The sequence below is a fragment of the Toxotes jaculatrix genome, chromosome 24 (genome assembly GCF_017976425.1).
Source record: "Toxotes jaculatrix isolate fToxJac2 chromosome 24, fToxJac2.pri, whole genome shotgun sequence".
In the NCBI taxonomy this organism is placed as follows: Eukaryota; Metazoa; Chordata; class Actinopteri; family Toxotidae; genus Toxotes; species Toxotes jaculatrix.
This window is the reverse complement of record NC_054417.1, coordinates 2,692,951-2,747,482: the sequence shown is the minus strand read 5'-3', so window position 1 is coordinate 2,747,482 and position 54,532 is coordinate 2,692,951. Positions and strand designations below refer to the sequence as shown.

Genomic DNA, 54,532 nt, shown 5'->3' with positions numbered 1-54,532 from the left:
CTGATACCAGGTCAGTTTGTCAGAGAGGTCTTGCTCAATATAAAGGTCAGCAGTGCAAAGCTATTTCTGCTCGGAAAAAATGACATGAGGGGCGCTGGGAATACTGGGAGAAATGTCTTGAGCGATCAGAAACCATTTCGATGTCACAGACCAACGCACTGACAAACACTGCCATACACTTAGATATACCACACGCAGGCACATAAAAAGGATGGAGCATAGAGAGGAGGGAAGAAAACAGGATGAAGATCCAGGCAGTGTGTCTGTTCCAGCTCAGCAGTCAGGACTCTCAGCCGCTCCGTACTCTGGCTTCCCAAATTGACAATTTTCTCAAAGTGTTATCCACAAAAACGAGAGGCAGTTATTTATAGGCCTGAGGAGACGGTTCTCTGGACAAATAAGCAGGTATTACACAACACAACACACAGGTATCCACAGACAGCAGAAAATCAAACGACTGAATGAGTGAATCGTTTAAAAAACTGGTTTCTGAGACAGAAATGAAAACAGACAGAACAAGTGTCTCCAGGAAAAAGACGCCATGGACACGACGTATGTGTGCAACAGGACTGTCACTCTACCTTCTGCTTCCTGCCTCTAACTGATCTGTGTTAACATCGTCTTCCAACAACAAGCAGCAGTTTCCACTCATGCAAACAGCTGAACTACAGAAGCTCCACAGGACAGTTTGGTGGCAGGTCCTTCATACCAAAGAATCTACAGCAGGATGATGAGACAGAAAAGTGTGATGGTGGAGAGGACACACAGCGGAAAAGAGAAGCTGTTGCTCCCTCTAGTGGTTCAGCTCTTACACAGTTCAGTTTAAAATACAAAAAAAAAGACTCACTCCTAAATTAACTATTATTTTCTGTTAAGACAAATCACATCCGCCGCAAAACATGAGCATACGTGCCAGAAAATGCAAATGGAACGGCGCATGTGCTCTTTATGGTGGTGATTTATGTATTTTCAAAGCAACACATTGATTAAGAATGTTCTGCCTTAATTCAGTTGTTTATACTTTTCAGGAAATCCCATAGACATAAAAATGAGGCTGTACGTAACATTACTGACTGTATCTCTGTATGTTATTAATATTATTTCTTATTATCTTTGTCTTTTTGCCAGAAGGTGGCAGTAAGTCAAAGGACATTCAAATCAACACGTGCTAGAACACACAGAAAAAAAAAAAAAAAAACATTTTATTAAAGAAGAAGCAGGATGGTTTGTTTCCCTATATTCTATACATTATGTGCTATACAATGCAGAGGACAGACAGACAGACAGCGCAGGAGTGCTGACCCTGGTTCAGTGTGGTGTCCATGAAGGAAATTCATTGTCGGAAAGCAGTTAACTGGTCTAGTGACCGTATGCAGCACCGATTTGTTCCACTGACAATGAAAAAAACAACAACACAACAGTCAAAAACCAAACCTGCACACGTGTTTCTGTGGATTGTTAGAAGTGAATCTGTTGACAGTGACTCCAGAGCTGACGCTGGAGGACATCTGCTGCTGAACTCTGAGTACAGGCCGAGACGTTAAAGTACAGTTTGAGTTGTTAATCTGCAGGAGTAAACATCTCCCCATGAAACAAAAGAAACCCCACACTCCACTTACAACTCAAAACAAAGGTTTAATATGGACTTCTGAATTATTATATAGTTAATTAAAGTTACCGTAAATTATGGGGGTCTAACGGACTAGACTGAAAACTATGAGGAGGTGTACAAACTTAATTTTGATGCATGTTTGTTAGTGAGTTAAACATATCCTTTAACATGCATGTGCAATGTCTGCTAATTTCTGTTTTTACTGGTTTCAGAAACATCTGGCCCCTGATCCAGGATCAGTGCTCACAGCCGTTCACATGGAAATGATTGTATAACTGGATGATTAAAATGCTACTTGGCTTTTCAGTCTCGAACATTTTTTGCCTTTTTCTACAGCACAAAGCACTTGAATGAGAAGTACAGCGGAAATCCAGCAGCTAAGTCCAACCACAGCAATTAAGACTGATGATTCTCCATTTTTGAGCCAAAGCAAAATTAACATTTTTACTTCTCTGTTGTGTTTTGGGACATAACAGGGACTGACTATAACTGTAAGTGGATAAGTACGTAATTTGAGGCCGCGCTGACCCTGACTGATTAAACCTTGGACAGATATTTTTAGGTTTGGGTGCAGCTGATGTTTTTGAGCCTGTGGTCACAGCGATATCATCATGGCTGCTTCTCCTCATCTGTTTAACATTTTTTTAAAAATCATATGATCAAATCCAAAGGTTTTTATGGTCTTTCACAGACAAAATATAGGTGAACAACATGAAGCAAACCTCACTTTATAACACTAACTCTCTTGTTTACTTATAATGAGGGAATAGACTTATTTCAGAAAATAAACTGCCCGAGTTAACATTTATAACCATTAAATTCTTTAAACATTAGCTTTGCTTTAGAAATATTTACAATATTTAAAGAAACTGAAATATCTGAACACTTATAGTTCTTATTGTTTATGCAGTGACGAGAAGTGAGGTTGTTGTGGTTGTTGTGAGGATTGTTTTCTTTAACATGATCCATCTCTCATACAGACATAAGAGCACATACTGTAAACTAAGCAGGGAAACAGCGAGAAAACAGATTTAAATACACAGTAAACCCTTAAAAACATTCTTTATATCGGTCGGTTCATCTCACTGGTCAGAAGCCAGATCCTTTGTTTGTTATGTCTCACAAATCTAATGACAAACAGAAAACTATTTAGTTAAAATCAACAACATATCAGCAACAAAGGAGCTTTTTGTCTGCATGAACCAGTTTTGTCTTCCTGTCACTCAATGCAGGATTATCTGCAAACAAGTGTGTGTGTGTGTGCGCACGTGTGTGTGTGTGTAGTTCCAAATCCTCTGATTGTGATTGGACAGCTGACCTGACATACTAAAAAAACCCTGGATTTTAAGGAGGTGAGTGAAGAACTAGGGTTAGACTGATAGGGCGATGTGCCAATACTGACCATAAATATTAAATATTCAATATGCTGAAGTTTCCTGCTCGTCCATACAGCTTTAGCGCCTCATGCTGTTTTTTTTCCCACCATAAGAGAGAGAAAACTCTGCAGCAGAAACACTGTCTCTTGTGGAATAACTGTAGTAAAAATTATCCCAATTAATCATTTTAATAAATACAAAATTGAAAAAACATCAATATCGGACCCATATCTGTCCAACCCTAGTGAGAGGATGCAAAGCCACAGGTACAGACGAGTGCATATATACACACATACATACATTTTTGCATAAACTCTATGTACATACATTATGTGTGTGTTGGGACTAGATTTGGCAACCACGCTGAGAAAAAAAGGTTTTGTTTATCCTCGTTGATAAGGCGTGCCATGTGCGGCGGCCGTGTGACGCGGGGAGCTCCGTCTGTCCAGGGGTGTCTGCTCTGCATGTCACGACAAGCCGGGCCGACTCCACTGGGGGGGGGCTGTCTGCGGTGATGTCATCACTTGGTGACTGCCGCCGCGGCGATACCAGGACTCCTCCAAGGCATGACATCATCTCGACATGACGTGCTCAAAGTCTGCTGGTCGGCCCATCTCTGTGACGTCACACCCCATGCTCCAATGACTGGAAGCGTTGCTTGTCAATACCATTGTCTCCATGTCAGATATTTGACAGTCGTCGCCCTCGGGTGGCGCCTAGTGAAGCTCGCAGCCTCGGCTCTCTGGCCCTGTGGAAGGCATAATAATTGTGTAAGTGTGTTCTACTAACACCAGCATTAATCATGCAATAACAATAAGAAATATTATAAACAGTTAGCAGTTAATGAAGCTACTCTACGTTCTGCTAGGCTGAATCTGTGGCTCTTAAAAGTACAGGGAACAGTGAAAGATACAACCTCAAGAGTAATCAACTAAATCCCTATTTATACTACACAACACTAATAACCTGAAGTCTCACCTGACTCCACTGAAGACTCCACTGAAGCTCGTTCAGAAATTAAATCTGTTTCAAAATGTGCTGATGAAATTCCAAGTAAATATCGCTCGCACTGTGCCGGTACACAACGGCTCACGGCTTTCCGCTAGCGCTGTCTCACACTTTGCATTTTCTCCAGTTCGCAGTGAGAAAATTCGCAGTTTGATTGTCGGATATCAGACGAAGCTGAAAACAGCTGTGTCTCAGAAAAACGGGAAACCGTCTGCGCAGATAACTACAAGCGCTTTACATCACATCGATCGACACGAGGTGCCTCAGAGCCACTTGAAAACAGGCCTGCAGCAAGTTGGCACTTATAAAATAAAACCTTAGTTTGAACACACACATAAGTCGTGTTTGATCATCACTTGATGATTACATCAGTAATTTCCATCTCTTAGAAATCTACAGTCTGCATGTTATGTGGAGAGTCTGGAAAAGTAAATCTGGAGCAAACTAATGGATTTGTTTTTCAGAATACTACCTGTGCTGGCTGCGTTTTAAAAGGCTAACCTGTAGTGCTCGTTGAAGTCCAGTCTGAAGCTGAGGAAACGCAGACTCTCGTCTGAACTTGTCATCAGCAGCACCAGGAACTGCTGGACGATGCTCTGAGAGAAGGGCAGGGAGCAGCCGCAGGACAGAAACAGAGGAAAAGGAAAATGTTTGAAAAGGAGAGGACACAATATAAGAGCTGATTAGACCAAATGCAAATGGCTGCTCCTAGAGGAGGCTCAGGCTGGTACCTGGTAGAAGTGTGTGAGTATGCGGAGCTGGGAGCGCATCTTTGGTATAGTTTCCTGGAACTCCTGAATCCTCTTCTTCTCCTCTGCTTCCTGTTCGGCCGTCACTCCCCACTGACCCTGAATCAGCGAGAGAAGACACAGATTGAGAGGGGTTAGATGATCACACTAAAAATATTACATTGCCACTACTTTCAAAACATCCTGCTCTTTCTCTCTTCACTGTAGCTCATCATTGGCCCAGAAACCTCAATTCCTCCTCCGCTTCTTACCTCCTCTTCTCTCTGCAGCTTCTTCTCCTCATACTGCAGTCGAAGGCTGAGCTCCTCCAGTGCAGAGCGGTAGAGGGAGTCCTGGGCGCTCTGAAACTCTATGATCTGGTCAAATATGGCCCTCAGCTGGTTCAACAGAGACTGGAAAGAAACAGAATTCAAGGAATTATGTGTGTGGAAACCAAAAGACGGGAAAAATGACGAACATGAGCTTTTTTTTATTCCATAAGATCATCGTGTGTGTTCGTGTGTTACCCTGCTGTTATTGTCCAGCAGGCATCTCGAGATGATGGTGTCCAGGAAGACTTCATGGGCAGCGATGATGTGGTCGAGGTCCTGAGCCTGCTGCACTTTGTTCCACAGCTCGTCCCAGGAGCACTCCAGCACCTGCACACACACACTTTCAGTAACTTTTATCGTCTCATAAACTCCATTGTTTTGCAGTTGGTCTGGACTTGAACCAGCATCTTTCTAAAAGTGAGTTAACCTCACAAACTTCAAGGCTCGCGCTGACGCTGTAAATCAGACTCACGCAGTGTTGCGTTTAACAGACACGGCACATCGCCTCCCGCTGTAATTACTACTTTTTACTGGTGTTTTACAGCCTGTGATGCTAACAGCTCCGCTAATGGTCTGACCTCGAAGGTGATGTAGTACTGCATTTGGTGGATGAAGTGGACCATCTCGGAGGCCAGGATGTGACACTGGTGCAGGACGCCGGACAACTCTGCAGAGTAAACAGCACAACGTCAGGTCACAGACAGAAAAACACAAATGCAGGATAAAATTTCATGTTCTATGAAAGTGTGTTTTCTGTGTGTGTGTGTGTGTGTGTGTGTGTTCATGTACCAGGCATGGTTTTCAGCAGCTTGGCATTACACATCTGTCCCTTCCAGATGTCAGTCAGTGTGTACTCCATCCTCTTGGCCCTCCACAGGAAATTAAACACACGCAGGTAGTGGCCCATACATTCCCTAGTAAACACCTGGGGGGCGCACACACACACACAGATGTATTAATACACAAACACAGCAGCAAAAACATGCCCAATATGTCAAGAACTGTAACAGAAAGAGCATGTGTGTGTTACCGTAGCAATGGGTCCCTCAACATGGTAGTCCAGACTGAAAACATCCCAGCCTGTATCACCGGGAGACACCTGGAGACGGTAAACGACACGGTGAGGACCTGGCGAAACCCGGCTTTGTAGCACAGACACACACAAACTCACACACACTCCTTACCTCCAGCAGGCGCACATCGAGCCTCTTGAGGATCTCTGCGTTGTCGAACTGGGCGTTGGTGGCTCTGACGGCTGTTTCCAGGATACCGGTCAGGTTGTGTTGGTACAAAGTCGTGGCAGGACGTACCAGCTCTGGTCTGGGACAAAATAATGAGGACATGGTAAACTTAGACCAATGTTTAGTCCAATATTAGAAAGGACAAAGCAACAGTAGTAGTGTTATGAAAGAGAATATATATTAAACATATATTGCTGCTAACTTGAGCAGGTCCATGAGGTGCCTGATGAAGTCTCCCTGGCCCAGCAGCAGGTATCTCCTCATGGCCTGCAGGTGCTCCAGCAGCAGGTAGTTGCGGTTGAGAACGTCCAGCAGGTATTTGCTGGTGTCAAAGTAGGCAGCATCGATTTTCTCCTGAAACGCCCCCTCCAGGTCGGACAGCAGCTCTGCAGCTAGAAGAACGTGGAGGCTTTAACTCAAATGGGTTTCACACAGCGACATTATGTGTTTGCGTTGTTAGTTTACATTGTTCAGCAGATAAAAATCTAAATCTCATAAAATGGTACTGAAGATTAGCTTCAATCTTTTTTATGGTTCTTACAACATTAGAAAGAGGAAAGATGGAAAAGACCACATACACATCCAGAGCTCTGCTGCTGGACAATAAGGAGGAAGTGAGAGTAATGTCCTTCAACAGATACAATAAAAGCTCCAGATCAAACTGGTCTGATGAAGTCCTACAGACTGAATCGATAGAATATGGCTAAGTATACCTCTTTCAACTTCATAGTCAAAGGGAGAGGAGAGGGGGGAGAGGAGGACAAGGCCAGAGAACGGTAAGAGCATCGATCACTGCCAGTCCACAAGCCCACGTCAATATAACAACATCGATATGATGAGGACGGCACAAAAAAAAAAAGAGGCTCCTTATTGGTCAATGACATCATTTGTACGCGTGGTTCAGCAATAACACTGAGAAAAGAAAACTAAATAAAGAGAGGCAATAAAGCCAGCAACACCATTCCAACTTCTAACATGAGCACGCTGTATTGTGTTACAGCTTCTTCTTAAAGTCATTTGTACGTTTGCTGATATTTTCTGTCCCATTTTGAGGTGTCGCAAAAACTCTTTTAATCCTAATTATGCCCAGAAACCGAATACAGTGTTGTGAAACTTTCCCTATTAACCAGAGTGTGTGAGAGAGAGAGAGAGTCAGGAAGAGAGCAGCTGAGACTCTTACCATCCTTAGGTGTGTCTGCAGACTTGGATGCTGCCGTGATTTTGCCCGGCGGCGTTCTGTCGTGACAAACCTGATGCAGGAAGTTAATGGATTTACCGATCAGCAGAACCTAGAGGGGGGAGAGATGATAATGAGCTGATATGACTTAAGGTAAAAGAGCCGACAGGAGATGATGGTTGGTCACAGTGGTGAAACTTTGTTGTTGTGTGCGTCTACAGCCCAGTACCTCTGATCTATGGTAATAAATAAAGAGACCTGGGACAGTGTGTGTGGGTGTGTACCTTGCGGGCCTGATCCATGGTGATGAATGAGGGGATCATAGACTTCCTGAGGGAGTACTTGTCATGCCACAGACGATCGGTCTTCACGTTGGGATCTGATGCTACAAAGAACTGCACACAGACACACATGCATGAAGACACAAACAATTCAATAAACAGTGCAAAGTCTGACTTTCCCAACTGGCGTCAATGTGACGTAGCTACTGATTGATCAATTAATTACAGCTTTATTCACTGTAGATTTAAATGAAACGGATTCAGATGTAACTTTTGATCATATATCATATATCTGTTTCTACAGACTGTGGATGTGTGAACCATTTGGTAATTTCCCTCCTGAAAGGTGCAATAACTCTGCCTCTGTTTTCTTAAACACAGCACTTAGTACCACAGTCCAGTGATAACTAATGGTTAACGCTGAACACATAAATACTCTGAGTGAGAGAGAAAGAGCGGGGAGAAGTAAAGGAGAAACATCCATCAGCGGGTTCTCCATTACACTCCCCTCATCAGTTCTCATTTAAGAAGCTGTCCTGCCTCGCCTCTCTTTCTTTATTCCTCTCCCTCTGTCCTCCCTCCCCCTCTCACCTATCTTCTTTCTCATTGGGGTCAAACATCAGTGGAGTTAAACAGAACAATTTTCAGAAATAAGCTGTAAATTCCTGATGGTTTCTCTATAAGAAGAGGAGCTCCAGGAGGCCTGGAGCTTCAGACACACTAGACCACTAGAAAGAGGTGTGTACCTCGTGGTAGGTGTCTTCTAGCTCTCCGTCATAGATCCACCTGTAGAGGAAGTTGAGGATTGGGTGTGACACCAGGCTGAGGATGTGCTGAACCAGCGCTCTCATCTGTGGGTCTCCTGTTTTCCCATAGGCATGAACAGCTGAAGCCAGCTCGCCTCCCTTTCGACCTGAACACAACCGCACACACGACAGATTAAAACACACGCTTCCGATCATCATATGTTAACTCACCACAACGCAAACACCACACGCAGACAACCGACCTTGGCAGTAGTCGACGAGGGCGGCTAGCGTTTTGAGCCGTACTTTGGGGTCATACATCCAAACCAGCAGCCTCCTGAGAGTCAGGCTGCTTTCCGTGCACACGTTCACACCTTGGTCATCCTCCACCTGCAGCTACAACACACACATACAGGTCAGCAAGCACCAATCATCAAAAGGAAGGAACATTTTTTCTACAGCAATTTAAACATCCTCCATCTTTTCTCTCAGACGAGCTTCTGAACATGGTTCATATCTGTACCTGTGAGTGGAGGACAGACAGCAGCCTGTAGTACTCCTTCAGCTCCTGGTGGAGCGAGGCACAGAAGCTCTGAGGACGTTGAGGGGACAGACAGAGATGGAAAGACATGCATTAGTGGAGGATTAGCTAAAAAAAGGAACTTATTGACAGAGGATAATTAGTACATATGGCAAGCGCAGACACACCTGTCCGACCAGCCCAAAGGCCCGGTCCAGGCTCCTGGCATCGGTGTACTTCCTGACTTTGTTGTGGAGCCAGCCGAGCTCGGCCAGTCTGCTGCTGATGTCCCTCAGGGATTTGCACAGCACCACCTGCTGAGGCACAGCACACGTTACAACACACGCACAACACAGAGAACCACGTCCTACATTTTTCCGTTTATTCAACTTTTGATAATGAACACTTGTATGACTTATAATGACACATATGCATGTCATTATTTTGTCACTGAAAAATATGCAACTCGACAGCGAAGCAGAAGACGGGTCCTTTCAGGCATCTGTGCCTCAGGGCTCACAGAGGCTGGAAGCTTTGCTGTTTTAAGGAAATGTTCCACTAACTTTTGGAGACAAGATGCACTGAGCCCTCAGCATAAGAACTGATACAGATAAACTCAACCAACTTCCAAAACTGATGGGAGTCACGTCACAGAGAGTCGTAAGTTACGTAACTGTAAGTGTACCTACTGTAACTGGCAAAGCAACGAGCTTTACAGAGACATTAAGTGGCCAAAAAAAAAAAAGGAGTCCAAAGTATCTCCATCCTTAACTCATTTATCTCTGGTCTCAGTAGATGACCACAAGTCTATGTTTAGAACCACTGAGAGAATATGGGACAGGTTACATCTGAGGCCTCCCTGTCGATGATATGAGAGGGGGAATAAAAGAAATTGACAGGGCAGAGAAAAGAAAAGAGAAAAAAAAAAAAAAGAGGTCGATGTGGCTCGGAGCCAAAGAGCTTTATATTGATCTGTTGGATCTTTCTTTTAAAGTCCAATCAACAACAGTGATCTTGATGTCATGTCATCTACTCTGAATACGCAGCGACCGCCACTTCAGCTCGGCTTCAGAAGAAAAACTGGCCAACAGAGAAACAAATTCTCCCCAAAGACAGAGAACAGCTCCCTCTGTTCACCTGCAGCAGCTGTTCTGGGCTGATGATGATGACCTGAACTATACTGTTAGGTTCCCTCTGGGTAACGTGTGTGTGATCAGCTGAACTGATTAGTCCATTAAAAGCTTTACAGGGCTCGACGCAGGTTCAGGTACCTTGCTGTCTATCTTGTAGCAGTTATCCTGGGCGCTCATCTTGATGAACTTGCCATCGATTCCCTGGAAGACATAGAGAATGTCTCGCACCAGCGCCGCCTCGCTCACCTCCCCTACACCGGCAGAGGACAAAGGATTTACTGTACATTAAAAACACAGTTTGTGCTCTGAGTTTGAAATAAAAGTATTTTTTAACTTGATGGACCCTCAGACAAATAAAACACATTAATGAAGGTCTGCTCAGCTCGTAACCCGCGCTGCTTACTGACGGCATAATATCATTTTGGGTTTATACATGTCACTCACCACCTGCGTCACCGTCTCGGCGAGGACGGACCACTCTGGTGGAGGGACCCGGAGGTCCGAGGGGTGGGCGGGTGGTCGGCGGGGCCAGAGCGGAGGACGGGGAGGAGCTCAGGGGAAGAGCCCAGGCTAGACGAGAGCCCAGAGGCTGACCACCTCCAGCTGCTGACTGAGGCTGTTGACTAAAACACACACAAACACACATTTACTGTTGTTACAAAGTTCTGACCAATGTCCTGCACTGATACTGTCCTTTTGCTAACATGGATATGATCTAGTTGGTGTTGATCTTAGTCCACACTCTGGTCTTCTTTCATAATGACTCCTATCAACATATCGAACAATGAAAATCAAATTAAGCTTTAAAAATAAACCCAAACACATCTCTGCATAATTAAAGCACAGCTACTGCATTATTACCCAGAGTGTAAATTACAATTCAATGCCATGAGACCTTTTTTTTATGTCTGGAGTGAGGATGTGACCTTTCACGATTAAAAGGTGCACCCAGACAGCTCAATGGTCATTTGTAACTGAAGGACTGCTGCATTATTAATAAGGATAAATGGAATTAAATGGCCTTCTGATGGCCTCATAAAACAGATCTGTAAGAGGTCAGGCTCAGAGGCAAGTTCATTTTCTGCTGATAATTGATGCTTCCTTTATCTCACACTCAGTGTTTTTACAAGACGAGCATCAGATAAATAACCTTGTTCTCCCAGAGCCTTTCGGGTGGAAAGTGTGATTCAGCTGTAAAGATGTTAGTGGCTTCTTTTCTACGTTAACATGTCCACTAATGACTTAATGATTATACAGATTATGCTATTTTCTCATTTAAAAAATCTCCATACTGTGTCAGAAGGTGTACGCATTATTTTGATCACCTATATAAAGCATGTATAGGTATAATTCAAAGCATTATGTTGGCTTCAGGTTCACAGCAGACTTTGTCTAAGTGCATCTGGAGCTGAATGAAGTTTTATCCATTAAGATCCATTAAAACTGACTGCAGAGCAGCATCAACAGAAGATGTACTGCACTGATCCACGACATCACAGCTGAGCAGAAACAAGAAAAAGACTCAGAGCTGTGTCTTCAACCAGTGTGGTGGTGTGTACGTATGCTCACCCAGCCAGCAGCGACTGCGGCGTTGGCGTGGGTCCGTTCAGTGTGTAGACTCCCAGACTGGAGATGCCACTGGTCCCCACACTGGCCGAGAGCCCGCCGCTTCTATCCCCGTAGCCCAGGGCCAGGCTCTGGGGCCGGGTGCAGTAGAACGGCGTGGAGTGGGCGTCTCTGGGGAGGGCCTGGGCAAACAATGCCCCATAGTTCCCAACCTGGAAAGGACAGAGAGACAGTGAGGAGTCAGTCTCAACATCATACTTTTATTATGATGCTTATTTTGTTACTGAATATAACAGGAATGAAAAACCAGAGAATTAATAATCATAAAAACAAAGAAAGAAACTAGACACTACTAAAAATATTTTAATCCAGTGTGATCTATAAATATAGTAAACAATGCAATCACCTTTGGACCTTATGCCATTTGAATGAGATGTGGGGGTGGATAAACAAGAGCTTCTCGAAAGTGAATCTATAAAAGCTTCTGAGAGTGTGTGTGTGTGTGTGTGTCCCTCACCCTGCTGGACGGTTTACGAGGGTCTTCAGAGAGGCTGAGCAGCAGGTAGAGGACAGACCAGCGATGCTTCAGGACGCCCTGTCAAACAGTCAACACAGCACAGACACACAACGTCCCATCAGCTAAACATCATCATAATCTGCTGGGTGCACATTTCACACTGAAGTGGTTTGTGTTAATAATTACTAACCTGCGTCTGAAGTTTTCTGTGCAGCTCTGAGAACAGAGCAGCATCTGCTTCTCTCCTCTGCTTCAGCACTGAAACAGCATCAAAACAAACTGTAAGCTGGGGTGTTTGAGAGTAACAGTACACAGATGTGCTTCTCAAAGTCTCCTAAAGCACTAACCTTTTAACAAGGCAGATTTTTTTTTAAAGTCAGATATTAATTTACGATCACTTAAAAAAAAAAGAAATATAGCCATGCTTTAAAGTGCAGAGCAAAATAAAAGACAGCAGGAATTAAATTGGTGAGGAACACGAGGTCCATCTGTGCTTAGAAAAGCCGACAGGATGCAGACTGTACCGCTCGTTCTGTTCTGCAGCACAAAGAAACCTGCCATTACACTGTGAATAGAAAAAGACCTTGAGTGTCTGTATTTATGAGACCTTCATAAAAAGAGATATTTTAAGACCTGAACAGTATGAGGGAACCCTGTCTACGTGTTGCTGCATGACAGAAAACTAACAGACAGAATAAAACAAACCTTTATTGGAATTCTTCAGCTGGCTTCTGTGTATGTGATTCAAATTAAACTCAACTAAACATCTGATTTAATCGCCTCAGGAATCAATATACAGTAGTAATGACCTGGATTATAATTTTTACTGTAACTGTGGTTTTAAAAAGTACTTTATCAGAATTCCAATAAATCCAACTTAAAACCTTGGATAAATAAAACATTTTGTACAGTAAGTGCTGCACTATTTTGGTTTTCGCTCAGATCAATGTTTTCCCCACTAATGGTGCTACCTTGGCTACTATAAATGTCAACTGGGATTTGCTATTACGGGGCAATAAAGATTTTTTTTTTGAAGAGTGGCTCCAACGTAAAAGGTAAAGTGCACACAGGGAGGACAAACACAAAACCACTTGACAGCAACAGAGTCAGGCAGGTTTGGTTTTTGAATTTGGGGAAAGGCCACAAAGGCACAACAGAGTAAAATTATATTTAGGTTAATAGTGGATAATGAGTTCCTCACCTCTGTTACAACGATTCAGTAACCTACAGTATGATTGTGTTGTGACTGGGGAATAGTATTTGTCCAAATGCCACTTACGTTCTTTCTTGATCTTCTCTGACACCAGGAACTCGTCCCGTTCAATAGTGGGGGCGTAGTTACTGCCAATGACTCGTACTGCATACTGGAACTGGTGGGCAACTTCAGCTGGAGAAATAAATAACCAGTAATGATTAAAAGTCATGGCAGCCCTTTGAAATAATGTAGAAATGACCATCAGTTATGGCCAGGAGTTTTTGCTGCTGTTACTCATTACAACATTTTCCCCAGTTATTTTGAAAAAGCTGGAAAATCTAACACTTCAAAGCTCAGATGCTGGTGTAAATGGGCTACTGCTTTGAAAAGGGGTGTAGGTAATGGGACAAAATTAGTGTGACTAACACTCTGGATTTGGATTTTTAAAAAATTCCAGATAAAAATTTCTTTCAACACTGCCAAACTGCAAAGCTTTGGTGTCTTTGACGACGGGGTTAAAGTTGCAATCGCGTCAAAGTGACTGAAAAACACAAGATTATATAGATATTTTTCATGCTACATGCTAACCTCACTCTGAGATGCCTGCATCCTGCAGGGGCCTGCAGCTAGCCGGACGCAAGTGCATCCAATTACCAAGCAAACAGTGTACTGGTCAGAATGGAAGCTAACTGGCTAACAAACTTACAGATAGCTGGAGTGAGCAGCTAACCACCTAATCAAACCAAAGTTAATAACACCTGGAAAGGCAATTAAGATGTTAAGCGTGATGTGCTTGTAGCCGAGCCCATTGGCTGACAGCTACGCGGACCTAGCCCCGCTTACGTGCCGTTGCCCTACACAGCTAAAGTGATGCCAAACACCGTCTCTATTTTTATATTTTTCATCCGTCTGAAGTGTGCTGGTTCACTTGCAAGGACGTTGAGAAATTAGTTATATGCTCGCAAGTTCGGCATATGCCCAACAGACCAAGCAGCACTCATTTCAGTTTAACTTCAACCGTTTTCTACAACATTCCGTCAGAAAAACACACCGGGTTGAGCCAGCGCAATTAGTGAAAAAGCGTATTTATTAATGAAACTAGGGCTATCTGGTGTGAGAATTATATGCCGAATTTGTCGTTAGACGATAAAGATTCAGGCAATGTTTTTACCTTATGGGTAAAATAAGTATGTTTACAATACGAGGAGCAACGACAAAGTGCTGAATTTTTGAATAAGGTTAGCTTTGACATCTCCTGAATACTTGAATAGCGCACGTATCTGAACTGGCGCGGAGCATGCTAACGTTTGGTGATGTACCTTCGCTTTTCCCCGTAATTCTGCAGCACAGGCTCTGGAGAAGAACATTGGGTGACTTCTGATCCAGGGTCGCCATGCTAGCCGTGTCTAATGTTTCGTTGTTGCCCAGTAAATGAATAAATACCACTAATTCATATGAACTAACTCCAGTCCGCCACTACAAGCAACGCCATTTTGGCAAGTTGAGTCAAGCTAGCAAGAAGCAGGAAGAACATGACCGCTGCTCGCGCCACATTTCCTTCAAAGTAAAAGCATTTGATTTCTCACCTTGCAGGAGTATCAAAGAAGTGTGAATGAATGAATGATGATAAAATATCAGGCTAAAATGGAAGAACTCTACATAAGACAAACTAAAGTATACGATTATTAAAGGTATAGTGCAAGAAATTATTAACTATACTACACAACTGTGTCAGAAAAAAAGGACTGGTCTACATCCCAAAGTGTATTTACCTTGGTCTCACATGGACCTACTGCAAACCATCAATTTCACTGTTATTTTAATGGGATGAACAGACGGATATGCCTTTTTAAAGAGTGTTTGGGGTACGCTGGCGTTCACAGCACCTTTACTGGTCTAGGTTAAGCCTTTGTGTGGAAGGTTCTTATGTTGTAATCACCTATAACGCAACAGTGCTCAAATAGAAGTAAGACAAAACCTAGAATGTATACAAATCATTAAAGTAATCCAAAAAGTACAGTACTAGTAATATGCAAATATTTTTTAAAATTTTTTATGATTTCTTATTTGATGCAGTGTACAAAGAATAACATTAGGCTTTTATTGTGAAGATCGAAGCCGCACATGGTGGCTGTTATTGTCGCGACCTTGACGCTGCTGTTTGAACAGAACCCGCCGAAAAGCGTCTCCAGGAAACAGAGGTTGGACAAATGAATGAAAATATTTCCCTCCGGAAACAAAGCACCACGGCCCGTGGTTCTGACCATTAATGTGACCGCACCAAAGCCTTGACTTTATATTGTATTCACGGTGTTAACTTTCTGCTGCGATAATCTATTAAATCTCGGCTGAAAGAACAAAAATAATTAAATCTATCTTTAATCTGCAGCGCAGAAAAAGCGGGCATGTGAAGAATATGATTTTTTATGATTTTAAATAGTAGAACATAATAATGTTTGCTTTTCAAAATAAGTTTGTGATGTGTTTCTCACAAAAACTGTCAACTCACAAATTTTGTCCTCGGTCCACTGTCCCGCCCCGAGCGACCAAATCACTCTCCTAATTAACTCAAACATCCAATCAATTGCGCCCCCCCCCCCCCCAAAAAACGCACCGGAGTGCGCATGCGCTCACCTCGACTCAGAGCAACCACCTGGCTCCCCGTGACGTGGTTGAAAGTAAAGCTCCTTTGGCCGCGGAGCAAGACAAGAAGATTATTGGTAGAAGCGCAGGGGGTAGAGAGGGAGCCGGGGAGAGGTGGAGAGACTAGAAATTAGTTTCATCCCAGTGCGAAAGGAGGAGCATCGCACTTGTCTGTGCCTGCAGGAACTGCACTAAAACTGTGGTAAAAGCCGCACAGACGCACAACCACTCCTGTTATTAGTAAAGTCTCCCATAGCCGAATACAGCGCTTACAGTTTTCGGGAGCAGCAGTGTAGACTCGAGTCTTTTTTTTAAATCCAGGAGGACGAGAAGACGGAGAAAGTCATGGACAGAGGAGGAGATTTAAAAAGAAGCAAGCGCCTATAATAAAGAAACCCTTAGAAAAACCACTCAGAGAGACGAAGTGTCCGGAGAGGAAGGAGGAACAGGATGGGGATGGATCTCAGCACTCTTCGGACCCTCATCAGCAGATATGTAAGTTGTTTTTTTTTATTATTCCTCCGTGTGTTCGTTTTATTTTGCACACACCGGCCGCTTGTAGTCTGCAGACCGAAGCTCTTTACAATTTCCGACAATAAACAGAGCTTTTATCACTGTTGGTTTCAAATTCCGCCGAAGCAGGTACTCATCCGGATTAAGTTTCACTCACAGAGGGGAGTGGGAAAGACGCTCACTGGGAAATGACTGGGATCGAAAACACACCATTAACCAGGATTTTTTTTCCTTTTAGAATTTACAATTTTGTCCTAAAATGTGTTGTTTGCCTCGGCAGGAGTGCATAATCCATTAAATGACTTAAAACCTTGTCCAATTAGTATTTTACTACACAGTTTTAACTGTTTAGTGAATTACTGTGGGTTGTAAGACTATTTAAAATCGTAATTTTCTTAATACAAGTTCTCTTTGATGAAGTATTTATTTTACATTAAGTAGTGATTTTTAGATTTTAATGAGATTTGGCACACATTAAATTTGCCATTTATGATTTGGCTTCTGAAGATATTGTCTAAAGTGTCGTAGTAAACACTGTTCAAACACCAGCTTCACCTTCAGTACACAAACCACATTACTAAGTGAAAGGTGGAGTCACCTAATGTTATAAGCAGTTGTAAAGCAGCATTCTAGAGAGTACATCCAGTCATGACAGAACATGCCAGGAGATGCACAGACAGATATTAGCATTCCCCCTGACATGTTGAAATCAGTCACATCTCCCTGAACGTGGTCAGATGCAAATTTTGTTTCACAAAGTTTTTGCACGTTTTGCATCAGATAAAATTATTTGATGCTTTTATGACGTGTAGAAATGTTGAAGTGATTCACTTCCTGTCAGCAGCTTCACTCTCGTTTCTTACTAAGGTACTTCTTCCAGTGGGACATGACTACAAATGGAACAGTCAGTCACATGAATTATGTAATCCAGTTGTTTTCTCCCTGCTCGTCAAATCGATGGGCAGCAGTGGAGCAGCCGGCCTATATGGCTGTGGGTTGCATTAGGCTCTGCAGTAATGTGTTTGACAATAATCCAGACAGAGCAAGCCCTGCTCACATGAGAGATAGTGAGGTTTATACCCTGGCTCCATGCTCAGCTGAGGCTTAGACACGGCCTCCCAACTGTTGCAAATGGCTGATTAAATAAAGTCCCTGCTGTGTGGAGGGTGAAATGGAGCCTTATAGTAAGAAACATGCAGAGACAAGCCTGTGACTGGTAGGATGTGGGATGCTGATGAGGTCTGCTGCTGTAATTGATCTGGGTAACTGCTTTAGACAAATGGGTTCGGGTTAAATTGATTGTATTGCCGTTGCAAAAACCCGGATGCACAGAGACTGCTGAATACTTAAGATTAGGTCTTAGGCACATTTATCTGTTTGTCAATACGAGGCTTCTATGAAATATCAGAGCTAGTGGGACGATGACGTGGTCAGAAGAAGAATCCTAATTATAAATTTAGTCTTTATTTAAAAGCGCCTTATGTCCATTTGCTGTGCTGTAAAATATTCTCATGATCGTGTGAAAAATCAGCGATCAGAGTCTTTCTGATCATCGGTACTGTGCTGTTTGTTAGTGGCTTTTATCCAGGAATCAGTTCCCGTTGTGGACAGAGTCGTTACACTTCAGGCATGTTGAGATTTGTCTTGTTACAGAGTTTGTTTTTACTGTGATTGAAACAGACAGATTTTGTGGAGTGATAAGTATCCATGTCGTTTCACAATAACTGAACAATAAACAGAATTGTACACTGTTACTGATAAGAGCATGTTTATAGCTTTCTATTGCAAAGATCTAGTCTTGAATTTAATATATATAGAAATCAGCATCTTCACCATAAAGAAAATTCTGAGTTAAAAAACATATATATAAACATTTTATTACTAAAAGCTTCTTTTCATTGCATAAATGAAGTTAAAGACACAAGCACATAGTGTAAGTATGTAGAAAGCATGAAGCAGTGAAGTAGAAACCAACACTGAATTTTCTTAATTACTTCTGACCACGTTAAACATGTTACTCTAATTAAGTTTAGCCGAGGTCTCGTTGTATCTCCTCGATACCAGTCGTACTGTAGCAGGGTCATTTGGTCTTTAAAGCCAGTCTCTCCAGTTGCTGCCATCTCTGATTAGGTAAAAGGCAGAAGATGTTACATAAGCCTACAGCTCTCTTTTAAAGCATAACATGTAGAGTTGTAATCTTTGTGGCTGTCGCTCCTGTCCAGGCTGAATGAGAACAAAATGTAATCACAGTGACGGGTAGGAGCACTGAGACCTAGTGTACTTGTACTGTATTCACTCCGCTGGTTCGCCTCGCTTCTTTTATTCTCCTCTCAGGGTAATTTTAGGCTCTGAAAGTTTTAAAAGTACCGTTTTATGAATGTTTTACATTTCAGACTCTCTTCACTGAAATTGCACTTCTCTTCTTGTTGCATGTTCACTGTTTGTTTTACTGAACACCTTTTAGGCATAATTGTCCTTTAACAGTGGATTATTGTCCTGTTTTTTTTTATTTAGCTTTTTCATTGCAGGTGGATGATTTATGTTTTTTTGTTCTTTAGCCTTTGCCAGTGTAGTTTTACATACTTAGTTGACTGTGACAGTAACAGAGCCTGCTGTACTTCCCTCTTTACTCTGAAATGAAGAAACATCTTCACTGTACTGACACGTTTACTGGCTCTTTTTAAAGAAGTTGGGCAGAAATAAGGTGTTGCTGGTTTCCTGGTGGTTATCCACAAGTTTTACAAACATGTCATTGGTAAAATTAGCTGCATTTTGTTTCTGTCATGTATTTTCATTCGAATCGCTTCACTGAGCGATGAAAGAGAGCTATGAAAAACAGAGAAGCTCATTTAAAAACACTTGTCAGGCAATAATCTTTGTGTCCTGCGTGTACAGTCAATGCATAACAGCACAAAGTAGGACTTAGTAAAGCAAGACCAGATAATAAGACATGGACATTATGTCCATAATACAAAAGTAATGTGTTTGTATTTGGGCTGCAGTGATTATTTGATTAATTAATTGTAGTGAAAAACAATTAAATTTCCGTCTCAGAATGACGTTTATATTATGATGCTCAGTCAGTTCTGTCACTGGCGGCTTCACCATCGATTCAGTGAGTAAGAAGAATGGCCTCCACAGTTGTTTGGAGAAATCAATGGCAGCAGTTCACAGTAAATCTGACATCGCCTGCACTAAATCTAACCTTTGTGCTCTGTTTGCAAAAAAGTGACCTTTTGATTTGATTTGATTGAAATTGGTTAGACTGAAATTCTCCTCTGTGTTGATACATAATAGATGATATAATGTAGAAACAACAGTTGTGTTGCTGGTTTGCAGCTGTGACTAAAAGACACTGAAGACATCATGTCTGCGTAGACGTGGGTTAAAGCGGCCGGGCTGCATTCCTCTGCTGCTGACTAATCTGGATTCCTGGACAGGAAGTGCCTCTCCTCTCTCTCCGTCTGGCTTCCTGCCTTCACATAGTGGATTAAAGGGTTACTGCTGTTAACCATGCCTTCACCCACTTAATCCACTTTACAGCTATACTTTCAAATCTAAGCCAATCACTGATCTCCTACTGCTTATATTCTACCTGCTGTATGTTGTAGTTGCTTCATGGGCAACAATAAATGTTGAGTGAGTGAGTAGTGGCTGGTGATCATCATGCCGTTGTCTCTGTGGTGTTGCTGTTACTTCACGCTGGCGAGTAAGCGGGGAGGTGGAATACAGTAGTAGGCAGGTGACGCAGAGGGCAGCGGATCACATGAACTCCTTGGCGCTGCCTGGTCGTCAATAATTCATAAGCAGACTGGCTGACAATGTGGACTGACGTTTATGTAGCTCGTGATGGAGTCTTCCACGGCACGGCTGCTCACCGTGGGGTCCAGGGACACCCAGGGGTGCTTGATGGGATTCCAGGGGGGGGACCCCAGCCAGATAAGATCCAGTATTTCCTCAAATAAAACCAGAAGTCAGTTAAAAGTTTCAGTCTGCTTGTGTTATGACCAGGTCAGCCACATTCCCGTATCATTGCTGCTTAAAACAGTTTGTCTCTTCATCGCGTTGCCCGAACAGAACCCGCTGAAGAGTGTGAGCTCCATTAAGGGCCGGTATCAGTGTTGTTGCAGTAACAGTGACGGTGTATTACAGCCCATTGAACAAGGAGGCAGATGATGGATAGCCCTGGGTTAATGGTGCATAGAGGCCTCTATCCAAAGAGAGGCCAACACAGAGACAGCAAGAGAGAGAGAGATATTGTTTGAACTTGGGCCATCATAATAACACTGCCCCGGGTTGCCAGTGAAAGTGCTGAGGGGGGCAGGTACACCTTAATGTTCTCCCTGTCTGAGGGAATGATAGCTGGTCGACTCAGTGCTGGAACACACCATTCCCCATGGTCCTCATGTCAGAGAGAGAGGAAGAAAAGTGGAGTGAGAGTGTACACCCCCTCATCCTAAATGCTGACAGTGCACTCTGCAGACATCACTCCCCCCTTCTCTCTCCCATCTAGCCCTAACACCTTCCCCTTTTCCCCTCTCTGTGCTTTGTTTGCTTGACATTAGCTGGAGATCATTAAAGAACTATTGATTATGTGGATTATTAGCTAATAGTGGTCACCTCTAGCTGTAAGTTAACTCAGGAGGTGAAGCAAAATTTTTGCCTGCTTGCAAGAAGTTGATCCCTTTTCGTCAACTTCTTCCTGTTAGTCTCATTATGATGAGTGGTTTGACGGACATCTGTCCTTAATAAAGCTGGTGCTTGTCTTTTTTTGTCACTGAGGTAAAATTAGTTCTTCCAATATCGTCTGTGGGGAATCTGCAGTTTTTGTTTAGATGTCAGTGGTGGGTGTAGGAAAGGAGGCCATGGAAGTGACGACACATCGTCCATATCACTGTGGTCTTAGTTAAACAAAAGAAGTTAAACAGTGAATATTTCAAACATTGTTTCCCTTCGTTTTGTGAACAGACTCGCTCGGACGCAGGAAGGATTCCTGTCATGCTGCTGCTTCACGGGCATGAACAAAAGAAAGACTTTATACTTTCATACCGTGCCACGTCTGCAGCATCTGCATAAGTCACTGTTTTCTCACAGTTATAACAGAACAGAGACTATGGAGGATTTGAAGTCAGGAGACAGACTTATCCTTTTGACATTCATCTTTGCTTTGTTTTATGAGAGTAACACTGACATTTGGGTGTTTTCGTTCACAAATGGCTGATTTATTACAGAAAATGGAGCTCCTGCAGTTTCTCCTGAGGCAGAGCTAAAAGCTTTTCAATGACATCCAAAGGGAGCACTTGTGGAGCCACTCCTGCAGCTCAGAGCTCTGTAGCAAACTGTAGTACAACTTATAAAAGATCCAGTTGCCTCTTAAAGGAGGTGCATTTGTTTCAAAGCTGCAAAATACAAACCCGTATTATTATTGACGTGGCAGTCAAAGTTCAGTATTAAGTTGAAATTACTGCGCACTGAAGTTTTTTCCATAGTTGAACAACTTGTGCGCATGAAACAACATTGATTATTCTGTAACATTATCAATGCGCTTTGGCAGCCAGCATGAAGCAGATGACGGCGATCCCCTCTAACCACTCTGTCAGTCTGCCAGGACAGAGCAGCACCAAGTGATATAATACTTAGCGTGCACATCACTGCACTTTGAAATGTCTCTGATAGAGTTGAGATGGCATGTTGTCACATTCGAGCCAAAACGGGCTCCATAGATGTTTTCATTTCTGGTCGCCTGCGCTCGTTGAACTCAGGCTCTGGGATTTGGGTCCAAAAAGTCGTTATTCTGGATTATTTGATGGATACGTAATCCTGGAGACATCAGTCTTTATAAGCACTAAACTCATGAATAGAAGCTCCTCAGGACTGAGCAGCAGTAGAGTTGTGTTGGAAGTGGTTCTCAATAGTGTCTCTGAGACTTGGCAGATGACTGTACACAGACGGGAAGAAGTATTACGCAGGAGGAGAGTATGATCACAGGAACGTATCCCTCTGAGTGCAGTGCTGCTCAGGATGAGCCTAAATCGTTTAAAGGTGCGACGTGTAGCATTTTAACATGAATAAATAATCACTGCATTAATATTTGAGTGTAATTGCCACAAACAAAAGAAGCCAACGCTGAATTTGCAACACAACACTACTTTTTAGATTGTGTGTAACCAGGTTGGATTAGGTGCTAAATCTGATGGAGGCATGTGGCCTTTAAAGGCTGTTAAAGCTTTACTGTATATGACCATTTGTTAGGTTTGTTTTGTCAGTTTTAAATTAGGATCATGGATCATTAAGTTGTTTTCTATATATTTAAGGACGAAGGACGCTGTAAATTTCACCTGAAGTTTTAAGTGGTTTTAAAGATCCACATACAGTAAATACCAGTCAGCTACAGCAGCATCTTAAAAATAGTTTGGGTTAGTGCTGACGGGAGGAGTGGATGCAGTGCTCAGTGGACTGGACCTCGTCCAGGATTTGTGCATCAAACCAGCGCGGTGTCCTGCCAACACCAGGGCCAAAGTGCATTTGTGTAGATTTTAACTGCTTTCTGTTCAGCGAATAATTTGACTGTGTTTCATAATCGATTGTTTTGTCCTACATTTTACTGACAGTGTAAATAAAATCCTTCAGTCGCAGACAATAAAAAAAAGTGTAACTGTGACTGTGCATGAGAGCACTGCCACACTTGTGTGTCCTTAAACTTCAATAGCAGTTTACAAAAGATCTCATAATTGCTTGGAATCTGTGTGGACCACGGTTCTCAGCCCCAGTCAGGTGACCGGTCTCATGAGGGCCACATGATGCCATGAGGTTCCCCTCACCCCTCTCATTTGTCCTGTGGCTTTTACTCCCACAGAGATGTGACAATCACACTTATTACGAAGCAGTTTAAGGAACTTGTTGTCAAACAAGTTAGAGTCAGAGAAGAGAGATGAACAATCAGATGAAAAGATTCAAAAGATGGTGGATTAGAGACAAAATCAAAAGAGAGAAAGAAAGACAGGGAAGATACAGACAGTGAGATAATAGAGTCAGGGGAAGGAGTGAGTGCACGGAAAGAGGGAGACTGTTAATCTCATGGTTGTCAAGGAGATAATGAAGAACAAACTGACCATATAGTCATTTTCTCCTCTCTTGCACCCTCTCACATTCACATTGAGTGTGTGTGTGTGTCGTAGGTGACGTGGAAGGGCAGCAGGATTCATGGGGACGTGACAGTGTAACACCACGAATAGGACAGAGCAGAACAAAGAGCATGAGACCAGGACAGAATGTGGACGGATGAACAGCCTCACAGACAGATGAATATTATACAAATAACAATATCACTTCAGTGCATTTTATTTTGACATGGAAATACAATCAGAATAACAGAGATAACTGAGTAAATTTCCACTGAAACGTGTTCTTCCTGTGCTGTTGATCCATGCAGAGTGTAAAGCACTGCAGCTGTTTGTTTTGGTCTTCAGGAGGACAGAAGAGCAGCATTAGCTGAGACAAACATCTCTTTTTTTTTCCTGACAGCCTGTTGGGAAACATCATTAACACAAATAAAAGAGCAGCAGCATTTCAAAGGTTCCTTCAAACTGGCAGCTGAGGGGGAGACTTGAATTGGGATTTGACTGCAGTTCTTGATCAGTTGATCATCATGTGATCGATTTGGAGTCCCCGGAGCCTGGACCAGCTAGACCAGCCAGGAGGGCGGACTGGTAACTGAGGAGTCTCTTAGACTGGAAAACAGACAGGAGAGGAATGGAGGTATGGAGAGAGAGAAAGGTCAGACAGACATGAACAGTCAGGCAGAGTGAGATCTCATTAAAGACCTCATGCCAGCTCCTGGTAGCTTAACCCCAGACTACAGCATGACTACAGCATGGCTTCAGTTTCTGTCTGACAGGGGATGAATGGACTGTTCAGACAATAAGAATGAAGAGGCTGATTCAGGTAAAGCTTTCATTTCCTCAAACATTTCACTTCTTCTTTGTTTATGTTTTTAGTTTCATCCAATCTCTCATCTCTCTCCGTGTTGTTGATTTTTTTATTTTTTTTTTTTTTTGGCTTCGCTCCACCGTGGCATAGTTTTACCAGGACAGCAGTAACTCAGAGAGCTAATGCTACAAGGCATCTGATCACACTCCTCCCAGCTCTCCTGAACTCAGCCTGTGGCAAGTTTACGAGTTCAGGAAAATGTTGTAGGCGAATCGTATTGATATCAATTAACTACATAAAGCTGCATGTTCATTTTGTATGGTTCCTATTCTGCTTCTGAACTTACATACCCAGAAATCCTGTGAGGTGACGTCTCTAAACTGTTCACAGCTCATCTCTATGTGTGTGTGTGTGTGTGAGTGTTTCATGTCTTGGAATGATTACCAGCAACACAAACAGTGTAATGAACACCATCAAGCGGCTGTGTCCCTACAGGACAAACATTAGGGAAGGCAGAGAAGTGCTCCCATTAGCAAGCAAGAGAAAAACAAAGAGGATGAAAAGTTGGGAAATAAACATTTTGGCAGGAGATAAAAAGTATTAAAAGCATTTTGGTTCTTTTCTCTGAGCTCCTGAGAGACGAGCAGACAGTATCACATTGCAGCAGGAAGTGAAAGCACTGACGGAGTGAGGTAAAACACGTGTAAACTCGACCAGCTGCTAATGGCACTGTCACCCTGAGGAACAGGAGAGGCTCATGTGATGAAACCACACAGGACAAATAAAAATATTATAGAAAAGCATGCAGTGGATGTCTCCTCGACATGTGTGTGTGTGTGGGGGGGGGGCTGGGGCACTGCATTTGAATGGCAGTGCTGGAGTTATTTAAAGCTAGTTGAGTGTCCACAGATCAATGCAGACAGTTAGTGTGTCCTGCATGCTCACACACACACACTCGCTCACTCAAACGCAGACATGTTTCAGTTTGCCGGGGGAGGGAAAACAGGGTTACACATCCTGATGCGATTTTTTAAATTTGGTCAGTGATTTTACAAACTTCCTGTTTAACACGATGGTTCACCTCAGTCTCAACTGGAGATCTTAACTGTCAAGCCTTTTACGACGTCTATTCCCATGTGACCTGATTGTATCATTAGGTAAAGTCATGGGGGCTGGGAGGGGGTCATGTGACCATCAGCAGGACTCCCAGTCCCTCACACACACACACACACATAGACACAGAGTAGCAGACACAATGAGGCAAGTATGAACAGTGTGTAAGTTTATTCCCTTGACATCCAAAGAATAACTGTGCTTATCCACAGGAAACCCTCAACAATGGTCTTCTGTCCAGCTCTGAGGGGAAACACAGTAGTTGGTGTATTAGCTGGTCTGCGTCCCACCTTACATCTATCCTGCATTATCCTGCATCGACTTCATTAAGTGCAATAGCTGCTTAAATCAGCTTGAAACTTAATCAGTAGCTTTCAGTGCAGGTGTGTGTACTAATGTTGCTGCTCTCCAACTCTGACGCAAAGAAAATACCCTGGTTAAACTATGAGTGTCTGTGATTTTGGGTCATCAAAGCGGTAAAATTCATCCACTCAGTGTGGAAAAGCAGGCATGTTGTCCCAGTTCCCTACTGAGATCTGCTCTGTGAAAACCAGGCTAATGAATTTCTCTGTATAGCTGACAGAAGCGCCGAGGTTAGACCATTCTCCTCCTCTCCTCTCCTCTCCCCTCCTCTCCTCACCTCTCGTCCCATTTCTCTCCCAGTTTCAATAGTGTGTTGAAGTGGGGAAACAGTGATTCAGCAGGAAGGGCTTGCTCTGTGGGAGTGGTGTGTGTGTGGGTGTACAAAGAAGCAGCATAATGATGTACTCATGCACGCATACATGTATCTGTTGAAGATAAGGTTAAGCTGCGTTTATCCTTTCAGAAGATGAGTTTCATTGTACCAACAAATGACGGAGATGCAGTACAGGCTGCAGCAGCTTTGTGTTTTATAATCATACACAAAAACTGCTTGTTAACAATTTATATTTTTTATGTAACACCTCAAAGTTACACAGTGCTCAGGCTTTGTTGCATGGATGCAGATCCTGCTACTCGTAGTAATAGTGAAATAAAACTGTAGCAGTGGCAGTTGTGTAGTAAGTAGACGTAATGGTAGATGTGGTTTTATTCATTAACAAGGCACTTAGTCATTTTTTCCAAGTCTTCAGACTCCTCAGAGAAACTTCTCTCCACATCATCCTTCCTTTGGTTTCCTATTCTTCTTCCTCCTTTTACCTGTGTCAGATATGAGTGTATTTAAGGACATGCAGGTGTAACGTTATGGTAAAATCAGTTGTTCTTGCACACGCACACACACTTAGCAGTGCAAATGCTGAATCGTAAAGTTCCCTGACTCTGATTAATACCAGCAGTGAGTGCTCTCATGTGATCAGACTGTGTGTGTGTGTGTGTGTGTGTGTGTGTGTGTGTGTGTGTGTGTGTGTCAGATCACTAAATCCCCCAGAGACAGACACACACACAGACAGTTTGCTTTATAGACTGAATGGTTTTAACTGATTAGTATTCTGTTGTCTCATCTCTGGTAATGCCACAATGGCTTACTGTTTTATCTCTACACACACACACACACACACACACACACACGCACACACACAACAGCACCACAATCACACAGTTTTTTTTAGACATGAGTCAGTAATTCCTCTTTCTCTGGAGCTACACTGGATGTTTTCTCCTCAGTGTAACCAGCAGCTCCTCCTGCGAGCCAGGAGCATCAGGTGTAACGTTACAGGCATTTGTTAAGACACATAGTCAAGCGTCCCAGCATGAATGCCCACGGTGTGTGGTGCTGCACCAACACCGCTTTGGAACGACTGCTGAGGATTTCAGGGAAACTGCTCTGCCTGTTGTGATGAAAATATTTGGTGTTAAATTTCCATCTTTTTCACACAATCTTCGTCAGTAGATGAAGTTTTCTCCGTTGTCATGGAGATGGATCTGTTATTAATCTGGCAGTAGCCGTTATGATTTCATCCATAGCACTTTTTTTTCTCTGAAGTAAAGCGTGAAGGTTCAGACTTGAACTTAGACATAGTAGTTTGACAAGACGTCCCTACTAAAGATCAACTTACTAGCTTTTTCTGGAGCTTTTGATCACATCAGATAACAATAATACGACAACTTCCATTAGCAGGAAGAGTTCTGATTGGCTCCTGAGCACTGTGTCATGGTCAAAGCTTGGAGGGTGGCGTTTAAAGGTGGAGGATTTGGTCTGGCCTGTTGGCCCAGGTGAGGCTGAACGACATGGTGACAGATGGGGAGCACAGCTGGCATTTAATCTGTGACTCAGGTGTGTGTGAGTGATAATACACACAGCACAGGCAGGTTGTGTTGTGGTTCATTGTCTTACTGCTCTGTGGATGTCTGCATCAGTTTATCTCTTCCCAGCTGATGAACAGCACCGGGTCTCCACGTTCATACAGAATAAAACACAAGCTCGTGCACGTTCACAGCTATTTTCAACTTGCTCCACTGCCTTTTTTAAACTTTGCGTCCATCGGGAGCTGACACGAGGAAGGTGGTGACTCCTTCTTGCTCTCCACGTCTGTTCTAAATACTGAGAATAAATAGGACTAGTTAGTGCGAACGTCTCTACCTACCTGTGCTTATTTATCCTTTTCAGCCCAAAGCATTTTCTACCCAATCCAAAGTGCTCACTCACACACACACACACACTTCCACACACTGCACGTCTGTATTTAATGAATAGTGATTTAGGGAAGGGGATGGGATTTCTCTTATCTCCACAGCTCAGTGGCAGCAGGGAGATAACACACATTTATGAGGCATGTGTGCATGTGTTCAATCGTGTTTGCACATGCAACCCTGATACACGCCACAGCATTTAGATTTAGTGAGCGTGTGTGACAGGCTTGTGTGTGTGTGTCTCCGTCAGCAGTATCGCAGAGAGCAGGTTGTCGTCCGTAGCTTTTGTCGAGACTCATTTTCAGCGCTGCCTGTTGCAGCGGGAGATAAAATACTTAGGGATTGGTCATCAGCTGAACAAAAAGCTCAGCCTTTAAAACTTCACACAAACAATAGTCATTTGTGTGTGTGTGTGGCAGTGATTCCTCTTTTCTGCTCGCAGTGTCCGTTAATGTTATCTTTGCTTTTCAGGCATCAACTGAAAACCGTGTTGATAAACTTCTCCCGTCACAAAAACTCTGGATAAATCTCTAAATAAAACCATGGATCATATTCTTCATTAATGTTTAAAATCTATAACATTGTCATGTTATTGTCTGTACTGTAAATCTGTGTTGTTCTGTTCTGTACATACCTGTTGCATGTCTTCCATTTTCCCACTTTATTCTTTGTTTATCAGTAATTCTTGACCGTTTTTCTGTACTTTTCATGTGCACATTATCTCAGGAAGAGATGAGATCAATCACATGAGATATCTGCTCCTTTGCCTAACACACACTCGCGCCTCCAAAGCTGCACATCGAATACTGTTCTCTTTTCTTTTCCTTTTTCTGAATCTGTACTTCCCCTGTATCTCTTGTGGTCCGGGTGGGGTTGGGGGTGGAGGGAGTTTGTTTCAGGAAGTGTGTGTGTGCCTGTGTGTGTGTGTGTGCGTCTCTGTGAGTGGGTGGGTCCAGCTCTTCCTGTTTACAATATGGTCTTCTGTTCCCAATCACAGTGGGACTTCAGTTTCTGGCCCTAATGCTGCGTTCAGGTCACGTGGGAATAACGTATGTGATTTTAAAAGCAGCGACACATTTGAAGTTGTTGTGTCTGAGTGTGTTTCTTGAATAAGGCTGAATATATGGACAGTGGCAGATGCCAGAGCATTTTCACACAGAAAAGCATTTTACGAAGCTGATGCACTTGCTTGATGCATTTTTGAACGTCTGAGTGTGAGTTTCACTTCTTTAAAACTCTCACACAGACACGCAGTTCACACAGCAGGTGTGTGTACCTAGATGGAAGTGCACATGCACACAGACACACACACACAAGTGACTAGAAGAATAGGAGAAGTGAGGCTTGTCTGCTCATCTAAATATATCCTGTGCACCGGTGACTACAGAGGGGACGTTGTGTGTCTTTGTATTCTTATATGCCTGCTCTCATATATGTTTGATGTGGTAGGGATGGGTTTGCCTTTGTGTGGCTGTGTGTGTGTGTGTGATCCCTGTGCTTTCTACCAACGTGGGCTGAAGGAAAGTGGATGTGGCTCACTGAGTGAGACAGACAGGAACAAAGCCTGCGAGCTCCCTCCATCCTTCTCTCCCGACCACAAATGTTTCCCTTCCAACTATAAATACACCCCTGAAACCTGCCGCGTCCTGAAACACGAAACGCCGCTAAAAGTGATTATCAAGGTCCAGAATAGCTCAAAGTCTCCAGTTACATTCAAAGGCTAAAGGCCCGAGCTGATACGGTTCAGTTTTATTTTATAAGCCCGGCTTTTATTTTGTAAAGATGCTTTTTTTATTCGATTAAACACAGACAGGCTTTCGTGTAAAAAGCTCGAATCCGGATGAAAGCTAAACATAATCGATAGGGGAGAGATCGTCGGCTTAGAGGCCATCCAGGTTGTGGTGAGAGATGGAGAGGGAAGAGGTGAGAAAACCAATAAAGCTGCATTACGGGCAAAGTGGAGGAGATGACAGTAAGAGAGGAGGCTCACTGATTCTCAGCCATCTGTCTTTATCCACTGTTCCTGATCAGCACAGATTCACGTGATGATCCTGACTTTTCATACAGATTTCAGACTTTTTGCATGTGTACTGCAGGAGAAAGCCTGCAGTGATGAGTGTTAAACCACACTCCATGAAGTGCTCAGTGCTGCACGAGACAGAAACCAGACACTGCTCTGATTATAAAAAAAACAACAACTGATCATCAAAATTGATGTCTGCGTTCACTAATTAATAGCACACCAGCCGCCGTGCTGTGTGTGTGTGTACGGTGCTGCTCCATATGTGGACAACTCACAGGAAGTGTGTAAGAAATGTGTTAGGTGAAGCAGACGGAGCAGGCAGGTGGGCGAGAAGAGGAGGAACGGTAGCACTGTGTGGGCGACGGAGTTGGCAAGCTGTCCGTGCGATCTGGTTTCCATCTCCTCCTCTGCTGTAAATCAGATATGAGCCGGTTAGAGTTCGTCCTCCTCTGATACCATGGATCTGGTGCTGGTTTGATTATAGATTTATTTTAGAGCCGCTTGTTCACAGGGAACACATGAACCTGGACTGACTGAATATCAGCACAACCAAAAAAAATTCAGCTGCTGTTCTGGCAGCTTCAGCCTCAGCATCAGCACTGAACTTCAGAAAGGTGAAGCAGCCAGTGAAGACAGGGAAGCAGGTGTGTGTGTGTGTGTGTGTGTGTGTGTGTGTTACTGCATGTAAGGTCTTGAAGATATCAGTTTTTATCTGAGCACCAGTTTTCCCTTTCTCTCCAGTTCCATTCCTTTGCTCTCCAATAGATAATTAGAGGTCACAGGATATAAATAGCTCTCCATCTTAAACAAGGTAATCTTAGAGCAGTGAGTTAACCGGTAACTGTGTGTGTGTGTGTGTGTGTGTGTGTGTGTGTGTGTGTGTGTGTGTGTGTGTGTGTGTGTGTGTGAGAGAGAGAGAGAGACAGACAGACAGAAAGAGAGAGAGAGTATAGAAACTGGGCCATGCAGCCCCTTGACACTCAATCTCATTGACCGGCCACAGATTACTGTCACCTCTTGTTAGCCTGTGTGAATGTGTGCATTTGTGTGTGTGTGTGTGTGTGCGTGCGTGTGTGCGTGCGTGCGTGTGTGTGTGTCTGTATTCACACTGTTTAGTGATGAATTAAGCAGCTAGCACCGTGTTTATTTACTGTGATCGCTGTGATTGACAGCTGGCATTGGACACGTATGGAAAATGACTGAAAGAAAGAAACAGAGAGAGAGGGAATAGAAAGAGGAGAGGAAAGAGAGAGAGAGGATTAGGTGTGTTTAGAGTTAAGCTGTCTCGCCCAGGCCTGCCCCTCATTCTGGCTACTACAGTTAAAAATGACCAGTTGACGGTGGCCTGCTGTGACCCAGGTCAATCTGCTGTTTGACTGAATCTGTTGACGACTGTTCTCACTTCAAAACATTACAACCACTTTTTTTATGCACTGACACCTTCAGTGGTTTAATGCTTGGCTGAGGAGAGGAGATTAGGTGATGCCATGGTACCAACCACTGCAGCAGACGGCAAAAGAGGAGAGCAAAGACATTCAGCAGTGCAAAAACTAGTGAGTTCCCCAAATCCAGTTGGTCGTAAAGTGTGTGTGTGTGTGTTTCCCCTGCAAGTCCAGTCCTGCCTGAAATACTTTAAGCCCAAAGGTCTGACTCTCATGTCTCAGGTCTAACAGGAGTATTTGAAAACCGAGTTAAGGCCTTTGGAGAAATTTAAAAAACAAAGGTAACAGGCTGAGAAAGAGCAGCGAAAACAACAAACCAAAAAAACCCAAATACCAACAGAACTAAAGAGGAGCATCGACACAGAGAGAGACCTCAGCCTCCCGGTGCCTTATCAGTCTGTTTGTATATATAAATGTGTATATGTGGGAGTGTGGGAGTGTGTGCGCATGTGTGTGTGTGTGTATTCTGCATTCCAGTCTGAGTCACATGCAGGTCCGTGTATCCGTGGTAACAAAAGCTCTCATTCACTGTGGAGAAATTACTCATTCATTCTAACCCTCTGTAAACGTCTGTGAATCTGTCTGTGTGTGTGTGTGTGTCGCACAGTGCTCTGTTGTTAGTGCGCACAAGTGTGTTGATAAGGTGTGTGTGACTGTACTGCGTCATTGCACCTTCATTTATATTACACAAATAGAAAACTCAGACGTTACGTGAAAATTGAGAACCAAAAACTTTATAACACCAACAAAATATCACTTAAAACGAACACTGACACAACATGAAACGCACAAACACACGTGTGATGCCGCACACACTCAGACCTGTTTTTGTGTTTATGCCCTGCAGTGTGTTGGTGAGGAGAACTGGGTGGACAGCAGGACCATTTACATCGGACAGAAGGAGCCTCCTCCTGGAACTGAGGCCTTCATACAACAAAGGTTTCCAGACAACAGAATAGTCTCCTCCAAGGTCAGTGAAACACACACACACACACAGAGACACACAAAGACATACGTCCCCTGCTTGTATTTCAATAATCAATGTATTGTTTGATTGATTAAAACTGTCTCATGTTTTCAGTACACATTTTGGAACTTCATCCCTAAGAATATGTTCGAGCAGTTCAGGAGAGTCGCCAACTTCTACTTTCTCATCATATTTCTGGTCCAGGTAAAAAAAAAAAAACTCTGATTTATAATTAAATTGCAGATATTTTTACATTTTATGTTCCTGTTTTATTTGCACTGCTTTCATTTCTGCAAAGCAGAATTACATAAATTAAATGTGTTTGGAAATTATTTCCGTCTGTAAATTTCTGCTCCGTGGATTTTTTTTATCACGATTTTGTCGTTTGCATTTTTATCCTGCTGTGTTGTTATGAATATTCTACATTTCATTGTCAGATATTACTCAGATATTTCTGTGTGTGTGTGTGTGTGTGTGTGTGTGTGTGTGTGTGTGTGTGTGTGTGTGTGTGTGTGTGTGTGTGTGTGTGTGTGTGTGTGACCTCAGTTGATCATCGACACTCCCACCAGTCCGATCACCAGCGGACTGCCGCTCTTCTTTGTCATCACAGTCACCGCCATTAAACAGGTGAGACGCAGACGTTGACGCTGCACCTACACACCTTCTCACTTCAGCATGTCACATGATCTCACCCTCTTCTGTCTCTCTCTCTCTCTCTCTCTCTCTCAGGGTTATGAGGACTGGTTGAGACACAAAGCAGACAACGCTGTCAACCAGTGTCCTGTCCACGTGGTGCAGCATGGGAAAGTGATTCGCAAACAAAGCCGCAAGCTCAGGGTATGTGTGTCTGTATGTGTGTGTCTGTATGTGTGTGTGTCCCAGATAAACACTCTCACCGCACATAACACGAGCAGAGCTTTGGTGCATTTGTGTTATTGGCTCACACTGAGGGATTTTCCCTCTATTAAGCTGTGTTGGAGTGTGTGTGCGCAGACCTACATCTGAGAGCAGTTTAGCTTTTAAAGTCTGTTACATTAACGTATGTTACGTAACACTGTCATAGAGTGAAATGACATCTGAAACAACAGATACAGACACAGAGGATCTGAGACCAGCAGTCCTGTGAGAGGACGAATGTTGGCTGAACTTGAGAGGCCGCAGGTGGTAAAGCAGAAGGTCAGCTTGTTAGGCAAACTGCATTAGCAGAACCTGCATTAGCAATACTAAAGGGATAAGTGCCATGCCATCACATCACAGGAGCATGTTTTTCATTCAGACCCGGCTGGAAAGTCAATACATGTGGAACATAAAGAAATGCTGGTGCTGCTCACCGCTACAGATAAATGTGGAATGTCTCTGTCCGTCTGACTTTCTCAGGTTGGAGACGTCGTCTTCGTGAAAGAAGATGAAACTTTCCCCTGCGACCTGATACTTCTGTCCTCGTCTCGAGATGACGGGACCTGCTATGTCACAACAGCCAGTTTGGATGGGGAGAGCAGCCACAAGGTGTGTATGTGTGTGCGTATTAATGTGCGCCTCGCTTTCTCCAGCCTGACACTTTTATCTTTTAATTACCTCATTCATGTTGCAGGTCGTCACTGCAGAGGTCTCATTTGTTTATACTTTTAATCACATGTCAGATTTAATGTGATTCTGATTTACAGCTGTAAACTGTGACACGTCCTCTCCTAATCTTTCGTTGCTCTTCTCATCTGATATTTGTCCTCCTTCCGTCCTCTCTCCTCGTCTGTCTCGTCCCAGACGTACTACGCAGTCCAGGACACCAAAGCTTACAACACAGAGAAAGAGGTGGACTCCATTCATGCCACTATAGAATGTGAACAACCACAGCCGGACTTGTACAAGTCAGTGCAACCCAAACACTCTTCAGAGCTGAAAAACACTCATATGTCCACGCATAAATGCCTGAAACCTGTCTTCTCTCACGTCTTTCCACAGATTTGTGGGGCGCATCAACATCTACATGAACAACGAACCCGTGGCCAGGTAACCCAAACCCATTATCTTATTATTTTTATTTCCTTTTTTAAGTCATGGCCACAAAGTGAAGCGATGAAATAGGAACGAGCTCTAAATGTCACACCTGTGTTATCTCAGAATTTTAATCAGGTTGTGTTGGTGCGCTGCGAGAAACAGATACAGCAGTAACCCCGTCACCATGGCAGCCATGAAACAGTCTAAATGTTAAGTGTAAATGAGCTGTTGTCTGTGTGCAGGCCGTTAGGATCAGAGAACCTGCTGCTCCGAGGGGCCACACTCAAGAACACTGAGTACATCTATGGTAATATCACCTCACACACACCAATAGGGTTGGAAATAAAAACACTGCAAGATGCAATTAGAAGCTAAAAAAAAACGTTGAACTGGTCAAGAATGATTTATTAACCTTCATCGTTCACTTCTTCCCTCCTTTAGCCGTTGCCATCTACACCGGCATGGAAACCAAGATGGCTCTCAACTACCAGTCCAAGTCTCAGAAACGTTCTGCAGTAGAAAAGTAAGTTCTCTCTCTCTATTTCCCTCTTTTATTTTCATATACTTCATATGAATTGTTTCTGGAAGAGAAGCTGTTAGCATCAGTTCACATCTGAATTCTTCACAGACTTTCTCAATTAACCCTGGCTTAGACAATGTTTGATATTTTTAACCCATCCCTCCGTCCATCTGTTCGCTTTTCAATTCTTCATTTATTGACTGACTGAAGGTCCCTGTGTCTCTGTGCCTCGCTGCACTGACTGGATCCCTTTCTTTCCATCTGGCGTTGACATGCATCTTGTGGCCAGATGGCCCGTAGATACGGCCGACTGTAGGTGGATTACATTTACACTTGGTTACAGCGCGTGTGCCTGAAATTTTATTTGTCTTCCTTTTGCCAAAATGAACTTGGCTCGCCGTAAATGCCTCGTCTCAGCTGTTCCCTTTATGCAAGCATCTATTCTGACAAGTGCATTGTGTTACAGTGCACACACTACCTGTGGGACTACCCTGAGTCCTTGTGCTTTTGTTTGTGTAGTTTCTTTCTGTGGATCAGAGATGTTTTTTGTCAGGCAGCCTCTGTTGCTTTCATTTCACACCCTCTACAGTTCGATACCCCAGGGTTCTGTTTTCTGTCCGAAACATGAGAACTGTGAAGAAATATCTCAGCGGCCGCTCGGTGTCTCCCCCTGCAGGTCGATGAATGCCTACCTGGTGGTCTACCTGTGCATCCTTATCAGCAAGGCCCTCATCAACACCGTGCTGAAATACGTGTGGCAGGCGGATCCCAACAGAGACGAGCCGTGGTACAACGACAGGACAGAAGCAGAGAGACAGAGACACATTGTGAGTCTGTTCGTTAAAGTCCTTCACTCCAAACGTCTGTGTTCTTCATCACCTGTTTCACCATCTCACGCTCTACGTCCTCCTCCTCTTCCTCAGCTGATCAGGGCGTTCACAGACTTCTTGGCCTTCATGGTTCTTTTCAACTACATCATCCCCGTCTCCATGTACGTTACCGTGGAGATGCAGAAGTTCCTGGGCTCCTACTTCATCATGTGGGACGACGAGATGTTTGACGAGGAGCTGGGGGAGAGAGCCGTGGTCAACACGTCAGACCTGAATGAGGAGCTGGGACAGGTAGGACAGTCAGACCTTACAGTGTCACACAGAGAAGTGATTTAGAGATAAAAACACGAGAGGCTGCTCACGTTACATGACAAACACACATACAGGACGCTTATCCTGCTCTCTTTCCAGGTGGAATATGTGTTTACAGACAAGACGGGGACCTTGACAGAGAACAACATGGAGTTCATAGAGTGCTGCGTGGACGGACACGTTTACGTCCCTCATGCTATCTGTAACGGACAGGTAACAGCCTGATGCGTGGATAGATCTGACCTACAGAGCTGCCAGATCACGTTTTAGGCCTAATATCAGTATTTGTGATCTTGTTCCGTTCCGTATCTTGTCAATGTGATCTTCTACATACTGTTAACTGATTGGTGTTGCTAGGTGATGCCTGGTGCAGCCAGTATGGATATGATCGACACATCGCCAGGTCCCGACGCCAGGGTGAGTATAGTGTCTGTGTGTGTATGTATGTGTATGTGTGTGTGTGTGTGTGTGAGTGTAAGAGTAACGCAGTGTTGGTCGTCCACCACAGGCGTGTGAGGAGCTGTTTTTCCGGGCGCTGTGCTTGTGCCACACGGTGCAGGTGAAGGAGGAGGAGACGGTGGACGGGATCAAGCACGGCATCCACCAGGGCAAGTCCACTTCCTTCTACATCTCCTCATCCCCGGACGAGGTGGCGCTGGTGGAGGGAATGAAGAGGTGGAGCACGCGCTCACGCACACCGACACACAAACGCTCGGTGCATTCGCTCATTGTTCGGCAGTAACGGTGTGTTGCTCTATGCCGCAGGCTCGGTTTCACCTATCTGAGACTCAAGGACAGTCACATGGAGATCCTGAACAGAGAGGACGAGATCGAGAGGTGAGCGTTGTTCATCTTAGAAGTTTGAGAATTTTGGAAGCTGGCACATAACTGCAGAGCAGTGATTGGAGCCGAGCTGAGCTGCATTAGTAGTCTTACGTCAGTGCGAGTAGCCTAGTAACAGCAAAAACCAGCAGCCTTCCAGCCATGATTATAAATTTAGAACAGTGATGAACTGAGATGATTATTGTTGGCTGAAAATGTAGTATCTGCTGACAGTCCGTGTTTGAACACATTAAGTAGGATTTTTAAAGGTTCATTATATAAGATGTGAATGTAACTACGGGATACTTCAGTGCTGTTTGTGTGAATTTTCAGGTTTGAGCTTCTGGAGGTTTTAACATTCGACTCAGTCAGAAGGAGAATGAGCGTCATTGTCAGGGCCAGCACTGGTAATACACAACAAACCACAGTACACACGTATGTGGTTAGATTTACACACTCCCACTGTTTTGTCCTTGTATTTATGTGTGTGTCTGTGTGTCTGTGTGTGTGTGTGTGTGAGCAGGTGAGCTCTATCTGTTCTGCAAAGGTGCAGACTCCTCCATCTTCCCCAGGGTTATCTCAGGCAAGGTGGATCAGGTTAGAGCTCGGGTGGAGCACAACGCTGTGGTGAGAGCGCGCACACACGCACCACACACACACACACACACACACACACACACACACACACACACACACACACACACACAGAAACTTTCTCTCACTGACTCATAAACAAAGTCATTTTTTTCTAGGAACAATTCAGATAGTTTCACAAGTTGTGTCACTTCGGTGGTTTCCACAGCTACTGCACATGACCACAGCTGTTTCCATGGTTAATTTATACAATTAAGGCTCCAGCGTGGCCATCAGCTGCAACATGTATTTCATGATGCTGCAGCAGCTGAAGGCTGAAGATGAGCTCTCTAACGTGATCTGAACCTGTTGTGGAAAACAGGTCACTCAGACGTCATGGCGTGGTTGCAGCTGCAGATAAACCGCAGTTTTCAGTGGAAACACATTGATCTGTGGCGGGTGTTGTTCCAGTGAGGCTCACATAGAAAGCGCGGTCGCTGCCCACACACACACGCACACTCATTCAGAGACCAAACTCTGAGTGTCTGTAGTTTGCTGTTTGTTTGGGATCTTCCAGAAACAGTTGGGGGATTCATGTGTTTAATCCTTCCTCGGTGCATCAGTCTAACCCTGTCTGAATCTGTTTTCTCCTCCAGGAGGGTCTGAGGACACTTTGTGTTGCCTACAGGCCTCTGAGCCCTGAACAGTACCAGGAGGTTTGCCACCTGCTCAGCGGGGCCAAGTTGGCTCTACAGGACCGGGACAAGCGACTGGCGGAGGCCTATGACATTATAGAGAAAGACCTGATACTGCTGGGAGCCACTGCAGTGGAGGACAGGTGGATGACCTACTTTGTATAGGAATCCAGTCTTTGCTTTTGCACTAACTCCTGATTCTGTGTCACATTGTATGTTGTTGCATCTAAAGACTACTTTGAAGATTTATTTTGTGCATTTAAAACCTTCACTTCCAAACATGTCGGTGTGTTTCCTCTCTTTCCTCCACCACAGGCTCCAGGACAAAGCGGCGGACACCATCGAGTCTCTCCACAAGGCTGGTATGAAGGTGTGGGTGCTGACCGGAGATAAGATGGAGACGGCGGCTGCGACCTGCTATGCCAGCAAGCTCTTCCATCGCAACACCCAGATCCTGGAGCTGACCACCAAACGCACGGAGGAGCAGAGCCTGCACGATGTCCTGTTTGACCTGAGCAGGACTGTCCTCAGGCAGCACGGAGGCATGACCAGGGACACGTTCTCTGGGTGTGTGTCTGCGTTTGAGACTCATACCTAAGTTTACAGGGTAACTCATACTAGTTATGTTTCCCTGAGTGTTAACTAGTCTTGTGTTTGTCTAGTTTATCAGGTGACTGTACTGACTACGGTCTGATCATTGATGGAGCCACCCTCTCTGCGGTGATGAGGCCCGGCCAGGAGGACTCAAACTCAGGGAACTACAAAGAGATCTTCCTGGAAATCTGCCGCAACTGCAGCGCTGTGCTCTGCTGTCGAATGGCGCCGCTGCAGAAAGCTCAGGTACAGAGAGAGTCTGTAACACACGGAGGTTAATGTTTTGTGCTGTAGGAGCTCCTGGGCGTCATGTGACTTGTGCTTTGTCGTGCCTTCCTTTCTAGATTGTGAAGCTGATCAAAGCCTCCAAGGAGCATCCAATCACACTGGCCATTGGAGACGGAGCTAATGATGTCAGCATGATCCTGGAGGCCCACGTTGGCATTGGTTAGTGCTCTGGCTCTGGCTGCTTTAATTTAATCTGAAAAACCAGGAAATGACGAACCTCTGTCTGCCTCTGCAGGCATTATGGGTAAAGAGGGTCGTCAGGCAGTGAGGAACAGTGACTACGCCATCCCAAAGTTCAAACACCTCAAGAAGATGCTGCTCGTCCACGGACACTATTACTACATACGCATCTCTGAACTTGTGCAATACTTCTTCTACAAGGTAGGAACAGTGTTTTGTTTAGGACGAGTAGTTTAAGACTTTGGTTTTTTTTAACTTGGTATAAAGCATTTTAATTCATTGCATGACTTTAAATAACTGTTTCTTTTAATCTCTCATTTATTTTGTGTCTTTTCCCCCAGAATGTGTGTTTCATCTTCCCCCAGTTCCTCTACCAGTTCTTCTGTGGCTTCTCACAACAAGTAAACACACACTCACACTGACACACACGCACAAGCACCCAAACTAAACTAAACAGTCTTTATGAATGAAGGAAAAATGAAATGAAAGCCTGCTCTCTGTGCTTCTCCCCAGCCGCTGTACGACACAGCCTACTTAACTCTGTACAACATCAGCTTCACCTCGCTGCCCATTCTGCTCTACAGCCTCATAGAGCAGCACATTAACATGGACATCCTGAAGAAGGACCCATCTCTGTATAGGTCAGTGTTGGTATCTAACAAGGCACAGATACAAAATCTGCATTCAGCAGTTATTTTTTACCTGATGTTTTTTTTTATTTTTATAAGCAAAACCATACTAACTCATTTAGTTCCTCATAAACTGCAGGCACAAACATTTTCTGTCGATGTTACATCCACGCAAAGGAGACATTTGTTAAAAACACTCAGATCAGGCCTCACGGGGCAGACACCTCCCACTGAACTTGTTTTTCATAGATTCAGTTTGGTCACAGCTCGGACAAAGTGAAAACCCGAGGATTCACATGATTAGATGAAGCGTTTTTCCTCCCAGGCTTCGCTCCTTCTTTTCTCATGGTGTGACCCTCGTCTCTTGTCTAAAATAATGAGGCTCGTGGGTGATTCATGATGTTTACTGTCCTGTTGTGTTAATCATCACAGAGATATTGCTAAGAACTCTTTGCTGCGGTGGCCCATCTTCATATATTGGACCATCCTCGGTGTATACGACGCCATCGTGATGTTCTTTGGTGCTTACTTCCTGTTTGACAACACCACCTTCACCAGCAATGGACAGGTAACACACGTTCATCTGTGCCAGCTCATAGTCAGACCGTTTTTAATTCAGTCGAGATCTTTTTTTTAAACTTAAAAATGGTTTTGATTTATACAAAAATATCCACATTCTGCTGGATGAAGACGTTTATTTTTGCACATTCTCGACAGGCGCAGCCACATCTTTAATTTGCTGCTTGTCATTTGTCTTTCTCTGTCTTTTGAGGATGTTTTCAGTTTATCATTAAACATTAAGCAAAGACATTTTTCCTTCTGGATTAAATCTCATCTTATTCACAAACTTTTTTTTCCCTTGGTTTAAGGTGTAACTGCAGTTGTTATGACACAGACTTCCATTTTCTTTCTTACCATGAAGCATCTGAGAGATTTGATAGCAGCTCAGATTTAAAGGTGGTCTTTTATTCAGTAGCACTTCATTTTACAGTGTCTCAGATGTAGTGAGCACAGGTAGAGTTGTAGCACGAGGCAACATTAATAAAGCTGTACTGTTTTCACTTGTTTCTGAGATACCAGACATTTACCCTTACTCCAAAATGCAACACTTGCAGCTCACTCTCAGAAAATCCAGTGACGGTAAACGTTTGGTACTTTCCCAGCCCGGTGACTCACAGAATAACTTCTTTTCCACTGTGCATTTGATTGCAGAAAAAAAAGGCAGTAAAAGTTTGAAGGCTGCTGTGCTAACGTGTTCCCCTGAGTAAAGAATCATTTTAGCAGACTTACAGGTTTATATGTACTGTATTTATAAAAGATGACAGACGTTCTTCCATTCACATCCAAGACACGACAGCATGGCGGGTTTTCCACCATCTTCCTCTGTGTTCTCGGTTTGTTTCCTTTCATTTTCGAGAAGCGTTGCTCTCCCAGAAACCGTTTGGAGTTTGCCTTGAGTTGCCTGATTTCACTTATTTTTTGCATCTAATTTTTCTTTTTGTCTTCTCCAGCCACAGAACTGTTGTTTCTTTCATTATGATTTTCTTCTTCTGGCCTTCTCCTCTTCTTCTTCCTCCTCTCTTACCTTTGTGTTGCTTTTTCTTTTTGCTTCTCTTTCCTCCTCCCAGCTAATGACAACCAACACACAGATGGTAAGCCTGTCCCTGTCTCTCTCTCATCTCTCCCTAGTTTCACTTTCCAATTTCCTGCTTCGTCCCGTCACACAGTCTGAAGCTGAACCACCCGTCATCCGTACACCATCCATCACACGTCCAGCCCTTAGCGCCTGCTGTAGATAAAACAGCTGTAGGCTTTTGTGTAGTGACCCACCTTTTCCTAGAACCATGCTTATGTGTTAATGTAGTGCTCAAACACCTTAGCTATGCGTTGTGCGTGCATTGTGTGTGTGTGTTCAGTTAAAAGCACAGGATAAATGAATACAGAAAAAAAGATTTGCGCTCCTGCTTCCATTACATGACATTGGAGACGTTTAGCCATTTTTCTAATCTAATTCTCCCTCAGCTGATGGTGCTCCGCTCAGAGCAGAAGAACATTGTCACATTTGTGGTTACGAACCATCAGGACTATTTATAGGCCCGCTGTTGATCTTGGACACAGTATCGATGAGCCCTGTAACCTTCAGTCGCAAAGAGCAGAGAGCGTCTTAAACACGTGAAACGTCCACATCTGAGGACGCTCGGTGTGAACGGCAGCAGAGAGGCCGCCCTGCTTCATGAGTTGGCTTTGTTCATATCTCAGTGGTACATGTAGCACATGTAACACGTTACCCTGGCAGAATGACATGCACATCATTACATATTTCCCATTCATCAGTCATCTGACGATCTATGCTCCACCTGAATGTTGCTATCTGAACTCCCTGCCATCTGTTTGATTGATTGATTCCTTATTGAATATCTGCACTTCAGTTTCTCACCATATTCTCACCAGACCTGCAGAAACTGTTGCTAAGTGTAGTTCATGATTTTTTCCTGATTACAGTCATTTCACCTGTGACGCATGTTACAGGTGTAAAAAAGGTTTTTAGGCAGTTTCAGTCAGTTGCTTTGAATCTGTTCAGTTTCCACATGATTGTGTGACACTTTACAATAAGTGGCAACAAAACTCACTCACTGACAGTATGAATGACCTTCAAAGGGAATTTTATTTGTCGCTAAATGTGCTGAACATTAAAATTCTTACGTTAGAAACGTGTCTCTAACAGCAGCTGTTGTCGCTTTTCTTTTGCAGATGTTTGGAAACTGGACGTTTGGGACGCTCGTCTTCACTGTGCTAGTCTTCACTGTTACGTTCAAGGTAAACACATACAGACACACACACACACATGCAGTATGGACAGTATCTGCACTCACAGACGCACCCAGGGAAGGCTGGATTTACTGTGAGCTATAAAATTCAAAATTGGACAAGTCTCATGTCTCCTGTCTCTCCTGTAGCTGGCTCTGGATACTCATTACTGGACCTGGATCAACCATTTTGTCATCTGGGGCTCGCTGATTTTCTTTGTGGTCTTCTCTCTGCTGTGGGGAGGAATCATCTGGTGGGTTTTGAAAACATGCTTTTACATTCCATGTTTTTTAAATAAAGCTGGATGGATTTCTTAAAGTTACTGCTGCTGTTACACCCTCTCCTCTCCTCCAGGCCCTTCCTCAACTACCAGAGGATGTACTACGTGTTCATGCAGATGTTGTCCAGTGGTCCGGCCTGGCTCAGTATAATCCTTCTGATAACAGCCAGTTTGTTGCCAGATGTGGTAAAGAAGGTGATCTGGAGGGCGCTGTGGCCCACCACCACTGAACGCATACAGGTGGGCACATTAATCTGTGCACATAACATACTGTACATTACACTGTTTGTATGGAGAATATTAATCAAAATGCAAGTGACCATAAAAACTGATGACTGTGGGTCAGCAGATGTACTCTGGCTTTGGCTATGTCCCTGCTCTGCTGGATGTAAGTCAGGAAGCTCCTCTGTGTGTGTGTGTGCAGTGCTCCTTTCACTCCCAAGTCAGACAGAGAGAGTGTATGTATTTTTATTAATCAAAATATTTGATTAAGAGTGAGAGTTAGTAAAGCTGCAGATCCTGGGGGTGAGTCGGCCGCTCCCAGGCTGCAAAGCGAAGCACTGATGGTATGTTAGGTGCAGGTGCAGCACAGGGATATTTAGGGACTTTCCACCAGGCCTGCATGATTGTCTGCATCGTTAAATCACCTGCTGCAGTGACATCAGTGTATCAGGAAAGTAGATGTACACAGTCTGTTGTGTTTGTTTGCAGTGAGGTTTGAATGTTTGCCTTCCAGTGACCTGAAAAACCTTTGTGAGGAGCAAATAACCAAACTCCTGCTGAGATATTCTGCTGCTTTGACTCTCGTCTGTTTGAGTGTGGAGACTGTGTGTATAACTCAGCCTGTCCTGGGAAGCTGAATAAGAACTTTCTGCTTTAAAGCTCATAAACTGATCCTGTGACACTTTGACAGATCTGACTGATCTTCAGAGCTCTAACTGTTTCCCTTCTCCCTGTTCACTCCTCCCTCTCACCTCCTGGTTCCTCCCTTCCACATCCTCCTCTCCTGCCGTATCCCTCCCTCCCTCTGGTTCTCCTCCGTGGCAGACTAAGCGTCGGTGCCTTGCTTCCGAGCCCTCCACCATCTTTATGCTGTCTCAGACCTCCAGCAGAATCAGTTTCTAACCCAGCCCTCCTGGAGGTGACCCTCTGCCTTTCCTCCTGTCTCTGACTTGTGTAACATCCCTGTTTCTCTCTGTATTTTCCTTTTTCTATGTCCTTACTTTCTCCTCACCCCTGTATTTTGCATGAAGTGACTCTCATGTTGGTCCGATCGCATGCCAGTTCATCTACGTCTGCATCTACACAAACATCAAAGCTGTGGTGTAAATGCAGTGAATGTGAAGCATGATGTGTTTTAGAAATCAGTTTTCTTTTAATGCAAAGGTTAGAATATGTGTGTCTTTATGTGTAGATGGTAGACCCGAAATGTGTTTGTCACTGAATGTGTGTGTTTGTGTTTGCGTGTATGTGTGTGTCCACAGCGTGTGAGGGATAAAAAAGGGTTTGAGAGGGCCCTGACCTACCAGAGCTCTGACTCGTTACTAGATGGAGTAGCTGTCACAGAAGCCTAGAGGGCTTCAGCACGGTAAAAGACACACCCTGCCACTGTGTGTGTGTGGGTCGGGGTGTGTGTGTGTAATGGTTGGGTTATGTAATGGTGGGTGACATTAACATCCTGCAGTGATGGGTTTTACTCTGCTGGTATGTTGTGCCAGATTGGACATTTGGACATTGTACTTAACTAACACATGAGTTTGTATGTGTTTGTGAACGTCTGAAAAGTCCAGTGATCCCAGAATTCTCCAGGTATCGTATAATTCACCTGCATCCCTCTGGGTAATTCTTTACATGGAGCTCTGGCGCCCTCTACTGACACACGTCAGCATCGCTACAGAGGCAGAAGACTGCTCGCTGGCAGTGGGACCGAGCGCTCATGCATGTTTAGCTCTCAGTTTTCCATTTGCATGGTTTGGTTCTTTCTGCATTCATGTGTAATGTGCTTGGGTTGCATCGCTTGTGTCTAAAAAGAGCACAAGGGGACATTATCATCACAGCTGGACAATTAGGTTAAAGGCAATGCAATACTTTATTAATTCAATCATGTAAACAACTGAATTGTCTGGTAATGCAGGGTCAGGTTACTGATGCAGGAAACTGTCCTGCCTTGTTTTTCAGGAGCTCAGTTAGTATTTTTTTCTTTAACCACACTCCTGCTTCAGCTGAAGCTCACGTTCTCTAGTCTCTGCTCCTCGAACTGCTGCCACAAAGTTTGAAGCACACAGTCATAACATCAGTGTGCGGAGAAGCAGTGGCTCAAACCACAAAAAAAACAAAAGAAAAAACAGCTCCAGACTAAACAAAATTTTTAGTGAAGCATATCACAGTGTGAATTTTGGCCAGCTGGGGTAACACTGTCTCCTCAATGTGTCTCTCTGAGAGCTCTCTACATTACTCCACAAGTGGCATGTTTTCTCATCTGTTTTTACTTTGTCTCTCCGTCTCTCCCGTCTCTGTCTCCCCCCCCCCCCCTCTTCATGCAGAACGCTGATAAACTCTACAAGGGCCAGCTCTCCGAGTTCACCCCCCTGGCATCTCTCCATGCCCCTTCCAAGGCTGGCAGCCACCGGCGAGGCTCGGGCAACCAAAGGAACGCCCCAAACCCTCGAAGGTCTGAACCCTTTGAAAAGAAAGTCATGTTCACACGCTGGCAAAAAACGCCAGACTACTGCACCTTCACCCCCCTCCTCCGATTCGCAGACGGCTCCCGCCACCCAAGGCAGGGACAGGCTTACAGCGGGGCGGGGCCCGAGACCTCAGTCTAATTTATTTCCGTTTAGTTGTCTGTTCATTTATTCTCATATGAGACGCAACGGCATCCATTTGGAGTTGAACTGAACAAATGAGTGATTCTGATAAATTGGTCCACTGCTCACAGAGCTGGGAAAGAAAGTCACTCAGACATAACTGAGTTTATTTATGTAACTCGGCTGCAGTCAAACGATGGACTAAGTTGCTAAAGGCGGGCGTCTGTAATCCATCTGTATGGGATTACAGTGAGGGTCAGCAGCATGTGTGTGGCACAAAGAATTATGGGACGACTCTGGGAAAGGACAGCATCCACAGAGCCTTGCTCGCCGCCACGTCGTGCAAAGGGCTCAGTGTACTGATGTCATACTGATGTTTGATGTGTTATGTCACACTGAAAATACGAGCACTGGCCCTTTACGTCTGCCTGCCCTTCACAGCAGGCAGCTGAAGTGTACTTTTCTCTAATTATTAGGGTTTATATGACTTTTTAAAAACAACAACTACGGGGATGATCATGATGTGTTGTGACTGGAATTGTGCTGACGACAATGATGATGATGATGGTGATGAAGATGACTGCACAGACTTTCTCTGACCAAACATTTTCTTTTTTTCTTTCATTTCTTACCATCTCTCTGTCTTTTCTTCTCTCCATCTGTCTGTTCTGCCTCTTTTTAGGACTAACTGGTGTTGCCTTTGTGCAAACATATTATCCCGAAACACTCCGTAGGACTCTGGGGTCAGATCCTACAGCACTGTAAGGAGTGGTGTAGTAGAGCAGTGAAGCGTCAGTGTTTGAACTGTGGATCTGAGCTGGTCATTTTTCCTGTTTTGTTCATCAGTGTGTGTCATGTCTCAGAGGAAAAAAAGACCAACTTTAGCTCCACTTCCAACACTTTGAAGCTTTTAAACTCACATGTAGGTAGTCTAGTCTTTGTCGTGATAGATGTGTGTGTATCTGTGTGCTTATAGCTAGTGGTTGTGTTAGTGTGTGTGTGTGTGTGCTGTTTCTTCTTCTCTTATTGTCTTTGAAGCACTTTAACTATAAGACGTTCATCTTATATTTATCTATGATGCTGAGAAGCTAAGTTTTTTTTTTTTATGCCTTATTGTTTTAGTGATAGAATCCAGTAGAGATGGCTGTGTGACGTCTTGATGCCTTAATGTCACCTTGTAAATACCAGAGAGATTATTACGAACCAAAGAGCCAGAGGAAAGAGGAACTGTGTTGTCTACAAGTCAGTTGTTGAGTTTGGAGAAGTCTTTTTTTTTTAGCAACTCAAAAGTGAACATATGAACATACCAATCACAACGCAAGGATTCTGTCAAGTGCTCCAAACGACTTGATGCCTTAAATAAATAGTTAATAGTATTTCTGAGATTTGCTCATCGGTTATAAAGCCATCTATTAAAGAGAACACACACACACACACACACATTCCAGGAAATCATGTCTGTAACACTGAAATATCCACTGATAGTTCAGGTTTTATTCTGTTACACACAAACTGCACATGTTAGAAATTCAGATGTTCCACCTCATGTTGTCAACAGAACATATTGGTGGTTTTTAGTTTGCAGGTTAGATGGATTATAGCTCCTAATTGCTTAGTTGTCAAGCTCTTAAAAGCCTTATGGTTGTGTTATGAGAGTGCAGTGAGATTCTCTACCTTGAAAAGGGCCTTCACAGCTCAGCCTCTGAATTCTGTCTTACACTTATCTGTTCTCTTTGTTTCCAGCTATCGCTCCCTCTCTCTTTCTGTCTTTCTCTCATTCTCCCTCTGCTGAAGTGATGTGGAAGTTTTCCTACCTCTGTGACAGCAGCCTCCATCCGTCCTCATCATCACCCTCTCTCTGCCATTCCTCCATCCGTCCTGTCCGTCCATCCATCCATGTACGCGTCCATTGTGAGACGGAGTAGAAATTATATTTCATGCTCTACTTTTTAATAGTTCTTTTATGAACCAAAGCCTTGTTGCTGCTAGAGATACTTGTAGCTGCTTTACATTAGGTGCCTTGTGGTAGTTTCTCTCTCTGTGCTGAACTGTCTTTGCTTGCTTTTATGGTAAATTTACTCCTGATAATAGGCATTTGGATGGAAAAGCACTGCAGATGATGGATGTAAGGATGCTTAACTGAAGAGAGACTGAGACAATGAGGAAAAAGGTGAATGTAAAAATTAATTTGACGCAGGTTCTACTGTCCAAGAAGACGCATTCGGAACAAGTGCAGCACTGAAATATTACAGCTGATACACAATCGATGAACAAACTAATTACGAACCAAAACATTCAAAGACTTATGTTTAATATCTGTTTTTTATTGTTTTTACTCGATTTTTTTTATATATGTCCAGGAGGGCATCTGTCTCTGAAATGTTATTTTTACTGTTTTCGTTAATGTATAAAGTATAAAAATTTACCACATAAAAAGTGAGTGAGGGTCTCACTCGGTGGTCAGAGCACACTGGAATGATATCAGATGGTTTATTTAATCTTTACTTTAAAGGCACAGAAAACTTGAAGAGCTCCAGCTCTGTGTGATCAGTCAGCTGCAGTCGATCAGTGTTACAAACTGGGATTTCTAAAAAAAATATTCTGTGTACGTTTCCTTTAATGTCTGACTTGTTCTCAAGATTATGGTTTTCTATTTTCAGTATTTATTTAAACAGTAAAACAAAGGATTCTTATACTGTTGGATTCAGAGGTAAAATCCATGCGATTTGCTAATTAAAGGGTCAGTTCAGCCAAATTAGAAAAGAAAAAACATTGTTTCTGAGCAGAGAGATGCTCCTCCATTGTATTGGTGTGAAGGCAGAGATACATATCTCCAAACTTGGAAAAATAAAACCAAAACTACTCTGCATGGCATGATATAAATAGATGTATGTGAGAAAATAGTGCATGGTGATTTTGCTTTGTAATTTGGGTGAACTGGCCCTTTAATGTGCTCAGGATTGTGAATGTAAACATGTGACTGAGTGTGTGTGATTTCAAACTGGGCTTTGACAGATACGGGCTCTTGAAGGGAGATGTTTGTGCCAGTATTCAGTATCTTAAAAACTGATCATGTTTCTCCACTTGAATCCATAAGTGATAAGAACAAAATCAGAAGCTTTAATTGTTGGTGATTGGCTGATTATTGGCTCTGAGAGGCATCTGGGAGTCTTTTATCAGAGTATGAGTTATTGCCATCAGCCCCTTCTGCATGTGAGGTGAGACAGACAGGTACGTCCTGTACCTCTGTCTGGATATACGTCTCTGTACGTATGTTAGAGATCATGTGGTTATTTGTTACCCTTTTTGTTTTTTACTTTTTCTGGAGACTCTACTTGATGTGTGTCTTATTTGTGTAGAAGAATATTCAAACAACCGCACTGGGTTGTGATAAAACAACACTGGACATGTATGTATTTATAGCTTTAAAGATTTAAAAAGACAAAAGGAGAGATTTCTGTGGTGTTAGCTCAGATACACCCCTGCACTGCGCCGTCTTGTCTGATGACTGACACTTTGCTGTAGAAATTTTCAAAGCCATTAATGGTGGATTCAAGGTCTTGCTGTACCTCTTGTCCAAACTGTCCTGGTCTTTCAAGACCACCTAAACTGACAGCCTTCAAACAGAATGTTATCTATTCTCTTTTACAATGTATTATTGTATAGTATTCTATTCTCATAACCAACGGTATCTATAATCGCTGTACACTCAGATACAGTATATATACAGTATATAAATGTAGTTATGTTAATTGATGTACAGTTTTGGGGTCTTTTTGTATACAGTTTTTAACAGAGTCATATCAAGATTTACTTGTGGATTTTTGCCAACCTTTCTGTAGCTGTCAGCAGCAAACAACTGTACATTTGCTTGAAAATAAAAACCCATAAGTGGAAAATCTAAAAATCCTGGGATAATTCTTTTTCACGAGTTACGGCGGCTGCGCTTCATGCATCAGCCACAGGGATGCAGCAGAGTGTTTCTGATGCGTCAGGCCTCTCTGGTAGCCTTTGAAGATCTGAGCTGACAAATCAAACGCACCTGAAGAGTTTCCAAATATCTGACGCTGATGAAATACGATCGAAAGGATGTTTCAGGAGGAGAATTCAGAGCATGTGGATCAAACCAGCCTGAGTTCACATTTGCTGTGTTTTCTCAAACTAAATCACCAGCTGTGTTGAAAATGACAGGGAATTGGTTAAAAAAAAAAAAAAAAAAATTGGACAATTTTTAGATTTAACATCTTCCCTAAAGTTGCTTCAGGGCTGCCGTCTGCACCATCTGAGGATGTCAAACAAGATTAGGATGGAGGTTTTAGATCGATTGGATCCCCTTCATCCTTTTCACTTCTCATCTGCGCTGATCTCCACGTCCTCTCCTCCACAGCTGGCAGCCGATGAGACCTGCTAGTGTGTCTGACAAGGATGGAGAAATATGTAGGGCACGACTGTCAAGAGGTGAAATCAAGGGAAGAGGAGAAAAAAATTGCATATAAGTAGATGTTGAGAAGTAGCAGTGTGTTTCCAGTGCATAGTCTACCTTCGTCCCCAAGCTGGTTTTATTCAGCAGCTGTTTCTACCAAGTTAAACTGTAATGACTCATTCAGTCATTTTTCAAAATGAGAGCAGAACGACCAAAGTCTTAACGTTTTACCGACTATTTCATCAACTCCAACACCACGGAAAACTTAAACTATAAATATACGGTGTCTACCTTTGATTTCATTTTTATACGGTATTACTTAGTATAGATGCTAAAATATGTAAACAGGTGGGAGGTGTAATTTAAGGTGCAACCAAGTCCTTTAAAACCTCTTCACCACCTGTTTAGACTTCCTTCATGTCAAACTGCCTGAGGCTGGATCGCTTGAAGCACATTAGTGAGACATAACGCACTTTTATAAGGCGGTGAGGGCTGTGACAAAGAACGTTAGGCGAAGATGAATTCACTCCCCCAATCACATGAAAACACCCAGTGTGTCGAGCAGATCCACAGAATGACATGGTAGAGATGGAAATTGCTCTGGCAGAGAAATGTCCCAGAATCAGAGGCTGCAACTTTGCATCAACAGGTGACTTAAAAATAAGTCAGTAATCCTGTGAGGTGCCACACACACAGAGCCAAGAACACATAGACCTTATGTAAAACCACAACATGTCATTTAGAGATGAGAGTGGTCTGGATCTTCTCATCCAACTCCTGAGAAAATACAAGAGAAAGTGAATAAGTGTTTTCCTCATGCACTCTGGCTGCGTTGGCTTGTTATTTAAGGGAATCGATTTGTTAATTTAATTATCAATTAACAATCAGCTCTCAACTGCAGCCGTTTTGACACCTGCAGGAACAACAGAGTGTGTGTGTGTGCACTGCTGCACATGTCTGAGCCCAGCAGTAGGTCTGACACTCAAACTAGGCTTAAATCGTTAGACCTAAGACCTCCAACCTTCACACACATGGCCACACACACACACTCACACACAGTGAGTCTCATCTCATGGCTGTAATGTCAGCGTGTGTCTCTATTCACAGCATTAAATGGAGGGAGGTGATGGAGGCATCCACACGTGAAATCTACGAATTAGCTGTGAAATTGCTGTTATTTGCCACCGATTGTTTATGACTCAGTACACACTTTTTTGTTTTTTCTTTTTTTGACGGGAGTGGTGCTTCCCTTTTGTCCATACAAAGGGCATTATTATGGCTTTTAAAAGGAGTTGTTTTGAGGATGGATGCACACACACATTCATCAGGAGGGAAGCTTTAACACAAACACTGAAAATCTTCTGGAGGATTTTAACATTTTTTATTGTTTCAGTAAACGAATCTGTGATCGGCTCCTTCTTTCTCCATCTCATCTCCTGCTCCAGTCAGATTTTTCATCACCTTCAGCCTCTGCATCTCGTCTGAACGAGGGAAATTGTGCAGAAACTTTATTCCATCTGTCCTCTTGTCTTGTCATGTCTTTGTCACTCTCTCAATGTCCTGACGCACAACACAGTCAAATACAATACAAGACAATCTGAGCCTTAAAGACTTCTTGTTAGCTGAATGCTGAGGGGGCTGTAGGCGTCATCTGGAGTACACATGAACAATGGACTGTATGCACACACAGTTTTCTCTCAAGGCCACAGCTTAATTCTCTCCACATCTGAGCTGCAGATGATTTCATGGCCTATACATTATGAGCAAGAAGAACATTTTCAAATAAATACAGGAAAGAATAACTAATTCAAAATAACACTTTAGGAGGATTGATGGAAAAATACATTTTAAAACATACTAACTCTTGACAGCCATTTAATTAACACTTTCCTTAATGTGTTTTTTCTTTTTTCCCTGCAGTTTACTGTACAATCATGAGTAGAAGACTGAATAAACGTATGTAAAATACTATATACACTGTAAATTGCCATTCATTGTTTTGTTTGTTGTTAATATCTGTGTACCTTAATAAATTCAAATCAGCTGCTCCATTTACTGAGTTGAAATCAGCATGTATTCTGTTAATATAGTGTTAATATGAGATGTTTTTAAACGTTGAATATCTCCATAAATGAATTAAGGCAACACGTCTGAACTTCACCTAAATACAGTCACTTTAATATAAATAAGACTATTTTAAAAGAGTCGTTTTAGTAAAAAAGATTTAATGAGTTTCTTTGTCATGTGACAGACGCTCATTTTTCCATTGAGTTCTCCTGGAACAGGGGAAACAGCGCCCCTCTGGGTTGTAACGGCGGGTCAATGGGAGCCGGTCAGTGTGGTGAAACGGGGGCGTTGCAGCCGCAGTGATAATTATCAGCAGCTGGTTAAAAGTTTGTAAAGCGTCAAACAGTATCGATAACCGTGAGACCGTGGAGAGGACATATCTCACATGTCACACTCATAAACAACAGGTAAATAACAAACAAAACAACGTGTAACGTAAATTTAAGATAACTTTAAGTTTAGTTAACTTTAAGTTTTCCTGTGCTAAAGACACCAGCCAACGAGGTTTGTCGAAAGACGGATGGGTCCAGACAGAGACAGAGAGAAGAGGGGGACTGCTCTGTCCACAAAACAAACACAGCGACTGTCACGGCAGCAGGTGGACGTGGACGTTGAGATGCGACAGAGAGCAGAGAGGACATCAACTGTGAGTCAGATACACCCTGTCTGTGTCTTTACTGACGGTTAAACGTCTCCCCCTGGCTTCCTGCGTGTATGTGTTGCTGTTGTTTACTATGTGGATGTGTTTTGCTTCCTGTTTACCTGAATACGTGTTGCTATTGTTGTTGCTGTTGTTGAGTGGTGTTTTGAAAAAAGAAGCCAGGTGTTTGTTTGTTGTCCAGTCGCCTGTTTATTGTTGTTATTGTGGGTGGGCTGTGCAGAGGCCCTGCAAGCTGCTGGTGCACAGGTCTTGTCCTGTTTTCAAGCTGTGCTGCATGTGGAGTAATGAACTTTATAAAAAAAAACTAGAGTGCTGTAGGCCTTTGTTGTTGTTGTTGTTGTTGACCACACTCTGTGTTGCAGTCATGTAGATAAGAGTGTGCAGGTTGTGTATTTGGCCCATGCATTGACATGATGTGCTGCCTTAAAGTTACTCAGGTAAAAGGAGTTGACCGAGCCGGCCTCAGTCCGGTCCCTGTGGTTTAAATTCTGGAGACAGGAGAGAGGTGACGGCCTGTTTCATGTCGTCTGAGGCTAAATATGGGACTGTGTTGCATCGCGCCGCTGACTGTCTCCTCTTACAAGTGCAGATACAAACTAATCTGATTAGTGTGCATCCCCGTTCTCAGTGCTGAGTGGAGTCCAAGTGCCAGAGGCACAAAGCTGACATTTTCCTGCTGTTTTCTGCTGTGAACTCATTTCTTTTTCTCTCCAATAACTAAACAGAAAGTGGTGATTCAGACACTAAATTATATTCTGAAGTGTTTAACTACCACAGAGGAAGTCTTCCCTCCTCTCCTGACCATTGTCCACTCTGTGTTCTCCTCCCTCCATCCCAGCAATCAAACCTCCCATCTCCTCCTTCATTTTTTTATTTTTATATTTAGCCCTTTCTCTGCTCTACGACTTCCTCTCCAGCCCTCTGTACTCTCCTTCTCCACCCTCACTGCTGTCTACCAATCAGGTTGATTGATTTTATGCCCCTTCTTATCGAGCGGAGCAGCCGTTGTCAATAAATGTCGCCTGTCCTCTGTCCCTGCTCTGGCACTGACAGCAGGGCGAGGGGTAAAATTCAGCCTTTTCACTTGTCGAACTTCACTGGGAGTCAGAGCGTTTCCTCGTGATCATATTGCTTTACTCGCTCTGGTCAAACTGTGGCTTTGTGTTAGTTGTGTGCACAAACAGCTTTTGGTTGAAATGCTACCCACTATGTGTTTGTTTGCTGCTGTTATGTTTCAGATGCCTTGAGTCGTTAGCAGCCATCATCTGTCTTAGATTAACTTTAACCAAGTCAGAAACTGGCAATGATTGATGCTTCATTCGGAAACTCTACGCCCGTGTATCATGTTCTGAAGCACCTGCCATGCTCGTCCGAGT

General features: G+C 43.5%; 2 protein-coding genes across 6 annotated transcripts; one reads left to right on the top strand and one right to left on the bottom strand.

The window, feature by feature from the left end:
* Nucleotides 1-1,169: 1,169 nt before the first annotated feature.
* Nucleotides 1,170-14,916, bottom strand: tubgcp3 (tubulin, gamma complex associated protein 3). 3 transcript variants are annotated; one of them, XM_041032245.1, is made up of 23 exons: nt 14,752-14,916; nt 13,517-13,624; nt 12,428-12,495; nt 12,238-12,315; nt 11,724-11,932; nt 10,599-10,777; nt 10,293-10,405; nt 9,210-9,338; nt 9,025-9,093; nt 8,765-8,897; nt 8,502-8,668; nt 7,759-7,869; nt 7,478-7,586; nt 6,500-6,689; nt 6,241-6,376; nt 6,087-6,155; nt 5,846-5,981; nt 5,635-5,723; nt 5,252-5,383; nt 4,997-5,137; nt 4,728-4,844; nt 4,498-4,592; nt 1,170-3,736 (listed from the first exon to the last, which is right to left on the bottom strand). In XM_041032245.1, the coding sequence occupies exons 1-23, from the start codon at nt 14,825-14,827 to the stop codon at nt 3,670-3,672; spliced, it is 2,721 nt and encodes a 906-aa protein (XP_040888179.1). In that variant the 5' UTR covers nt 14,828-14,916; the 3' UTR covers nt 1,170-3,669. The 3 variants fall into 3 exon arrangements, with proteins under 3 accessions (XP_040888179.1, XP_040888181.1, XP_040888180.1); XM_041032247.1 differs by having other exon boundaries at nt 8,765-8,891; XM_041032246.1 differs by having other exon boundaries at nt 9,210-9,335.
* Nucleotides 14,917-16,166: 1,250 nt separating this feature from the next.
* atp11a (ATPase phospholipid transporting 11A) lies at nt 16,167-49,897 on the top strand. Of its 3 annotated transcripts, none has more exons than XM_041032220.1 (31): nt 16,167-16,277; nt 16,397-16,570; nt 32,553-32,675; nt 32,787-32,876; nt 33,219-33,299; nt 33,402-33,509; nt 34,050-34,178; nt 34,434-34,537; nt 34,632-34,679; nt 34,910-34,974; nt 35,109-35,190; nt 35,864-36,014; nt 36,111-36,308; nt 36,429-36,542; nt 36,687-36,746; nt 36,838-37,004; nt 37,095-37,166; nt 37,485-37,558; nt 37,675-37,778; nt 38,381-38,562; nt 38,735-38,986; nt 39,082-39,259; nt 39,358-39,460; nt 39,537-39,682; nt 39,823-39,882; nt 39,995-40,122; nt 40,543-40,678; nt 42,862-42,927; nt 43,068-43,171; nt 43,273-43,438; nt 45,742-49,897. In XM_041032220.1, the coding sequence occupies exons 2-31, from the start codon at nt 16,526-16,528 to the stop codon at nt 46,021-46,023; spliced, it is 3,618 nt and encodes a 1,205-aa protein (XP_040888154.1). In that variant the 5' UTR covers nt 16,167-16,277; nt 16,397-16,525; the 3' UTR covers nt 46,024-49,897. The 3 variants fall into 3 exon arrangements, with proteins under 3 accessions (XP_040888154.1, XP_040888155.1, XP_040888156.1); XM_041032221.1 differs by adding an exon at nt 44,683-44,786 and having other exon boundaries at nt 16,167-16,570; nt 45,742-45,871; XM_041032222.1 differs by lacking the exon at nt 45,742-49,897 and adding an exon at nt 44,246-44,649 and having other exon boundaries at nt 16,167-16,570.
* The last annotated feature ends 4,635 nt before the right edge of the window (nt 49,898-54,532 follow it).

Bases quoted from the DNA above. Each gene is read 5' to 3' on its own strand.
- tubgcp3 (XM_041032245.1), bottom strand. From the start codon at position 14,827: ATGGCGACCCTGGATCAGAAGTCACCCAATGTTCTTCTCCAGAGCCTG. The intron at 5,982-6,086 runs GTAACACACACA...TGCGCCCCCCAG, and splicing joins TTGAGGGACCCATTGCTACG to GTGTTTACTAGGGAATGTAT. The intron at 5,138-5,251 runs GTAACACACGAA...GTTTCTTTCCAG, and splicing joins TGCTGGACAATAACAGCAGG to TCTCTGTTGAACCAGCTGAG.
- atp11a (XM_041032220.1), top strand. From the start codon at position 16,526: ATGGGGATGGATCTCAGCACTCTTCGGACCCTCATCAGCAGATAT. The intron at 34,538-34,631 runs GTCAGTGCAACC...GTCTTTCCACAG, and splicing joins CCACAGCCGGACTTGTACAA to ATTTGTGGGGCGCATCAACA. The intron at 36,015-36,110 runs GTGAGTCTGTTC...CCTCTTCCTCAG, and splicing joins CAGAGAGACAGAGACACATT to CTGATCAGGGCGTTCACAGA.